This window comes from Protopterus annectens, chromosome 7.part0 (assembly GCF_019279795.1).
Source record: "Protopterus annectens isolate FY-2018-M chromosome 7.part0, PAN1.0, whole genome shotgun sequence".
Classification (NCBI taxonomy): Eukaryota; Metazoa; Chordata; order Ceratodontiformes; family Protopteridae; genus Protopterus; species Protopterus annectens.
This window is the reverse complement of record NC_056739.1, coordinates 984365216-984437304: the sequence shown is the minus strand read 5'-3', so window position 1 is coordinate 984437304 and position 72089 is coordinate 984365216.

Genomic DNA, 72089 nt, shown 5'->3' with positions numbered 1-72089 from the left:
GTGAGGTAGGCCATCTGGGTGGTTGTATCCAAGTTGGCACCCAGGAAAATTATTTGTTGAGAGGGTATTAGTTTTGATTTCTTTTTGTTGACTGTGTATCCCAGGAAGTTCAACAGTTTTATTACAAATGCAAGGTGCTGCAGTAGTATGTCCTTGCTGTCCGCTTGGATCAGGCAGTCATCCAGATATGGGTAGATCTGTATCCCTTGTAGTCTGCAGAAGGCGATTACTGATGCCAGGCATTTCGTAAACACTCTGGGCGCAGTAGATAACCCAAAGGGCAATGCAGAGAATTGGTAATGGGTTGAACCTGCAAGAAATCTAAGGTATCTTCTGCAATCTTGTCTGACAGGGACATGCAGGTATGCCTCCTTGAGGTCCAATGTTACCAGCCAAGACTCCTTGCCCAGCATGGGAAGAAGCTGCTGTAATGTGAGCATCTTGAATTTTGGCACCTGTAGATATGTGTTTAGGATGGATAGGTCTAAGATAGGTCTCCAATCTTTGTCTTTCCTTGGTACCAGGAATAGTTTGGAATAAAACCCTTGACCTTGTTCTTTTGCAGGTACCTCTTGAATTGCTTTCATGTCCATGAGAGCTGAAATTTGTTTTTGTGCCTCTGCCATTTGATTTTGTGGCAGGTTTGGCATGCCTCTCATTTTGGAAGGGTGTGAAAGTGGAACCTGTAGCCTCTGTCTATAATGTCCAGAATCCATTTGTCTTTTGTAACAATATGCCAATTTTTTGAGAATAATGTCAGTTTTCCGCCCAAAGGTGCTGCCATTAAAGCTTTGCTTGGCAGGTGTAGGGGGAAGTCATTGTGTCTGCTTTCTAAAAGACTGTGATCTATCTTCTCCACCTCTTCGGTTTGGTGCTTGCCACTGTCTGGCTCTGAAAGATCCTTGAGGTTGCCCTCTACCACTTGGACGCCTGTATCTGTCCCTTTGAGGTCTGTCCATGGCTGGAAAGGACCAATTTTTTGAAGGCCAGTTTCTGCTGAAATGTGGAGACTGTACCTGCAGGAAATCTTTCACTGTTTGCATTGATTTCGCTTTTTCCTCCATTTTCTTTAGCACCTCCTCTGCTTTAACACCAAACAATACATCTTTTTGAAGAGGTGCATCTAATAATTTAGCTTTGACATGATCTGGTAAGGTTTGCTCTTTGAGCCAAGCATGCCTACGATAACAGACCCGTAACAGCAGCTCTACATGAGGCCTCTAAAGCATCAAAACCACACTGCAAGGTATGTTTACCCACTTGTTCTGCACCATGCAACAAATCCTGCAACTCTTTTAAATCTGGTTGTTCTGGTTGTGTCATTTTGCTTTTCAGCTGAGATATCAAAAACTGTTGATACTTTAACAAATGGAACTGACAGTTTAATGCCCTCATGGTTAAAGTGGCCGAGGTGTACACCTTTTTCCCCCACCTTTCTAAAGCTCTGGAATCTCTCTCTGAAGGTAATGGGTTTTTAGCAGTGGAGGCCTTAATTCCCTTGGGACCCTGTGAAATAGTTTCTGGGTCAGCAGTATGGCTTTTATATAGGAACTGGTGAGAATCAGGTACCCGGCAATACCTGTCTGGTTTAACAGGAGCTGGAGGCAAAGAATCAGGATTAAGGCTGGCTTCTGTGTACACATCATCCAATATATCTAAAACAGGAGGGATAGCCAGAGGCCTATGCTGGGGGAGCAGAAGAAATTCCCTGAGCCTTTTCTTGGAATCTGAGTAATCTTGGCCTTCCCAGTGAAAGTGTTCCCTCAATGTATGCAGGGTTTCCCCAAAAGAGAAGTCCTCAGGGGGGGAGACCGAGGGAATAGACTCCTCTGCATCAGAGTCTTCGAATGGAGAATAGGCACAATCCTGGTCCTCAGATAGTTCTGAGGTAATAGAAGCTTGATCTGAGGAAGGGTAGTCTTCCTCTAATCTGGGCCTTTTGTCAGAGGGGGGTTGAGAACCCCTGATAAGAGTAATCAAATCCTCAGCCATTTTAAGCATCTGTTTTTTAGGCATGGTGCCTTGAGAGGGTGTCTGAGGAACCTGTTTTTTGGTTTTCATGGCTGTTTTAGATTTAGTGAAGGCTTTAATAGAGAAGGAGGAAGGCCTGAAGACCCCTTGAGAAATGGCAGGCCTGTCTAAATTCTGAGTTTCCCCGCCAGGAGTGGCGTCGGTACCTGTAGTAGGAATGGGGGCCGAGGAGCCTGCGACCTCGGGTACTGAAGACACCGGTAATGCATTGTCATCGGTACTCAGGGGCTGCGTAGGCACCTCGCTGAGTACCGGAGAACCGGTAGTCGGCCTTAGCGTGGTATCAGTAGGTGGTGCGGACCTCGTATGCCGGTCCTTATCTTTGTGTTTTTTGCTCAAAACTGGAGTCGGAGTATCCGACGACATAATATAATTAAATTTTTTGCCAAAAAAGTGAAGGGCGAACTCCGCCTGACGCCTAATAGTGCGTTTGTTGAATCTAGCACAAAAACGGCAGGCAAAGACATCGTGGTCTGGGCCTAAGCAAGGTATACAGTAAGAGTGGAAATCCTTATGCGGTATTTGCTTCCCACATGAAATGCAATTATTAACTTTGTCTGACATCGGTCTGAGGCAAGAAAAGTTTCCCCAATGGGGTACTTAGCTTTCAAGAAGACTTCGGCTGAAATACTTTCGTAAATCTCAGGAGCCTGCCGACCGGCACTTGTGAACTGTTATGACTGCAGCTGTATGCACGATGAACATCTGCCTGACGGTTAGTATAGAGGATTAAGGCTACAAGCTATTAGTGAGCTGCTTCCTGTAATCCAGGGTTTGATTCCCCTTTGCCTCCATTTACCTGCTAAGTGCCCTTGAACAACTCCCTTAACGAGACAATACTCCCAGGATGCTGATTAATACAGCACTTGTGTACTGTGGGCTTACCCAGTTAACAAATGAAAAAAAATAATAATAAAGGGTGGGAAGGATTCAAAAGCTAAGTGCTAGACCTTAATGGCAACCATTGCTGTACTCCAACTCTTAAAACTTCTGCATCTTGTGAATTAAAAAAAAACTGCTCCAAATTAAGCCTTCATAAATAACAAACAAGAAAGTTCAGTGTTCTCTGCTAAGCGGCCTTATGTCCTGACTCGATGAGTATGACCTTACACCCAGCAGCACCTGAATTTCACATACAACAGGAGGTGTGTGGTAGCTAGTGAAGTGTGCTGTATGGCCCAACAGCTTGAAAGTAACAGTAATTAAACCAAAAATGTACATCAGCATTAACAATGTTTTCTATTACTTGTTTTCTGTGTAGTATCTGTGAGAAACATGAATGCAATGCAGACAATCTCATCATGCATTGCTGAGTGCAGCATCTATAGCTCAGCTTTGCAAAACTGGGACTAAATTTCTTTTGTGAGCGCTAAATTAATCCAACAAGTATCACTAAGCACAACAGCCTGCACTGAGAAGCTATCTGTTTGCACTTAGTTGTACGTAGCTGCAAGTATTCACGGAGATAACCATAAATGTTCCAAAATTCAGGACTGAAGCAGCCAAGGGCAAAAACATGTGATTTCCTTTCTTTTTCCATTTGCATATTTTTAAAATACCTAAAAGGTCACTGTAAATGAAATACCCCAGCGTTCCAGCTAGTTGGAAGCTGAATAACTTATGCGCTTATAAAATTATAAACATTTGCTTACTAAAACTGCATGAAAATTAATCCCCTTCTTTTTTTGACCATTCATGAAAAAATATTACATACACTGCTCGATTTACAGACACTTGAATACTGAACGTTTGAATCTGTAGCAATCTGTTATCATCTTTTTTTCTTAGTTATTCACGTTAGTTTGTCAAGAAATGTAGAAGCAGTCTTGCATTCCTCTTGTTCATTAGACAGCTTCACATGCAGAACAGCTTTTGTCCTCACAGTATTTTATTATCTTGTTTCAACTATTTATCACATTTGTTTTTCAAAAAGGGGAAAGGAGATCTATCTATCTATCTATCTATCTATCTATCTATCTATCTATCTATCTATCACTAGGGTAGAAGAGTTATCCCAAATCTATTCCAAACATAAACGATAAATATGAAGACATTTTCATTCTGAGTAATTTAGTGTTTACAGTACTATATGTATATATATTTCAGGATGTAAGTCATTTGATTTTGATTATGGTAAACATGCCTCTCAATTGTCCAGAATTTTGCAGAATATCCAGATTTTTTTCTTCACATTCTTGGTCTGTTCCTAATAAAATTTGTGGATTTCTGACAAACATTGAGGTTTGAGTCACTAAACAATGAAAGACATCCAAGTTTTACTGAGGGAATCCTGGTTAGTTTCTTTTCCTCCGCTTAGTAATATGCTTAAAGGTCGCCACTGATCCGCCTGAGATCTGAGGCTGGGCTGGGAAGTTTTAGTCCTTATATCCATCAGAAAATATTTGCTAATACAAGAACTGCTTGCTACTCTAGCAACTTTCTAAGTTTATAAGAGCTACATTTAAAATCTGTCCCTTATTTTGGGCTTTTGTCCCCCAATACTTTTTGGCTTTGTCCAGAATTTTTGCACTAAGAGGTTAAGAGGTATGATGGTAAACAATACTGCTATAAATATCTATATGGGGAGTAGTTATGCTAGAAATAACAGATGTGTTCATATATCAGTTGATCCAAAAGGCAGTTCACATGGATCAACAGTAGGGTTCATTGTCTGCATTAATAACAAGTCTGTGCTTTTTTTCAGAAGTTGCCACAATTGTAGGTGCACACACTCAATGTGAAAGTGAATGCTGTGATCACACACTAACAGTCTAACCCCCGAGTCCACTAGTTTATTCCACGACCACTTCTAAGCACACTCAATAAATATACCAGAATATTCTTACTCGGCTTTCAGGGAACTCTAAAAGATGTGGCTGGCTAGAGGATCTTAATGGTTAAAATGTACTTATTATACCTAGTATCAGAGACCATCTTTGATAGGTAAGAAAAAAACAGTTGAATCTCAAGCAGTAACACCAGCATGGAGGTAAAAGCTAGAGGACATCCCAGAAAATAAGGTTCAAAAGGCTAAATCCTGAAGGAGAGAAGTATGAAAGGAAGCCCAACACCTGATGCCACAATCAAGACAAAAATGCCTGATAAAGGTATGCATGACAACCTACTAGACATCATCCATGTATGTATAATGGATTCTTAAAGCCAGTAGATGACTCTTTTGGTATGAATAGAATGAACCACAGTGACTGGGGTCACCAGAGATTCCCCAGACACAAAAGCATCTGCCTCACTGACCTAACTCCTTAACTCCAAAATTATTTTTGGAACAAACAGTGTCTGAATTATTGTCAACACCGGTGAAGCTGTCTGCTCCAATGCGTACTTCACAGGCATCAACATTTAACATTTTTTTGCCAGGAAATTCTGACTTGGAAAGAAGCCAATTCTCAGTGGAGGCCCATGGAGAAACGCACCAGACATATGCCTTTGTGATGTGGAATGAAACCGGAGCACCTGGAGGAAACTCACACAAATGCAGGGAGGGCATGCAGAGTCTACACAGAAGGCACTTCTGCCATGAATTGAACCTGAGAACCTCTTGCTGTGAGGTGACAATGCTACCGCTGCACCACTGCGCCATCCATGCAGCACCAGTACAGATTTCCAAGGCACACAAATGACTGCATTTTACTGTAATTTACAGAAGCTAATGTAAACGTGCCAGCCTCACCAATACTGCTACTATGGTAAACAAAATCCATTCTGAAACAGAGAAAGATTTCTTCATTTTGAAGGATCAAACCCACCTCTGAAAAATTGTTTAGCTTTCATTGTTTCAGCTGGTTCCAAATATTTTCTAGGATTTCCTCTTTTAAGACATTAGATTTCTTTCTGTTAAAAAGGAATACAATGCTTTTTGTCTCCTTAAGTAGCCTGTTTAAAATTATTACCGTGCTTACAGCCATCTAGAATGTGCTCTGATCAGAGGTAAAATACACTATACTCCTGAAAGTATTTAGAGGGCTATATGTCTACCACAAGTACATTTGTTTATATATTTTGACACCACTGTCAATACTTTCACTGATACAGATACAACAGCAACTGTTACAATGTTGAAAATGAAGTCACTACTCAGAAAAAAAAAATCACTAAAGCAAATCAGTGAGTTATACAACACCCAAAACAGTGAGAAGAAATGAACAAACAGTGAAACAATGGAAGGTATAACAGAGTCTTTCACCAACATGTGAAAGCGTGATATTCTGCATTGGTTCCACACATGAAAGGTATTGCTGCTTTCACAAATTTTGGCTAAGAAGAAACACACAAGGTGGTTAAATGTAAATGTTATGGATTACTGTTACACTAATGTTCCCTGAAGAAGATCCCATGTTATGGATTACTGTTACACTAATGTTACCTGAAGAAGATCCCATGTTATGGATTACTGTTACACTAATGTTCCCTGAAGAAGATCCCATGTTATGGATTACTGTTACACTAATGTTCCCTGAAGAAGATCCCAGTTTCCCCAAAGAAACCCATTATCTATGCACTGTTTCTATAGCATCTGCTGACACATTTAAAGGTCATCTATCTCAAAATTTCCCATACCTTTTTAAACATGATTTACTCTCTCCAAGTCAGAAGTCTTCTTCTTTATTCACTAGCCTTTTTGTACCACAGCAACAAATGTCCAGGTCAAAAGGCTATCACGAGCATGTCAAACTCTGATGTCATATGACTAATAAATACTAACAATGACATGCAGTTTTTTTTTTTTTTGTAAATTCATAACTAATACATGCTTACTGAGATTTTGTAACAATTCTTCTGTACAGTCAGCTGTAAACAGCTACTTACAATCCTTGCTGTCTCCCATTTCAGAGCAAACTGTAACTTAAAGTCTGCAATCCAAAACCTTTAATAAGCTTATAGAGCAATAACCCACGCCTGGGTGTGGGTAATGCTCAATTTACCCACGGTTTGTGTGGTTTGGTCACGAGGGCGAAGCCCGAGTGGCCAAACAAAGCCAACCATGGGTAAATCCAGCATTACCCACACCCAGAAGTGGTTATTATTATACAATGACATTATTTAAGAAAAAAAATAATTACTTTTCTTAAATAATGGCATTGTATAATGCCTCCTTGCTGCCCTTCTGCAGTTGTCTGCTATTCTGCGGCAGTTATGATGTACTGCGCATGCGTATGCCTATGCAGTACATCAGAGCTGAGGGCAAAAGCAACGGAGAAAGCAAGATCTCCGTTGCTTTTTACAAACTGTTTCGCTATGTTAAAAGGGTTTAACATAGCAAGACAACTTTAAAAAAGCAACGGAGAATCTCTGTTGCTTTTTTTAAAGCTGTCTCGCTATGTTAAACTCGTTTAACATAGCGAGACAGTGTAAAACAATGGAGATCTTGCTTTCTCCGTTGCTGTAAAAAAGAGTTATAGTAATGGAAAAAGTTCAGACGACCGGACCTTTTTCCATTACTATAACTCTGATTTACAACGTGCACGCTGACCAATCAGCGTGCACATTTTTGAATATTAATGGAGGGTCGTTGTATAATAACCATTATCTAACACACAAGAGAAAATTTATAGATACAATGTAAGAAAACCTCACTAGGAATGCTACCCCAGCCCCATGTGATATTGTTTTTTTTGTCAACCAGATTATTAACTTCTGTTTCTTCTTTTTCTAAATTACATTCATTATTGTATCAGTACCCACTATTACAGCCTCTCTCAGTTTCCCACCTATTTTATAAATTACTTTTTAGTTTAATACTAGATGTTCTTAATATTTCTTGCATATCCTAAAGTGCTGTATTTCCCATGTTATTATTTCCCTCTCCAACTTTTTCGTTTCCTGTTAAACTTGCCTTGAAGTGTCCCACTTTCTCAAGTCATTTTGATAGTCTACAGCCTTAATTTTGATGTCTCGTTCATCATGTTCATTAACTGTCCTAATTTTATCAATAATACCCTCTCTACTGCAGAACATGTAACTTATACTAATCTAGATATATTCTTTATAACTTGCTCTATTCTTCTGCTTTAAGTAAACAAACAAAAATCTACTATCCCTTTTTAAAAGCAGGACGCTAAGCTCCAGCAATCTAAAGCATTTATTCATTTGTAAGCATGTTAACCCCAGCTGGCTTATATTTATTTTTCAAAGGAACAATCTCTTTTAGCATCATAGCTGGAATTCTTTTGCCATTACATGTATTAAGCCTCACAGCTGCCACACCTATATGTAGTTAATAATTTAAAATACATATAGACTAAAAATGTCAAGCTTTAAAAAAATCCTTTTCTTTGCAGGTATCTCTGAATGGCTAAAGCACTCAGCTATGTGTTGAATACTACCATTCTGAAGTGTTTCAGTGAAGCCAAATCATCAAAGACCTGTAAGTATTAACAGTTTTAGCTATCCTATGTCTGCTGAATAACAGAAAACTGAAGTTAGCGATATCTGAAAGGGAACCATCTACTGTAATTGTTCTAAGACATTAATTTAAACTGCAATGCTCACAATTGTATTCAGGATTGAAAATATTTAGCTTTGGCACACAACAAACACATGCCTCCATTCAGTTGATTAGCCATAAAAGGCAGAATTTTCAAATTACTATCACATGGATGCATTTTAACATTTTCAGTTGTGCATTTTCAGAAACTAAACCATACCAGTTAGGTTTTGTTAAAGACAGGTCAAACCTACTGAATCTGGTGGACGTCTTTGAGAAGGTCACCAAGGCAAAGATAAAGGCAAAACTGTACATACTGCCTACCTTGACCCAGCTAAGGCATTTGATACAATACCACACTTGGGCATTGTAAACAAACTCATGGAATGAGGCGCAAACACCTGTGCAATTCATTTAATATCCAGTTAGCTCACAGACAGGACCCAGAATGTTAGGATTTGACAGACCACCTCTACATAGAGGCCAGTCACCAATGGAGTCCCCTGGGCCCAATGCTGGGTCAGATTCTCTTCGACATTTATTGTGTCAGATGTCAAGGTCAATCTCAAGGGCCATAGGCTTACCAAGTTTGCAAATGAATGCAAGCTAGGAACAATCATAGAACACCCCCCCCCCCCCACGAAACTAACAATACTAACACCTTGCAGGAAGGTCTAACAAAGACAAATGACGGGTACCAAAGCCACAGCTTAAAACCCAATGCCAAGAAATGCATAATAGTACATTTTGGGAAGTCAGCCACCCCTTGATAAAACACCTCTAAAACTAGACACGGTAGCAAAGGATTAGAGGATTCATGATGATAGTAACCTGGCTTTGTGTCTAAAGTTGTAAGGTTGGGATACATTTAGGTTGCATGGCTAGACTTATTAAGGCCCCAGTGGTCATTACCCTAGTGTAAACCTATGAACCCATAATCAGAGCTGATACTGACGTGCAGAATTTCTGAATTTACAAGTTCTGAAGGCTATTGGCAAAGTGTCAGAACTGTGAACACTGCTACTCACTTGTTTTGTAGGTAAAAAAAAGAACACCTTTCTCCTTCTTTCTTATTTATTTGTTTATTTATTTTTTTTTTGACATATGTTGACCGGGAAAGTCCATTGGGTCAAAAACCTATTTTCAGTAGTGGCCTGGAGAGAAAAGCTCCACAATGAGTAAAATAATAACATTAGATTACAGTAGATAGGTAGTTATACAAATTTAGAAAGAAATACTTTAAACTATATAAAAATATAGACAACATTTATCACATCACAGCAAACTTTTTTTAAAAATACTGTAGCATCGTCTATTTAACATAGAGGTGAAGGTAAATACATTTTATAGAAAAAAATTAATTATATTTAATTCAATTTAAGTACATTGCATTAAAAACTGAGATATACACTACTACCCTCTCTCTCTCTCTCTCTCTATATATATATATATATATATATGGATTCATATGATTCCATCGACATTGACATGACATCTAAACATGGGTCCTGCAAGGGGAAAAGGATATGGTATAGCGGAGTTTAGTATGGGTACAGTATCATATCATATCCTTTACTTCTTTCAGGACCCATGTTAGCACTTGTTTTGTTGTACACAACGTAGGGGTGTTACGCGGACTATGAACAAAATACGTGAAAAGTTGTCATTTACTACTGGGGGTATTGTATGTTCGTACAATCGAATCATAACATCGTGATGTGTTTCAACGATTTTGAACGGTCGCCTCTTCCTTTCTTCGAGAAGAACGCTCTTTCTTTTGATGTCGATGGAATCATATGAATCCATATATATATATATATATATATATATATATATATATATATATATATATATAGTACAGTTTTGTACCTACCATAAATGTAGATGTTCGAAGATCCACATTGCTGCAGTCCTTACTTATGGGTAGTCCGCTGTCCTCGGTTGGCCCGAATACCAAAGTATTAGGCTGACGTCGGTCATGGGCGCACAGCCCTGACATCAGAGCGTCAGGGTATAAAAGCGCATGACCGACGTCATATCCTCAGTCTTTTCTTGCCCCAGATGTCAGAAGGCCCTAAAAGAAAGGCCATAGCCAAAAAACAGAGTACCTTCCCAAAAGATATGCCCAACTACAGCCATCACCCAAACCATATAACCATGCTAAGCTACAGAGGGAAGGAGGGAAATTGGACTGCAGCAATGTGGATCTTCAAACATCAAACTGTACTATGTTCTTCATCTCACATTGCTGCAGTCCTTACTTATGGGTAGAATCCCAAAGCGGAGGTTGGAAAAATCATAAAGCATTAGGGCTGCTAAAATGCCCTGTAATATTGCAGTGGCAAATCCAGCCCTAGACTTAGAATAAAGAGGAAGGTGGAAATGTTTAGAAAAGTATGCACTGAACTCCAAGTGGCTGCTTCCAAAATATCCTTTGTAGCTACCCCTTAGAAAGGCAGTAGAAGTTGCAGTAGCTCTAGTGGAATGAGGTCTGATTCCAGTCGAATCTCCTTACCATGATGGGAATAACAAAAGAAATACAAAACCCAATCCATTTAGAAATAGTTTGTTTTGAAACAGGTCTACCCTGTGAACCCAAAGCAAAAGAAACAAACAACTGCTGAGACTGTCTGAACTCCTTGGTTCTGCTCAAATAATATGCCTGTGAATATCCAAAGTATGCAAAATCTTCCCTTTATTTTGAGGATTTGCATAAAAAGTGCAAATGAATAGTTTGGTTTAAGGCCACACTAGAAACCACTTTAGGCATAAAGGAAGGATTAGTACGCAAAGATACCCTATCCTTATGAAAAATCAAGAAAGGCTCCACTGCCATAAGGGCCTGTAATTCAGAAACCCTTCTTGCAGAAGTAATGGCCAACAAAAAATCAGTTTTCCATGACAAATACTTTAACTCGGCAGTAGCTGCAGGCTCAAAAGGTTGTAGAGTAAGCTTTTCCAACACAAAATTGAGATCCCAAGCAGGAGTAGGAGCTCTACGTGGGGTCTTATGTTCTTTGCCCTCTGAGAAACTGCTTAAACAAAGGATGAGAGAATAAAGGAGGGTCACAGTCATAATTAGCCGAAATGGCTGCAGCATGAATCTTTATGGAGGAGAAGGACAAACCTTTGTCTAATAACTCAGTAAGATATTGTAAGGAAGCACTCAAATTAGGCTTGGAAAGATCAAAGTCCTTCCTTTGCTCCAAATAAAAAATCTCCTCCATTTATCAGCATAAACTTTCCTTGTACTAGGCCTCCTGGCCTCCAAAATAACATTCAAAACTTGCTGTGGAAGCTGAGAACCTCCAGAATCTAAAACAGAATATGCCAGGCTGTTAGATGCAGAGACTGAATTCTGACATTGAGAAAGTGATTGCCCTCCTGAGACAAAAGGTGTGGAATCAAAGGCAGAGGCCATGGAGGCTCTTGGACCAAACTCCTCAGTAGTGGGTACCAGTGTTGTCGAGGCCAATCCGGTGCTATCAGGATCATGGATGGCTTGTCTTGTCTGGCCTTCAAGAGAACCTTGGCCAGAAGAGGTAGAGGTGGAAAGGCATATACATGAAGATTGTTCCAACTGAATGACAGAGCGTCCACCTTCCAAGCTGTGGGATGAAACCATTTTGTGCAAAACTATGGCAACTGGTAATTTAGTGGAGAAGCGAACAGATCAATGTCTGGAGTTCCCCATGACACTGTCAACTTTGAAATACCTGAGGATCCAATTTCCACTCGTGAGGATCCACTATTTGTCTGCTCAATACATCTGCTAAGGAGTTCTGTGCTCCTGGTAGAAATCTTGCCTGAAGATTGAGGTTGTAACTGAGAGCTGTCTCCCACAAAATCATCGCTTGTCTGCAAAGAGGGTACGAATGAGTTCCCCTTGCTTGTTGATGTACCACATGACAGTTGTGTTGTCTGTTAGAATCAACACCTGCCCTGGGTGAAGTAAACTTGAAAGCCATCAATGCAAATTGTACTGCTAACATCTCCTTCAAGTTGATATGCAAATGTTGAAGTCTGGCAGGCCACGTGTCTTGCACCCATTTTCCATTGAGGTGTGCTCCCCAAGCCTTGTCCGAGGCATCCGTCGTTAGAATCTGACTACGCCTCTGGTCGGGTAACAGAGAGTCCCTTGTTTAGGTGACATTCCTGAGCCCACCACAAAAATTCCTTCTGAATGCAAGGAATTATCTGAATGACAGTGTCTAGATCCTGGCAGTGTTGTGTCCATAGATTTTGAGATACCATTGAAGCTTCCTCATATGCAATTTGGCATTGGGAAGCACCAGAATACAAGATGCCATGAACCCCAAGGCTTGAAGGACTGTCCTTGCAGTCAGCCTGGACTGTAGAGACATTTGATGGAAATAAAGTGAAAGACTTTTCTGTTTGTCCGGGGTCAGAAAGGCCATCTGGGAAGCTGTATTCAGTCTCACACCCAGAAAGCACATGTCCGGTACTAGACTGGACTTTGTTTTCACAGAATACCCTAGGCATCTTAACACTACCATCACATACTGTAGATGCTGAAGAAGCTCGCCTTGTCTTGTGCAATAATCAGGCAATCGTCCAAATAAGGATAAATTTGTATTCCTTCCATCCTGAAAAGGCTATCACTGGAGCCAGAACCTTTGTGAACACTCTGGGCGCAGTAGATAAGCCAAAGGGCAATGCAGAGAACTGATAATGTAAATTTCCAGCTCGAAAATGCAGGTACTTCCTGCAACTGGGCCTGATAGGAACATGAAGATAAGCCTCTTTTAGATCCAGAGTTACCATCCAGTGATCTTTTCCCAGCAGAGGCAAAAGCTGTTGTAATGTCAACATTTTGAACTTTGGAATGTCCAAATAAGTGTTGAGGAGAGATAAATCCAAAATCGGTCTCCACGTGTTCCCTTTCTTTGGTACTAGAAACAGGCGAATAAAACCCTAGACCCACTTCTGAAGGAGGAACTGGCTGTATGGCTCCCATGTGAAGAAGTAATGAAATCTGTTTGTGAGCCTCCATCCTTTGCCAAGGAGGAATGTCTGGCATACCTTTGAAAGGAGGCAAGGTATGGAAATAAAACTTGTAACCTTTGTTTATAATGTCCAACACCCATTTGTCTTGGGTGATTAAAAACCAATTTTGCTTGAAGAGAGCTAGCTTTCCTCCCAAAGGAGCTGCCAGGCAAGAAGAATCTGGCAGCTGAAAATGCAGGTCATTGGGCCTGTTTACGAAAGGACTGACCCCTACCCTCACCAGCAGATTGAGCAGGCGAACTCCATGTTCTAGGCCTAAAGGTACTCTGAGCTCTGCCTCTACCACGCCTAGATCTACCCCTAGACTGGGAATCAGAAGAAGCCCACCCCTTAGCCGCCAATTTCTACTAAACTTAGGAGGTTGAACCTGCAAAAAATCTTTAACAGTCTGCATAGACTTAGCCTTGTCCTCCATTTTCTTCAAAACAGACTCCACAGGAGGACCAAACAAAACTTCAGACTGTAAAGGGGCATCCAGAATTCTAGACTTAACATGCTCAGATAAATTCTGATCCTTAAGCCAGGCATGCCTACAAAGAACTGAACCAGTGGCAGCCACTCTAGAAGAAGCCTGCAAAGCATCAAAACCACACTGCAAAGAATGTTTCCCCACCTGTTCAGAAACATGCACCAAATCCTGCAATTCTTTACACTCTATGCCCTCTGCCAAAGCATCCACTTTAGATTTTAGCTGAGAAAGGAGGAAATTCTGATATTTCAACATATGAAACTGGCAATTTAAAGCCCTCATTGCTAAAGTAGAAGAGGTGTACACCTTCTTACCCCATCTGTCCAAAGCTCTAGCTTCCTTATCTAGAGGAACCGGATTTTACAACAGAAGCCCTAACACCCTTAGGCCCCTGACTAATAGTTTCTGGGTCCGCCCTAGGACTCTTATATAGGTATTTATGAGCCTCAGGTACCCTATAATACCTGTCCGGTTTAACTGGTGCAGGCGGCATAGAATCTGGATTAAATGAGGCCTCGAGAAAACATCCTGAACAACATCCAAAACAGGAGGAATAGCCAAGGGTCTGTGCTGTGGTAATAACAAGAACTCTCTAAGCCTCTTTCTGGAATCTGAATAATCCTGTCCTTCCCACTTAAAATGTTCCCTCATAGAGTGTAAGGTTTCTGAAAATGAAAAATCCTCTGGAGGGAAGCAGAAGGAGTAGAATCCTCTGCATCGGAATCAATAAGGAGGAAAATCTTGAATATCTTCAGCAGAAGACTCAGAATCATCTGAGGCCTGCTCCAAAATTTCCAACTCTGGCTCTACCCTGGGCCTCTTATCAGGAGGGGGCATGGAACCTCTAATTAAAGTAATCAAATCTTCACCCTGAAGAACCAGAACTAACTCAGAAGGCAAAACAGACCTGCCCTTAGAAGGAGCCCTAGAAACAGTAGCAGAAGGCCTAACCCCTTAGGCAAAGAAGGGAGAATAGTAACCTGAGAGGCCCCTTCAGCCTGACCTGACTCCTGTGAAGCCACATCCTGTAAAATCAAGGTTTGAGACTCAACAGAAACTTCGATCCACCTGTACCACTGCAGTCTCTAAAGGACCGCGTCCGAAATGGACTAATCATCCTGTCTAGGCTTTACAGATTTGTCTTTACGCTTCTTCGCGGGGGAAAGCGGAGGATCCGACCGTTTGCCAAAGACTAACCTACCAATCTAGTCTTCTCTTAATAGTGCGCTTATTAAACCTAGCACAAAACCGACACCCAACTACGTTGTGCTCCGTCCCAAGGGGTAATCCCTATGCATCTGCTTCCCACAAGAAATACAATTATTCACTTTTTCTGACATCCGTAAATAACTGAGGCAAGAAAAACAAAAATGCTCCCCAACGGGTACTTAGCCCAACTTGGTATGTCTGAAACTCCGAAAACGAAAATTTCAGAAAGCCGAACGGCACTTTGCAACGCTTCTGCATCGGACCATGCGGCAAAAGACTGAGGATATGGCGTCGGTCATGCTTTATACCCTGACGCTCTGATGTCAGGGCTGTGCACCGAGGACAGCGGACTACCCATAAGTAAGGACTGCAGCAATGTGAGATGAAGAACATATATATATTTTTTTTTTTTTTTTATTTTTTTTTTTATTTATTTTACATTTGATAACCGGGAAAGTCCAACTGGATACATATCCATTTTCAGCAGAGGCCCGGGGAGAAAAGCTCCACGTTACAAAAAGTTTAGCAACACTTAAAATGCAGGTTACAGAGATATCTAGAAAGTTAACAATAAATCAAAGACAAATACAAATTAAGGTTACATTTAGATAGGAAATAAAAAACATTGTTGCTGATGGAATAAATAGACAGGGAAAACAATCATTTAAGAGAAGTGTGTCTATAAAAAAAGGATTTTCAGTTAGAAAGTAAGGAAGATGAATAAGAGAAGGTAGGTTAGGTAAGAAGGAGTTTATTTAGTATGGCAGAATAGTAGGTTATTTTCCTGATACTGGAAATTAGAGACATATAAGGGAGTAAAGAAATATCTAGTATGAGGGTGTAGGAAAAAAGGGTAATCACATTTGTGAGCTAAGTTTGGTTTAATAGTTTCTTGGTGTATTTTGGGTTAGTCAGGGTTTAGGCATGAGCATGACTATTTTTTGTCTTACCTCAGTCTGATTATTGCATGGGTTAGTCAGGGTTTAGACATGGACATAGTCAGTCACTGTGCATGTGTGTCTTTAGAGATATTTTGAATTGAGGCAAGGAGCATTTAGTGGTTAGTTCAGGAGGAAGGGAGTTCCATTTTTTCCAGCAGAGGTGGAGAATAAGGAATCTCAGGCTGAGTTGTTGGCTTTGGTCGGTTGTACTAGCATTCTGCTGGATGAGCGGAGGGATGTTAGGTTGCTATAGGGGGTAATAATATTAGTCAGAATAGGGGTACTGGTAGGTTGGTAGAGGATTTTATGAATAAGTATGAGTTGGTTTTAGTATATTTGATTGGGTAGTTCTAGCCAGCCTAATATCTGAAGATTATGACATATCCCCCCCCCCAGCCAGGGAATGAGTTAGGGAGAATTAGTAGGTGAATTGGTCGTTAGTGATTGCTTATAGCTTTGGATAGAGGAAGTAATAAGGAGAAGACAATGGGGGTCTGGCATTAAGGGAGCAAGAACATGTGGGCTTGTTAAGACTGTAGCTAACAAAGTAATAGATGTTGGTAGAGCATTCCATAATTTAGCTACGGAATATATAGGTTTTGTCCTGCTCTTTTGTTTGGTTTTGATATAATCAGAAGTTGTTTAATTGTGGATCATAGAGTTCTAGAGGGGGTATAGGGTTGAAGGGTTGACAGCAGAGCAGGGCATTTCTCTGGGTTATATACTAGCTTGTGAGCCAGAGTTAGTAACTGAGGTATTGGGAGAATTCATACCAATTAAGCATTTTGACAGTTTGGCAATGACAGGTATGGTGTTGCAAGCTGAGGGCAATTTTTTGCAATTTTGCAGTAGCAGCATTCTTCTTCTTTCCGCTTTTCCCTGTTAGGGGTTGCCACAGCGGATCACCTGTCCGCTCATGATTGGCAGTGGAGTTTTACGGTGTTGAGTTGCTAGCCTGGCACCCAACCTTCCACAGAAGGAACACAGATGCACGCATTCAAGCCTAGGGCCAATTTAGAGTGTTCAATCCACCTACAGCATGTCTTTGGGATGTGGGAGGAAACCGAAGCACCCGGAGGAAGCCCACACGACCACAAGGAGGACATGCACAGAAGGCACCCCAGCCGAGGACCGAACCAGAGAACCTCTTGCTGTGAGGCAGCAACGCTAACTGCTGCACCATCACAGCTGCCCCATTGTAGTATCAGCATTGTAGTTTATTAAAGAGGGAGGAGTGAAGGTTTGTGAAGATGGGAGTACCGTAGAAGAGGGAGGGAAGTAGTAAAGACTTGGCCAGCTTGATTTTTGTGGGTCCATCCATGTACTTTTGATGCCTGTAGAGTTTACCTAGTTCAAAGTGAGTTCTTTTTATAGTGTTAAGAATGTGTTGCTCATAGGAGAGCTTAGTGTCTGTTGTTATACCAAGCAGTTTTGCAGAATGAACAACCTGAACGCCTGTTATTATTGTACAATATATCTAATTGTTTAACTTCCTGATAATAAGGGTGCAGAGCTCTACTTGCGTATTCTGGTTCAGACTCCCTATGGGAGTATTACGGGTAATGAGATTGTTTCTCACTGTTCATTAAACTTTAGTGGTACAGGGAAGATAAAATCAATATGCTTTAGTAATAGCGTAAAATGTAGCTCCAAACATGTATGAAAAGCATCAAATGTCAAGGCACACATAATTATGTTGATTAATCTCTGGTTAAATAACAGGACACAACAAATCAGGATGGTGGCTTACTGGTCTGCCCTGAAGGGGGTTGTAACAGTTGTTATGTTCATCAGAATTCTCAATAAACAGTAGAGACATTAAGGGTGTCCCTGGTTTCTGTGAGGTCTTTAGCTGCTTCTAGAAGGAACAGTACCATGACAAGCACTTCCTGTAATTAACAAGTACCAGATTAGGTTCAAAGGACTGCAGGCTAATACTACACAGTCAGTCTTAACACCATTAACAATAAAACCAGAACACCCATATTAAGTGTTACCTTTGACCTCAAGGAGAGACAAACATGGTAGGCCTGGAGAGGTTGTGATTGCTCATCCAATTGTTAAGCTTAACGTTGAGAGTAGCAAAGATGTTACTTTGTTTAATATGTACAGGTATTTTTTTCCAGTAGTGGAGAATGTGTTGGGATAAAAAATGGCCATGACAGCATGTCCTATAACTTGTGACAAAGATTAATGTCTTTTATGTGGGTCTTTATAATGAGCTATTATTCTGGGGAAATATAATACATTAAGGAGCACTGTTTTTTCATTGCATGAATAAGTAAACATACATCTCCACGGAGGACTCTATAGGAGACGGAATGCAAGGGGAATGTGGCTAAATGGCCTGGACAACTAAGAGTCTTAAGACTCATGATTTTGTTTTTGCTAAAAACCTCTGAGGACTCACAACTTGAGTAATATATTTTAGGTTCATAGATTAGTACTAGGCTAACTGCCCTTTACAGGCCATGTTAAGCCTAGGCAATTGCCCAATGTGAGAACAAAACCCTGCACCCTGCATTTGTAGGGTAAACACCTTAACCATTATGCCAGCCTCCGAACATCATTTCGACAGGTATGTAACAAAGGAATTATTATATTAAACAATGGGCAGACAAGAGTTGAGTAAAATAGGAGCAAGTCTTCCTTTGTTTTAGATGATATATCCTTGATTAATAACTTGGCCAGACAGAAGGATTTTCTAACTACAGTGGAGACATGATGATCAAAGGGCAGGGAGTCATCCACAAAGGTGTCTAGATATCTAATGAAATTGTCATGTCATCTATATGATATTTTGATGAATTGTTTCTTTTACCAAAGTGAGCAATACTACATTTTCAGATTTATTTTGAGGACATAACCCTTATACCAATTTTTTACTGATGTCAGTAGGAGAATACATATCAACCCTAAGTTTACAGTTGTCTATTCTGAACGTTGTAAAGGAATCATAGAGCACATTTATCCTGTTGTATGTACATGAGACAGTTTATTTCCAGGTAACTGAAATCACCTAGGATAAATACATTAAGATTTACTGGGATATCTGTTATGGTGCTGAGACAGACAGATATTGTCCATGGTGATCACAAAGAGAGTTCAACACCTGGAAATAAACTGATAATTAGCCTTCTTAATGGTGACTTCCACTTACAAAAGCTTTTATTTTGGGTTGCAAGGAATGTACCGTGAAATGGGGGGTCTCCGACTCTTGCTGCTGTTAGACTGTCATGAAATAGCCTTGTGTAAGGAATTTCTAGCTAGTTTTTAATTTGTTTTAGTAGGACTGAATTTGTAGGATTCCTTTTACTGTGGTTTTACATTAGGAGAATTGGGATTTATTCATCTTGTGGCAGGAGGTGTTTGCCTGGTGTACCTGAGTTGGGAAGCACACAAACAAAGTGTAGTCATTTTATTGGCTACAAGGCTCAGTAGTTAGTTTTCTGTTTTTTCAGTGCCTGTATACATTTGGCATGTTTGCGTGGAGCTGCTCACTGTGCAATGGCAGTTAGTAGTGCCCTGTACAGAAGCAAGCACCTAGAAAGCAAATGTTCCCTATAAAACTGCATCCTGTAAAGCAATAACTATAGCGCAAGAACCTTGCATGCCAGCAAGCTTAGAGCAGCTAGTTCATACGTTGAGTAGCAACACCATTACATTTAGTAGAATTTAGTATTTTATAGCCTAGTCTGTCCTAGTCAAACACCCTTAATAGCCTTCTGTAAGGCCCAATACACCATACTCTTGTAGCTCAGCAATTAAAGGACCAGAAAGCATGGATATGCAATTTCCTACTTTCTCAGCAACCACCTTGGTGGATATGGGTATCTTGAGTATGTTCAGACAATGTATCAACTGTCTCATGTTTACTGACAACCATTTAATCCTTAAAGTAACAAACACAGTACGCAAGAGGTGTACATACACAACATCACTGGAGGAGAAACTCTCACATACAACCACACATCAGGTTGTCAAAACTATGTACACAACACCCGCCACACATAGCACGCAACACACACAGCATATGCTGAGGCACTTAAATGCAATCTTCTAAATAAGACCTCCTAGATCATCCATTGGCAAAAGAGTATCATTGGCAAACACAAAAGCACTCAACACCAACAATACCTAACACCACACATGTAGCCACACTCAGTGGAGCCCCAAATACAAACCCATAGGCAAGCAAACATGCTTCCCAGGACTGTAGTCATAGGGGACTCTATTGTAAGATATAAAGATGCACCTCTAACCAGGCTGAACAAGGAGAAAATAATGATTGGTTTTCTAGCTGGAGCCAAGATCTGCCAAATTACATATGCACTCAAGTCAATACACAACTAGTACCAATATGATTGTATCACAGTCCATATAGGTGCAAATGACCTCAGGCATACCTCACTCGAATACATGAATCGATACATTACGGAGCTCTGGGACTATGTGTCTCAGGCTGGTATGAGGATAGCCTAGCGTTGAGCACTATATTACTTTTACCAATGATAATGCCACGATACAAATAAAAGATGATTAACTTTTAACAATGGCTGAGTTTCTGATATCATTCTAAGGGGATCCAATACTTGTCAGCATGGAAGATCATTGTTAACAGACCTCGTTGCTTTAAAGGGATGCACCGGTCCCCTATAGGCTTTTTAATACTTGCTAAAACTTTATCCACCCCCATAGACCCTTTATTAGGCAATGCCAAATTGACAAACCTACTGACATAGCAAAATTGATTTCACTGAACCTCAAGGTGTTACTGCTCAATGCCAGGAACTTAAATAAAAAAGTACTCCCTCAACCGCTCCTCACCCTCAACAGTATAGACATCTGTGCAGTTTCTGACACATGGTTTAAAGCCTCAGAGAGCACCCCGAAAGTGCAAAATTTCAGTGCCTTTCATACTTTTAGACCAGTAGCTGCAAAGACAGGTGCTAAAGGTGGCTGCAAAGACAGGTGCTAAAGGTGACGGAGTCAATATCAGTAACAGGCATGCCTTTAGGTTGGTTAAACTTGATGACATGCTAGAATTTCTCCACGTGCAGATCATCATAGATATATTTCCGTACCATACCTTAGCTCGTTAAAGGTCACCCTGCATGTCCCAAGAAACTCACAGCACATACTTCAAACTACTGGAGACATTTACTATCCAACCAAACACCCTACTCACGGGGAACTTTAATTAACCCCTCTATAGACTGGAAATCCTACACATTCTCTTATCTGCAATCACAGAGATTCCTGGACTTCATAAATGCAAACACGCTTGACCATTTAGTGCATACGCCCATTAGAGCCTCCAACATACTAGACATCATACTCACAAATATAGGAGAATGCTGCACAATCCCCCATTTCATATTCTTCCTAGTAAGGTCCAACCATAAAGCTGTCTCCTACAAAATCAAAATAAACTAAGTACCGCCAGTAAACCCAGTAACAGAAACTATTCAAAGGCAAACTACCTTTTATTTAACGAAAGTCTGTTAAAATTCAATGCACCTCCAAACCAGAATTGTTCACAGAAACCCTGTACAACCATATCAATGACTGTATAGAGGCTGCTGTACCTACCAGAAGTATGCCCAAAACAAACTCCAAAAACAAACCACCTTGGTGGCATCCCAAATTAAACAGGATATACAACGAAAGAAAAAGAATCATGGCTAAAATCAGGACGTATAACTCCCATAAAGATAAGAACTCTCTCATTAAACTAAACAGGCAGCTGAGAGGGCTAATTAAGTCTAATAAAGCCAATTTTAAGGTTAAGATAGCCTCCTAGGCAAAAGACAACCATAAAGTCTTCTTCTGCTATGTCAGAAATTTCAAGGGCAGCACACAGCAGTGTGATGAGCTGGTAGCTAATGGTGCCACATTCACTGAGCTGAGCTATACAGCAAATGTGTTGGCTGACAAATTCAACTCCAATTTTACCCCAGCCACCCCCACCCCCATGAAATATCCTCAAATATAACCCCTCCAGTTACAAACAGAAAGGATTTCCTGGCTGCATTCACTAAGGCTAGGAACACAGCTTGAATGAGCTCCAATAATACTCCAGGATACCTCCTGAATAGTCTAAATACAGCTTATCAGGGCCACTGGAGTCACTATTTAACTATATTTTCCAAACAGGCTTTGTGCCATGAGAATGGAGGACTGTAATGGTCATCCCCTTCATAAGGGTGGACCATTAACAGATCCAGGAAACTACAGACCCATTAGTCTGACTAGTTTTATTTACAAAGCCATGGAAAGAATTGACATGGAAATAATCAGCAGACATTGGAGACCTCCAGACACTGGATCCATCCCAGTTTGGTTTCATCAAAAGAAGGTCATGCCTACTGAACCTGTTGGACTTTGTTGAAAAAGTTACCAAGGCAATGTATGAGGGTAGAATGGTGCATACTGCTTACCTTGATCTGGCTAAGGCATTTGAAACAATATCCTAGTTGTCCATTATTAAAAAAACTTACTGAATTAGGCATAAACCCTTGTATAATGCATTGGTATCCAGCTGGTTTACTGATAGGACCCAGGAAATTAGGATCAGTGAGATTACCTCCACAAGAAGGCTGTTCACCAGTGGAGTCTCTCAGACCTCCAAGCTGAGCCTACTGTCCTTTAGCATCTACTTATCACAGGTCAGAGCCAATGTAAAAGATCTCTGACTGACCAAGTTTGCATTGAAAACTGTGAGTAGTTACAGAACACTCCATGATGCAAACACCCTACAGGATGGTCTAATACAGACAAATGTCTAGTGCCAAAGACATGGTTTAAAACTCAATACCAAGAAATGCATTACAGTACCTTTTGGGAAGTCAGCCGACCTGGGAAACTACCTTATCATTAAAACACCCATAAGAGTTAACTCATAAGTTAGGGATCTGGAAACTCATGTAGATAGTAACCTAACCTTCAACCAACACATGTCCAGGATAGCAAGAACATCTTTCTATGTTTCTCAATTTATAAGTAAGGGGATGGCATCTAGGTCCAGGGAAGTCATCATACCACTGCACTTGACCCTCATCAGACCCATCATGGGGTATAATGCCCCCTTCGGTATGTCCCTGACCAGACTCGTGCAGCAACTGGAGCATCTGCAAAGGTTTCCTACTAAAAGAATACAGGACATAAGCACAATGCCCTATGTGGATCACTTAAAAGCCCTAACTCTATATTCAGTCTCCTACAGACTACTGAGAGGCAATCTATGCCTAGGACCCCACGCTAATGAAAGTTTTCCACATCAGCAAAACAACCAGCATCAGAACTACCAGATCCAGAGTCCTAAATTTTGCTTGCAACATAAATAGGACATATTAGAGAGACAGATATGTATCTCAGAGAATTCCCATTCTCTAGAATAGGCTCCCCATCCACTTGAAACAAAGTCCCTCCTTAACCCTATTTAACTGTAACTTAGAGCATCAGATGGGAAATTGGAAATTCATGCGTGGTCTGCAGCCCATGTCTCTGATGGATAGAGGCAGCCAGTAAATCATGTCATAACCACAAATCACCCCTAAAAAATGTTTAAAATATAAAACTTGTGGATCACATCTGGATTGCATTGCTAGGCTTGTAAAAGCCCTAGTGGTCATTAGCCTAGTACACACCTATGAAACTATAAAGACTGACAGTTGCCCATAGGTCTAAAAGTGTGAAAAGTGCTGAACCCAGAAGGAAATGTGCTATCACTTCACTTAAACAAAGTTTAAGTGACCACACACATATGTATGTGTTCAAACTGCATGAAGACCCTGTATTCGTGCATCATTTTATTGAGACTTCTGTCACTGAGAAATGGCACCTTAATTTATTTTGTATTCAGATCTGCTAGGTTAGATTGTCTAGGAGAATGGCTCTTCCACTTGGTCTAAAAAATGAGTTGCAAGGGCAGCAAATGTCTTAGCCAGAATGTGAAATCTGTGGTAAAAGAGGTGCAGGCTACCTTTGACAAAGCATGTGGGTTTGTCAGTTGACTCATTCCGGGCAGACAAATAGAGACACCCCTTTGAATGACACCAGCTACTAAGCTATTTATTAAAGCCAATTATCTTGTTTTTGACATCATTCCAGGTTGTGGAAAAGCACCTTTCAAAACCATTATCTTCCTTAACTTGCACATGTGCACGGCAATGTCAATCATATCCCTCTCCATCTACCTTTGGGTCACAATTGTACTTATCATGATGTGTGGATTTAAGAGCTTTAGAAACATTATGGCTCCCGGCTCCAAAAAGACAGCTAACTTTCATATTATTCGTGTATATCCTAGTAAGTGTGGTGTCTGCGTGCCTGACAACAGTCATCAATTACAAAAACAATACATTGAGTAGCTGCAGATGTAGACTATTTTCAGTGCTTCAGACTTTCTGCCTCAGAAAAAACCCTTTCTGCAACATTACCGTTACATGAGACAGGCTCATATGTAGCCACATGCATCAACAAACATAATAATACTACAGCTATCCCCTTACCTAACCCATACTCTAACCCTAATCTCCCAACATTCATGCAAGCACATTGCAGGGCCTAATACCAACCCACTTCCCTCTGTCTACATTCTGATAGTGCACATCTGAGTGTCGACCTTCTTAACTGCAAATATACATTGAAAATTAGTCTCAGTGCCTTGCATCTACTGAATGGCAGGATAGGGTGTAGAACCCCCATGACCATGAAATAAACAGGGTATCAGAAATTAAATGAATGAAAAAATAGTATACAGATGGGAATCCTGTAAGAAGTTGAAGCATGACCTACCAACTTCAAAGATTTAAACCCATTGAAAAGTACATCCGTCAATCATGTAAGTGGCAGTCTGAAGAAAGCATTTTTTTGCAGCTAGCAAGTCCCTTCTGCACCCCCTTTCTTCTATACACTTACTCCACAGTTCCATAACAATGGGGAAAAGAGAAACAGCCTGCGGGAGTAAAAAAATACTCATATGGACTATGATCTGACAGTACAACAAATTAATGTAAGAATATTCAATGACTGTTCCAACTGATGGAGATGGAATCTGGGAGACTGCATTCAAGGGAAGATTATTAATCAAATGGTTTATTAGAGCTGTTGCTGGGACAACTGGTACCTTGGGCAGTTCCCATTCAGCACCTCCCCTATGTTAGTGACCAAAATATTTCTCAGTGATAATCCACAGTAAGTGCCAAGTATATCACCACTCTTTACAGTAGTGCCAGGTGCCAGGAGTTTGTATTGCTATGCTTTAGTTGTCTTAGCAAGAGGTATGTTATGCTCAAATCAATGAATTCATATGTCTTCACCACTCTGTCTGTAGAAATGTTCCACAAGGCTCAGTTTTTGGCCAAATGTTCTTTTTTTATCAACAGTACTGCAGTTCAGCCACCCCTGCCACCTCCCCATTGCATCTATATTGGTGTGTGCCGATTATATGGCCCTATGCCATACAAACAAATCAGCCCCCTCACTGTCATCTTCCCTTGCATAGGACTTGAATACTGCATACCATTCTCCTCACAGCCTCATAATCAGGTAAAGGAAAATAACCACAACACTGGTACTGCAAAACATGTAGTTCAAGTACAGATTAAATTGTACACCTCCAAAAAATGCACTGCATTGTTTCAAGCTTTTTAGTACAGCTTGAACAATCACAAACTTTTCAAACCGTATTTAAAAAGTTACCAACACATTCAAAGCCCTTCTGAAATACGCTTTGAAGTATCATGCTACTTAGCAGAAGCATCACGGTCCTGTATATTCTTTAGGTAGGCAGTACGAGATATTTGATGTATAGCCGGTACCAAATCTCCACAACATATGTAAAACAGCACCTGCAGGTGTATAGCTAGCTCAACAACAAGAGAGACACAGTGTGGCTCCCTGGCAAACATGAAGAGGGGTGGGTCGTTCAAAGTCTCTCTCTCTCTCTCTACTCTAAAGGCAGGTACAGGCAAGATGTAAATAACCGCATGGCCCAATTACGTTGTACATTTTATGACTCTATGATTCTGTCCTAGCACTGAGGAAAATGAATGCATAAACGATTACTACTCTGCATTATTCATATCTGAATATATTGTACATTTTGTATTTCTGCTGAAAAACAACCATCTGTTGCACTTCATCTAAATGGTAAATAAATACATACAAACAAAACAAAACAAAAAAACAAACAAGCAAGCTGTTAAAACCTTTGTGATGATGTCACAAAGACTAACAAAACAGAAATGTCGTCAACAGTGAAAAAAAAAAAATAATTTTGACTTTTTGAAAATCCAATAACAGTAAACTATGGCAGCAGAGGCAAAAAAGGAACAGCTGAACATCAAAGCCAAAGTAAAAAAAAAAAAAAAGAATCTCAGAGGAAGCTTTTAAATATTCTACTTTATCTAAGGAATACTTTCTATTAATTTTTCAAACCATTAAATATAGAAAAACTCAAAATCTTACCTTAAAGAAATAAGACAACACAGAGAACACAGACAGTAATCAGTAATGACAGTTTTTGAGCCTGATGCTGTGACTGAAAATATCTACAAATTAATAGACACAGGTGTAGTTAATTAAATTGAAAATAAAGCAAAAATATTGAAATGTCAAAGCACGCAATGCATTCCTGCTTTGTCCATCAAGATAACATGAACATGAGATCACACTCTCAGTCATAACCAACAATATTACAATGTAACATACAAGCTGCCTCATACACTTCTGACCATAGATTAATTTACACTGCTCTCGTACAAAAAAAATAAAACAATTTCATGGTTATGACTAAAAGGTCAGTCAGAATACACACAAAAACACACATGATTGCACACACACACACACACACACACACACACACACACACACACACACACACAGTTTACATATTTAAATGTATCAGCAATTTATGTATCAGCATGTTACACTGTAATATTGCATGTTATGACTGAGAGGCACAAATGACCACAAGCAATTGACTATGAAATGGTTTACAGCTTACAATCGAATGGCACACATGAACCCAGATGCAAGCAAATCAGTCTTGCATTTGTAATCATATAAAGAAAAAGCAAATAAAATAAAAATCAAAGGGACAAAACCATAAAAATGCATCTACATGGACTGCTATGCCCCCTCACCAACAGTCACACTCCAGTGTGGGGGCTTTGTCTTGACATCCCTTATATATATACTAACTGCAGGCTTACACAACTGTCACAGAAGGGCACTCACCATGTAAAACCAAACAAGGCACCACAGGCAAGTTGACAGTAGCAACAATTACCTATGCTGGTCAACTTACTGCCTTGTTGACATTACCAAATGAAAGCCTGCATATACAGGGGCAGAGTTGTTTGTGTGTGAGTGTGCGGGTACATGAGTGTGTGTGTGTGTGTGTGTGTGTGTGTGTGTGTGTGTGTGTGTGTGTGTGTGTGTGTGTGTGTGCGTGTGTGCGTGTGTGTGTGTGTATACATACATATATAACATGTTACAATAAATGCCATTTAAGCTGAAAGAAACTGCATAAAAATGAATTTATTTTTTCTTAAGGAGGGCAGAGCACAACCCTTCTCAACCACATGAACAAGGATATGTCCTATCTACCCTCAGTCTTAATACAGACAATCTTTGGATCAATTCACATCAGGGCTAAAGGCAAACCATCCCTTGCAGTGCCTCTGAAGCAAAGTAACTTGAAATAGTTGCTAGAAAAAACACAAATCATGCAAGTGTAGTTTGGTCATTTAAGTTACTTCTCTGTAGAACTACTTCTCATCCTGTTTTCAGACTACCTTCTGTTTTGTGGTTATGCACCTTACACCCATTTCAATACCCTCATCTAAGAGTGACTACCTCGGTACTTTGCAAGACACTAAAGGCTCCTATATTGTTACATATACCTCCTTTCTGGAGGATGTACAAGTTTAGAGCAACCAGTCTACTGCCTTGTACCAATTCATTGAGACCCCTTAGCATATGCTATCATTATCTTAGCTCCCATCAGATTTAATTCCCGGAACTCTTTGCAGAACTGTAGGTGATTTGGTCTTCTGTACAGTGGAATGATAGCTTCCAGGTCCTTGGAGTCATTGTCTCTGACTATACAAACAACCAAGAACCACATCTATCTCTGCTAATGCCCCTTCTCACTGACTATCCAGAAGATGTCTGTACAAAAGTCTAGATGTAATGGATTAATCTTGCATTAGAGGCAGAAAAAGATTTCAGCAAGACAGTGGGATTCAATCAGAATATATTTGAGAAGAAAATGTAACTCATTTTCAATGAAGTGGGTAAAGAAACTATTGCTGACAAGGAAAAAGGTTGTAGGTTGCAAATGAGGAAGTTGGGGCAGATTACATGCTTGAAAGCAGAGAAGCGGAGCATTAAAAAACCCCTATCGATATCTAAAGCCCCACAAGAAGGATGAAGACCTGACGACAGCCCAGACCACCCAAGTTTGATTAATGGGCTCAGGAGCTGAAGAAGCCAGAGCAAGGAGGATGGGAGTACACAGCTGTCACTGCCTCACCCATTCTGGGTGAAGACAGGTGGTACTGGCTCACCATTTGGCTGACACCTAGAAGAAGTACTAGGTATTACACCTCTGCATTACAGGCCTGTCTAGTCCATGGTGCCCTCACACAAACTGACCACAGAAATCAACATATAAAGTCATGTCCCCCACAGCAGGTGTCAATTAGTGGAGTTTGTAGGAGCTGCCACACGGAGTGGGAACTTGCAAGGAGCAGGGTAGGTCACTCCATCAGACCTGAAAACTAGCCACTCCTTACTACCCAAATCTCATCATAGGAAGAATGAATGGGCTAATTAGGCACCCCGGGAGAGAACAAATGGATTACGGGATTCTTGCCCAGACCCGAGATGCCTGATCCTTGTCTACCAATGGAGCCAAATAGGTAAAAGGTAGAGGAGTCATCGCACAGAGGAGTAAAGTGAACTCTTGTCAAAAGTAGGATTTCACTGACAGTAGACAAGAGTGTTACTTTAATCTCTGAATATCTATACTGTATGTTTCAGTCAGACCAAATAAAATGCCTTTTTTCAGACAACCTTAAATTGTTTTACCTCACATTCTCAAGGATTTGAGAGTCATCAACTAAATTATTTCCTGAACTTGTTATTCTAACTTAAACGAAAGATAATGAAAAGGGATAAATGATAACGAACACAAGAAGCAATTGTCCCATAGCTTTACACTGGTGCAAGATGTACTATAGCAATAACCCACGCCTGGGTGTGGGTAATGCGGGATTTAACCACGGTTGGCGTGGTTTGGTCCCAAGGGCAAAGCCCGAGGGACCAAACAAAGACAACCGTGGTTAAATCCGGCATTACCCACACCCAGAAGTGGGTTATTGCTATTATACAATGACATTATTTAAGAAAAGAAATAATTACTTTTCTTAAATAATGGCATTGTATAATGCCTCTTTGCTGCCCTTCCGCAGCTGTCTGGTATTCCGCGGCAGTTCTGATGTACTGTGCATGCCTACGCAGTACATCAGAGCTGTGGGCAAAAGCAACGGAGAACGCAAGATCTCCGTTGCTTTTACTGTTTCGCTATGTTAAATGGGTTTAACATAGCGAGACAGCTTTAAAATAAGCAACGGAGATCTCTGTTACTTATTTTAAAGCTGTCTCGCTATGTTAAACCCATTTAATATAGTGAGACAGGTTTAAAAAAAAAAGCAACGGAGATCGCAAGATCTCCGTTGCTTTACTATTGTGTCGCTATGTTAAAGGAGTTTAACATAGCGAGACAGCTTTAAAAAAAGCAGCGGAGATCTGCGTTGCTTTTTTTAAACCTGTGTCGCTATGTTAAACTCTTTTAACATAGCGAGATTAGTTTATACTAACGGAAAAAGTCTGGGCGACCGGACCTTTTTCCGTTAGTATATTGAGGGATTTACAACGGGCACGCTGGTTGGGCTGGCCAATCAGCGTGCACGTTTTAGAGGAAGAATTGTATAATGGAAACTAAGAAACATGGATTCGGCACAGTGGTTAAGGTCATCACTTTATAGACACAAGATACAAGGTTTGTTTCTGACCTGGGGTTATTCACTAGGCTTAAAATGGCCCTACAGGGCAGTTAACCTAGTAGTCACCTATGGTGTAGTAGTTACCACTACTTTTCAAGTAAATTACTCTCTATGTTTCTACACATGATATACATGCATTGTTTTAAAGGTAGTGTCTTTAAAGGGAGCTACAAAGAGAGGTAATGTGCCTGCATCTTATATATGTGATGGGAGAATGTTCCATCTTCAAGAAAATGGTGTCTTATGTTCCTGTCACCACCTGTATAACCTATTTTTTAGGTTTGTTTTTAAAGTGGATATTTGAAGAACAGCAGTATCTAGAGCACTTCTTCTTCTGGCTTTTCCCGGTTAGGGGTCGCCACAGTGGATCACCTGTCCACTCATGATTGGCAGTGGAGTTTTACGGTGTCGTGTTGCCAGCCTGGCACCCAACCTTCCACAGAAGGCACACATACTCATATCTAGGGCCAATTTAGAGTGTCCAATCCACCTACAGCATGTCTTTGGGATGTGGGAGGAAACCAGAGCACCCGGAGGAAACCCATGTGACCACAGGGAGGACATGCAGACTCATCACAGAAGGCACCCCAGCCAAGGATCGAACCAGAGAATCTCTTGCTGTGAGGCAGCAATGCAAACCGCTGCACCACTGTGGCCGCCCTAGCAGTATCTAGAGCACCAATGCCTACATAACGGTTTTGATGGATCAGAGCAACAGTTGTTATGTAGAAGCATAACTAATTTAAGCCTAAAACACCATTTTGTACATTTCCAATTCACACCCATAGCTCCTTATGGCATCCAAACGTTTTTTGGGTCTGGCTTCTTTAATTAAGCAACTTACCAACTAATACTAGGCAGTATTAGAAAGTATAAAGAGTTATTAACAATATGACACTGAGACTGTTAAGCTAGGATGTGCTACAAAAGAGAAATTGATCACTATTTGTCATTTATTATTCATATTTTCATAACTGAAAACCCTACATTTTATTTAGGGGTATGGTGTGATATGCCATGGTGGGATACAGGGAAATTCATTGTCAGTGTCCGTTTATATCACACTATATCTAGGATATTGCTAGTTGTTAGTAATTATGAAAATAAACAATATTTCCATATGTACTTAATGCTTCAAAAACAAGTGACTTACATACTGTTGCATGACATCAGGAAAAACCTTAGATGTTGAATAAAATTATCTTTCATATTTGCACTGTAAGTCACACATCTTATAAATTCATAGGTAAGTATTAGGCTAGTTGCCTTGCAGGCCATTTTAAGCCTAGGCAATTTCCCTTTTTGTGCTCAAAATAACCTACCCCATTTGGTTACAGATTGGTCTTACCCATATCATGGTCTATAACTATATATTATCCCCAATAAGAATAACTAGGATCACACCATAGATAATTTGAGGGGACCCATGCATGGGACACAGCACTTAGGAGCTGCATCTGTCCATCAGTAGTACAGGAGCAGTCCTGGGGTAAAATTTTGTTTCCCATCCACAGACATAAGTTGTGCTTCAAAATGGACAGGAATTAATTTGTTTTTATGTGGATGTGGAGTCTGCCACTCTTTCCATGTGTTATCCTCTGTGAAATATACCTGTCCCTCCAAACCATTCTGTTCATTTTGCAGAAGAGGTTTAGAGCCCTAGATCAAGTACTTATGATGCCATTTGACTTGCTGATGTGCAGTAAATCCATCAGTAATGGGTCAAAGGATGTCCTGTATGCCAGATAAAGGTTATCTCTTAGCAGTCTGTAGGATACAGAGTATAGTGACAGGGCTCTGAGTCAGTCCATGTAGGACATGCTGTTTACGCCTTGTATCCTTTTAGTAAAGTACCTCTGTGGCCATTCAAGTTGTTGCATGTGTCTGGACAGCTACATGACAAAGGGGGCATTATATTCAATGAGTGGCCTAATGAAGGCTGAGTAAAGGGGGACAATGACATCCCTAGATCTAAACACAATCCCATTGATTACAAGTTGTGGAATATAGGAGGACTTTCTTATAATAATAGATACATGTTGGTCAAACATTAGGTCACTGTCCACATATGTTCCCAAATCCTGAACAACTGGATCAACACTTAGGGGAATATTGTCAATGTGGTAGTTCTTTTGGTAGATGACTTCCCAAAGGATACAATAATGCATTTTTGGGCATTTAGTTTCAGACCATGATTTTGATACCAGTTATTTATTTGGGACAAACCTTCCTGCAGGAAGGCTAAGTCATTTGAGGATTCAATGACTGCTCCTAGCTTGCAGTCATCTCCAAACTTAACCAGCCAGAGCCCTTTGGTACAAACAACTAGAGCAGAACCCTGGGGGACTCCACTGGTGACTAGTCTCTTTGTGGAGATAACTTCCAATTTTTTCATTATCTGCATCATATCTGTGAGCTAGCTGGCAATCCAGTGGGTAACAGAGGGGTTTATTCCCAGTTTATTTAGCTTTTTCTACTATGGTCAAGTGAGGAATTGTGTCAAATTGGACAGGTCAAGGTACACAATGTGTGCTATCCTGCCTTCATCCATTGCTTTGGTGAACTGTCAAAAAATCTACCAGGTTGAGTAAGCAATACCTGCCCTTGACGAAGCCAAACTGAGACAGGTCTAGTGTTTGGAGGTTCCTTATGTCCTGACTGATTAATTCCATGATAAGTCATACCACGGCTTTGCGTATAAGGCTAATGAGACTTTTAGATAGATATTCTATTCTCTTCTGTCTAGATATCTATACAGATATTGAGTGTTATTTACATTGCTAATTACACAATTAAGCACAAGTTTTCACAGTTCTGTAAATATCTCAATAAACATGCGGTCATACAGGAATTTCTTGTCATATGAAAGCTTATATCTGGTTAACAAAATGCTCCAACAAAATATATATATATATATATATATATATATATATATATATATATATATATATATATACATATTATATATAGGTTGTACAGTTTCTAAGATATGAGCAATTATTTGCGAAAGCTTAGCAAATAATATGTTATGGTATTAATGGAAAGACTATGAGTGAACTTACTGTTATCACCATAAAGAATAGTTCTTACTGGTAGCACTGCTAGTGTGCAGTTTTAATATATTTTACTGATAACAAAATAATTACATTACCTGTCCTATGCTTTTTAAGTTTAATTTTCAGAAAGTGCTCAAGTATGCAAGCTGTGTGCAGGCTATTAGAGGTGTGACACTCCACACCACATAGGTATTAATGAGTTCAATATAAACATAAGCTGCCTAATTGTCATGTTACTGGTTACATCCATCTGCATTATGGAATGTAAAGCTATTACACTGGGCTACCTTACTGCATCACTTGTTAAGCAATGATCCCTGTTAAAGGCACAACACAGCTTGCCAAGACTGTGTGCAGGCTTATAGTGCGATAGTTTTAGGAAAACCCATCTCATGTCATTTCTTTCCTTTAAGGTGCGTGATGCTGTTTTCATTTAGGAGTACAAGAAGGTTTTGATACGCATGTCTTCCTAAGTCCTTGTACGTAGAGAGCATCATCCTTTGCCAGTAACCACACCTATATATTTCCAAATAAGGACCATTAAAGAATATGAAGTTTTTGTATTAAACTAGCAGAAGTAATTACCTGTCTTCTGACATGCCCCAAGACAACTACTTCACTATTTTTTCTCATTAAGTAGCACTCTCCTCTCAGCTTCACCCGTTTTCTTTAATCCAATTTCTATATACATACAAGAGTAATGGCTCTGGAATGGAAGTTTGGCGTACTTCACTCGACATAATACTGACCTAAGCTGACAGTTTACTGTACTACAACTCATACCTCTCAACTGCTTGATGTTGCCTCATATTTTTGCCTTTCCCCTCATAAACTTTGTGATTTTCTGGTAAATTGTTAAGGATTACAGTTAGTTAATATTGCCGGCTCTTATTTCTTATTGTTCAGAAAATGCATGTTGATGAAAAACCTGTTGTTCTATTTGCTTAATAAATGAATTTCAGTAATATTTAAACTGTGCCTGATTTTGGACCTTTCTTCCCCCATTATTTTTGGTTTGTCCCTGATTCTTTAGCAAACAAGTTGAAAGCAAAATCAAAATCTTTCTCGTGTAGCCTGGACATTAATTTAGGCAGCTCTAATGAGCCAAATGTTTTGGAGAAATCTAAGGGATTTTCTTCTAATAAAACTGCATTTATTAAGCACACAAGTGATAGTAACTGTAAGTTTTACAATAACTGTATTTATTATGCCCTTGCCTAAACCTGTGCTGGGTTTCAGAAAGAACCTTATTTTAAGTAGATATGTATTTATTTGTTGGTGGACAACTTTCTTGAGTACTTTAGCAGAGATGCTAAAATACTAATGACTGTAGTTTTACATTTGGTTAAGACCTCTCCCTTTGCTTTGGTGCAGGAACAGTTTTGGACTGCCTCCAGAGGTAATACAATTTGTTATCAGATTAACTCTATTATTGTGGTTAGTAAACCGATTTAAAGGGTTATAAATTTAAAGCAAGAAGTCACAGCTGTAAGGAAAAAGAAGTTATGTCTTACCATAACGTTCCATCTGTGATGTTGATCCTCGTTCAGTCATTACGCATGGGTATCGGTTCCAACCTCGGAACCGAGCCAGCCATTTTCCAAGCTCACGTCAGCCACAAACTCTCGAGCTAAACTCCTACCCATAATTCCCCTCTCCCTGTTACCTCAGATTGAGTTTGCAAGTCAAAAGTAGGTAGAGGCTACCTTTGGTCAACTGACCTATCTGAATCGGAAGGTGATATCCACTATAAAGCCTCAGGAGGGGGATGGAGGGAGGGTCGCATGACTGAACAAGGATCAACATCACAGATGGAACATTATGGTAAGACATAACTTCTTTATCTGATGATGTTAATCCTCGTTCATTCCTTGCGCATGGGACAGAGTCCCCAGCTACCTTATTTCTTGGGAGGCCCTCATGGACGAACGTTCCTGAGCACCATAGAGCCAAATGATGCTCTTCCCCTGGAAGACAGATCTAACTTGTAATGGCTGATGAAGGTATGTGGTCTAGCCCATATAGCAGCTGCACAAATGTCATGTAAAGAAGCTCTAGCATGGAAAGCAGCTGAGGTTGCTACTGACCGAGTAGAAATAGCCTTGACAGTGGTAGTTAACTGAACATTATGCTTGCTGTAAATAAAGGTCATGCAGTCTTTCAACCACTTAGCCAACGTGACCTTGGAAACAGCACATCCTAATCTAGGTCCAGAAAAGGCCAAAAAAAGCTGATCTAACTTGCGAGAAGCTTTAGTTCTGTCCAAGTAGAAACAAAGTTGTCTGTGAATGTCTAGGGTATGTAGGCAATACTCTCCTGTGTTTGAATGATCGGGAAAGAAAACTGACAATTCAATGGTTTGGTTAATGGGCATGTCAGAAATCACTTTGGGCAAAAAGGTAGGATTAGTTCTCAATGACACTCTGTCCTTATGAAAGGTCAGACATGACTTCTTGATGCACAAGGCTTGAAGTTCAGAGATACGTCTGGCAGAAGTAATGGCAACTAAGAATAAAGTATTGAAGGACAAGTATTTGAAGTCACAAGAAGAAGATGGTTCAAAGGGTGACGTTGTCAAAGCTTGTAAGACTAAAGCCAAATCCCATGGTTGAGCGGGTTCTCTAAAGGGAGGTTTTAGATGAAAAATGCCTTTTATGAAGGTCCTGCATAGTTTCTAAGACATGAAAGAAGAATCCTGGACCCCATTGTGGAAATTAGAAATGGCGGCCAAGTGAACTCTGATCGTGGAAGCAGAAAGACCAGACTGGAATAAATCAGACAGATATTCTAGCACTATGGGCATTGGTGCTGAGAAAGGATCTATCTGTTTTTCTTTTAGCCAGATAGTAAACCTCTTCCACTTGCTGAGGTATGTATTTCTGGTAGACGGCTTATGGGATGCAATGAGAATGTTACGTACAGGTAAGGATAGATCATTCTGCCTGGCAATCACTGGAAGTGGAAGAGCCAAGCTGTGAGCTTTAGGCTGTTTAGGTTGGGGTGAATCAGGTTCTGTGGATGGGAGATCAAGTCTGGGGTTGGATTGAAAGTCCATGGTTGATCTAGCAGGTGAGGCCACAGGAAGGGGAACCAAATCTGATGAGGCCAAAATGGCGCTATGAGGATTAATTTGCTCTTCAACCGGCAGGCTTTCTTCAGGACCTGGGGAATGAGGGGAAGAGGAGGAAATGCATAAAGTCGACCCGAGGGCCAATAGTCGACTAGAGCATCCCTGGGTGACTGTCCCCGAGGGGGAATCAGGGCGAAAAAATTGCTGCATTTGTAGTTGGTTGGGGAAGCAAAGAGGTCACAGCAAGGAAGACCTCAGTGGTTGAAAATCTCTGCCGCTATCAAGGGATTCAGGGACCACTCGTGAGGCTGAAGAATGCACCTGCTGAGTCTGTCTGCTATCACGTTGGAACTCCCGGGAATGTGCGTTGCTAGAAGAAAGCGGTTGGTAGCCATCACCCATTGCCATAATCTCATGGCCTCCCAGCAAAGGGGATAAGACGTCGTTCCACCTTGCTTGTTGATGTACCAGACCACCGCCATGTTGTCTGACTGAATCGCAATGGTCCCAGACGGCAATAGGAGATGAAATGCTTGCAACACCAGAAGCACAGCCCTCAACTCCAGAACATTTATATACAGATGGGCCTCCATTTCAGGCCATGTACCTTGGACAATCTTTCCCTGAAATAGGCCCCCCTACCCCATCAGGGAGGCATCCGTGGTCACTGTGGCCGTGGGCTGTTGGGGGGGGGAGAAGGTACGGGACCACTGAAGCGGACTCCGAGACAACCACCAATTTAAGTCCTGCTTGCACCTGTGAGTTATCTGAATCTCGGCTGAAGGAGGGAGCTGAAAAGGGTACCACTGAGTGAGTAGTAACCACTGTAGAAACCTCATGTGAAACCTGGCCAGGGGAACAATTGTAAAGGAGGCTGCCATGGAACCCAACAGCTGTAGAACCGAGTGAGCTGAGGATTTCTCCTTTGAGAGGACTGGAATCAATTGTTGTCTCAATCTTTGAATTCTGTGCTCCGGAATGGATGCTCTGCAGTTCTTTGTGTTCAGGAGGACTCCTATGAACTCTGTGGATTGAGATGGGGTGAGATTGGATTTTTGCCAATTTATGGTTGTGCCTAGCCTTTCTGTGGTGTGAAGAGAGAAAGCCAGGGCTTTTTCTAATAGATGACTGGTGGAGGCGGTGATGAGCCAGTCGTCTAAGTATGGAAAAACCTGGAATCCCTTTAGTCATAGGAATGCTGTGACGACTGCCATGCACTTTGTGAACACTCTGGGGGCTGTAGAGAGTCTGAAGGGCAGTACTAGGAACTGATAATGACTGGTTCCCGCACGGAAGCAAAGGATTCTCCTTGACTGTTTGTCCACTTTTATGTGGTAGTACGCGTCTTGAAGATCTACAGAGCACATCCAATTGTCCTTTTCCAAAAGTGGGAGGATAGACTGTATAGTGACCATCCGGAATTTCTGTACCTTTACGAATTTGTTTAACACACTGAGATCCAAAATTGTTCTCCAGTCCCCGGTCTTTTTTGGCACCAAAAATAGATTTGAGTAGAATCCAGATCCTATCTGGTCTGGTGGGACTGTTTGGATGACTCTTTTGCTTAGCTGCTTTGCAATCTCTAATGCTGCCTGTACCCTTTGACTGGGCGGCACGTCGGATAATTTCCTTAAGGTGGCAGGATAAAGATCAAACAGGATATGGTAACCTCTGGTTATCATCTTTTGTACCCAAGAATCAGTGGTGACGGTTAGCCAGGCAGAAGGTTACAAAGAGAAACAACCCCCAACCACTTCCAGAGGAAAGCAGTTGGGCTGGTCCTCAGGAGCGCTGGTGGGGTTGGCCAGTGAAAGAATCCCTGGAATCCTGGTTACGCGAACCTCTTCTGCTCTGAAAGGGGCGTCTTCCCTGAGAATTTCCCCTTCTGCCTCTAGGGGAAAAATCAGCCTGTGTGTCACGAAAGGAGCCCTGAGATTTTTTGTGCCATATATTTCCACTCTTTTGGTTTCTGGAGAAAGCCCATTGAAGGGAAGAATAACGGACACCCACGGCAGAAAGGGTCTTAACGTCATGTCCACATCTAGCCAGTGTGCTTTTAACGTTGGGACCAAACAACGAAGATTTAAGTAGCCCCTTTAAAATCAACTTATTCTTTCTTTCAATGACAGTCCTATTAGTGAAATTCTTACAAATCCCGCAAGGCAGGTCAACTGTTAAATGAGGCACACCCAAACAATAAACACATAAAGAATGTGCATCAGAGACAGGCAATTTATGGCCACATTCCACACATCTTTTAAAACCTGGACTGCCTTTTTTATCTGTCATAGTAAAGAAAGGGAAAGAAGGGTTACCAAAAAGGAATTACTCGAAGGTAAGTCCCAGAAAGATTTACCAACGATGGTAAAGGGAAGAAATACCCCATCAGTAAGAGAAAGAAAAAAACAAAATAAGAGCACAAGGAGTAGTCGCTAGGTGCGATAAGGTAAGAGATAACTAAATAACTACTTTTTTTCCTCAAAAACTTTAGTCAAATTTTTTAAAAGATCAAAAGTGTGTACTTAGCTCAAGAGAAGTAGCCTAACACGACCTAACTGCGATGCAGCAAACGAAATCTGAGGTAACAGGGAGAGGGGAATTATGGGTAAGAGTTTAGCTAGAGAGTTTGTGGCTGACACGAGCTTGGAAAATGGCCTGCTCGGTTCCAAGGTCGGAACCAATACCCATGCGTAAGGAATGAACGAGGATTAACATCATCAGATCAGATTTTATTTTCAGTTTGCATTTTACATAAGTGGGCAACATTCTGGTTAGAGCCCTTAAGTATGTTTAAAAACACTATAGAAGTTTCCCTTGTTTGATTTGGAAAGGATTATTTGACATTCTTTACTTTTGTTTTGCATGTCACTGATCCCTTTCCAGAGCTTAGACAAGCTGTTCACAGTTCTACTTATGAATGGAGTTAAAATACATTTCTAGCATTCTGAATAATCTAGTTACAATTACGGTTGCCCCTGTGCAACAGTTTAGCTGGGCTCACCTCTCTCTGCCTTGAATTTTCACTAAGCCTTGTTCCTTTCTGACACAAGGACCAGTTAATTATTGGAGTAATTCCTGACAGCCTTAGTTTTTTCATAAACACATCTTGCTACTGAGTTGGTGTTAAGAAAAGGACAGTATCACTTTTCTCTCTAACATGAGAATGTGATGAATTGTTTTAAATAAATAAAGCCATGGAGTGCCACACTTAGTATAATGTCAGTGTAATTGTCCACTGGTAAACTATGCAGTACACAAAGCTACTGTATCATATCTCTGAACTTCTTTGACAAGAATACTGGACAAAGCCAAAACTAATTGGAGATAAGGGCCAAAAACCACGGACAGATTTTAAATATTAATTTTATAAACTTAGAAATCTGCTAGAATAACAAGCTTTGCATTAGGATACATTTTCTGAAGAATATGAACTCTGAAACTCAAATGTAATTTTTTTTTAAAAACACTACTGAATTATCACTTATGACACAGGCAAATTTACATTTATATAAAAGCAATCAAACCATGTGATGTATAATACAAGCAACATTACATGTTGTTGTTGTGTCTTTCGGCTTTTCCCGGTTAGGGGTCGCCAAAGCGGAACTCCGGTCTGCTAATGATTGGCAGTAGATTTTTACGTGCCGAGTTGCCAGCCCTGACGCACAACCTTCAACAAAGGTACGCCCATTCACGCATGTCTCCACACAGAAGACGCTCTAGCTGAGAATCGAACAGGACAACTTCTTACTGTGAGGTGAAAACGCTACCGCAGCACCACCTCTGCAACATTACATACATTTTTGAATTCCTGCCTTCTCTTAAATCTCATTCTTCCTCCAAAACATTTTTCTGCATGTATTGTCCCCACAATTTCCTTTTTTTCTATGTAATTTACTCTTACCGTTTTCCAAAGACCACACTTCCTGTTCTTTTATCCCTGTTAAAATATTCATTATTTCAGATATAGTTGGTTTAGATTTTGATTTCCATTTTCTAGTAATTGCTTTTTTGGCAGCCACCATAATTAAACTTATCAAGGCCTTAATACGTCTATGCAATTCAGATCATCTATCCCAGTTAAAAAAAAAATCATCTCCTTAGTTACATTCACTTGCTCTCCCAATATTCCTGACAGACTACTCTATAGGGAATTTTGAAAGTCTTGTCAGTTCATTACACTCAAAAAACGGGATGTTCCCAGTTATCTCCTTCTTCCCCATCACACCTGCAACATTTACATAGACACTTTTATAGCCCAAACAGAAATCCTAAATCTTCTGGACTTTGTTGTATATTTGGAAGATGAAAGTCAAATGTCTTGTCATTATTTAGTGATTTCAGTCTCAGTGCTTTACTGGAAGACCATAGATTTTATGATAAACAAACCAAAAATATAAGGCAAAAATCTAAACATTCTGTGAAATTCTCGACAGCTGAGTGGTATGTACAAGGTGCATACAGTAGCTTGATACTTTGTTTTGCTTTTGTTCACTGGGTTTGTCCAATTGGGTTTAGTCCAAAACCCCTTTTCAGCGGAGTCCCAGAGCAAAACGCTCCAACGTATTACAAACATTTTTAAACAGACATTCAGTAATATACACAGAGATGAATTAATATACATTTACTTATTAGATTACAGTAATATGAAAATAGAGGCAACTATTACAGTATAAAACGTACTTATGGATTAGTAGATGCTGAACATTGAGCATTTGAATAGGTGTACTAGCTGGCTACATTATTTGAACATAAACAGTCACCTGCAGTATTAGATGATTTGGTTATAAACGTTCTTTTAATATGTCAGTATCTTTTTATACTGATTTTTGCCTCTAGTCAAGTTTGATTCTAAGGTTAGAAAAGTAAACATGTCTGGAATAAAGGATATTATTAGAAGAAAGAAGCTTTCCATTGTGATTGGACTGTTCCATACTAAAGTCATGTAATATAACTATAAAGCTAATTAAAGGAAAACTCCACAATGGAATGTGTTTTCTGAGCTAATTAAATGCATTAAAATAACTCAAAGTGCTTCTTATAAAAATTTTATATGATTTTTTTCCACAAAATGGCCAAGAATGGGGCCTGACATATTAATGTGAACTTCTTTTAGTGCTTTCCTGTCTCCTTCCCAGAATCCATTTTAAGTCCCCTTTATATTAGTCATGGTAGACATAAGGAAGTTGTGGTTTTCCTAGTCCATTAAAGATACAATGACAGCAATTTGAGTCACAAGTATCTTACACACCTTCTGTAACGAGTGTTTGCATTTTTTTCTTTTCTCTCAGAGCCTGTTACAAGCCAATAACAGAAATGTTACAGCTCTAATCAAAGAAAGCAGCTAAAGTCCTGGCTTTTGTTGAGACCGCCAATAAGTGGTAAAGACAAAATGCCAATAGTAGGTTGTCTTGAGACAACAGGGGCATGGAACTACCATCTTGCAGATGTCCTGAGAGGGAAGGATTTGGATGAGGCAGTACCATGTACTTATGCAGTTAAAAGCAGTGAAGCTAAAAGACAAGCATGTGGGTCTGGTAGCCTGGGGGAGACCCAGACAGACTATACTTGCAGCCAGGACTGCTGAGGTGGTTACTTCAGAGAGTGAGTTACGCTGTAGCAGTGAGACTGAATGTGAGCCATAGCTGCTTGTGGGTACTGATGTTCCCCTGGACAGGGTAACTGCAAAGGTAGAGGTGAGTAGTAGTACCCAGGCTGACAGTGAGGCACCAATGTCAGAGGAGCCAAGACTTCCTGTGGCAGGGGAGCTGGGAAGGGTTACAAGGACAGACTTGAGACAGACTCAGCTCTCAGACCCTACATTGCAAGGCCTGAGGCAGGTAGTTAGGGAGGCATCTGATTCTCAAGGGAAGGGGGAATCTGTATACTGGAACAAAGGGTTACTGTACAGAGAGTGGACCCCTGAGGGAGGGCTAGAAGGTAAGAGAGTACAGAAGTTGGCAGTGCCTAGAGCTTACCATCTGGCACTTCTAGCCATATTCCATGATATTCCCTTTGCAGGTCACATCGGCATAAAACGTACAAAGAGGCGTATTATGCAAAACTTCTATTGGCCTGAAATTTCCAGAGATGTAACAGGGTACTGCAGGACCTGTGAGCAGTGCCAAAAGGTAGGCAAGGCAGGAGACAAAGTGAGAGCTCCTTTGATGCCTTTGCCTGTGATTGAGGAGCCATTTCAGAGAGTAGATATGGATATTGTGGGTCCCAAGTTCCACAGGGAAAAAGTATATCCTAGTGATTGTAGATTATGCTACACGATACCCTGAGGCAGTGGCTTTGTCCTCCATTGAGGCAGAGAAGGTGGCAAATGCTTTGCTAGAGATTTTCAGCAGGGTAGGGTTCCCAAAGGAAATACTGTCTGACAGAGGTGCCAATTTTATGTCAGACTTGCTGGCTTGTCTGTGGAAGTCCTGTGGGGTGAAGCACATGAAGACCACCCCCTACCATCCCCAGACTAATGGTCTTGTTGAGAGGTTAAACTCTACAATCAAGTCCATGTTATGGGCATTTGCAGATTGGTTTAAGAGTTAGTGGGACAAATATTTGCCCCATCTGTTGTTTGCTTACAGAGAGGTTCCCCAGGAATCCACAGGTTTTTCGCCCTTTGAGTTGTTGTATGGGCATAGGGTGAGGGCACCTCTACATTTAATTTGAGATGAGTGGGAAGGTGAATGTGAGTCTCACAAGAGACTGAAGCATTTTGATCTTGGATATCCAACTTATCAGCACTCTGCCTTATGCTCACATGTAAGTTTTAGCACTGTGATTTCTTGTAGGAATAGTTAAAGCTAGTAAAGATTAATTAGGTATTTTTCTTTGAAATCAGACCTATCCTACTGTATTATTTTAAGTTTCTGTGTGATCTCTGAACTCTTAGATATTTCTGTGGTGTAGTAGTTTTGTCTTGTGTTTTAATTATTTATTATTAAATATTTTTAAAACCTTCTACCTGTGTCTGGTTTACGTAGAGATAAATTATGCTTTAGAGTACATTATATATTTATAGAGTTTACTGTCTAAGCCCTTCCAATAAGCCTAGACTGTATAGTCACATTACCATTGGATAATAATATTGCACAGTAATAACTGGACACCCTTTTAAGGGCCATTTAGTAGCTGATATTATTAACTGGGTGGTGGCAGGGATTACTATCGTATGGTCTGGGTAAAGTGGCACAGCTGGAGAATCTGTGTCAGCCTTTCCCAGGAGTGTCTGTGAAGTTGTATAAATGCTTATCTCAAAGTATGTGTGTGTTGTGTCAGCTACTTGGCAGGGACATGAAGCGCTGGTTGGACAGAGAGGGTACTGGAGGTTCTAGCTTGCCTAGCTAGGCTGAGACCTGGACCCTATAGCTGTGCCAGTGGGGAGTCTTATTGGGGACCTGGTGAGCAAAGGAGCAACCAGCCCCAGACTGACTGTGATCTCTGTGTGCACTTAAGGGACATTGTACTTTACTGTGTGTATTAGTTATCCTTTCCTCTCTTCTAGGAGACAACCTCCCTGGTGTTAGTGGTGAGGATTAAAGCTTCTTGATTGCTTGGCCAGGGCACAGTCATCACACCTACCAAGAGCAGTAAGAGCTGTGTCCAAAACAGACTGCTTTTGCGATTCCAGAAAATACAGTTCAGAAACATGTTATCAGCAATGAGAAAAGACCTCATTATCATCTAATCTGCATGTCTCTGAATCGCTGGTAATTACTGTAAGTGTAAATCAACACTTTCATGTGATAAGTTCCTCTAGAGGGCCCACGTAATGTGTTGGCTCATGCACCCCCTAAGTCATTCTCAAACATGCATGCACACATTCAAAAACACATCCACATACATACATAATTCTTACATGCATACCTCTTAACTATACAGATTTTCACAGAATGTCCAGATTTTTGCCTCATATTTTTGGTCTGTTCCTCGTAAAATTTGTGGTTTTCTGGCAAATCACTGAAAGCTGAGGCCACTAAATAATGATAGACATTTTAGTTTCAAACTTTATATCCTTCAGAAAATACATAATGCAATACCTGTTATTCTAGCAACTTTCTAAGTTTATAGGAGCAATATTTTAAATTCTGTCCTTATTTTTGGGCCTTTGTCCCCCCATTCTTTCTGGCTTTGTCCAGATTTCTTGCACTGGGAGGTTGAGAGGTAGTCTTACCTGTCCCTTAGTGTACAGAATATCTCTGATGTATCCCCTTATTTTCCCCTTGCCATAAAGCATGGATTATAATCAATACTGCCAGACATTGGAGTTTTATTCTTTGTACTATTCAGAAAATGTATTGTGATGCTACACCTATTGCCCTATTATCTTTTTAAGTGACAGAACTAATACTTAACAAAATCTCCCAGGTGTCATTTAGTATTTCTCCCAGCTTTATCTGGAAGTCTTTAGTGTAGACGTTGAGCCATGTGACAGCCCCCCCACACATGGGCACACCCCATCATTCTCAGCTGTCCCTGACTTTATAGAAAGTCCCTGACTTTGCCTTGTATCTGCCCTATCCCTCATAACTACGGAACTATTACAGTTAGTAACTAATAATAGACATTAGATTTCATGCGTACTACTTACAAAATAGCTCTCTTTACAAGAGCTGCTCTGTACTGCATAGGATTAAAGTGTATAATGTAGCATGTCCCAATTTTTTTTTTTTGTTTTTAAACTGACTTAGGGTGACAGTGAAAAGCCCTGGTGTCTATTGAGTTAATTCAGAGAACTTAAGCTCTGCTTTCTAAATGTTCAGTCCTCCCCTTGCGTTCCTGCATGCATTTATTTTTTTTCTTTTTTTAACAACTTACCAAGACTTTTTTCCCATTTGTATTTAGTTCTTTTTGTTAACTGACTTAGGGTAATAACGAAAATATATCCCTGGTGTAGTGTTAGAGCAGATGACTAAAGCTCTGTTTTGTTAGCAATCCACTTTGTGCCAAGGGCACAGTGTTCAAATACTTTTAGTAAAATAGTATACCTGGTGTCAAGTTTGCCCTCCATCCAGGTGCCTTTCATACTTGCAAAGTGTTGTTCTATTAACTTTCTAAGTATCTCTGGTATCTGTTGCTCCCCCCCCCCCAGTTAATATGTCTTTTGTGCTTGCAAATTGTTGTTTCTATTAACATTTTAAAATATCACTGGTGACTAGTGTATCCACCCCATCCATAAGAATTTCATGCTTTACAAAGTGTTCTTCTATTAACTTATTTTAAGTATCTCTGGTGTCTAGTGTTCCCTGTCCTCAACATTGCAGGATTTTCTAGTTAGTCTAGGGGAGTTAAGAGATATGACAGCTTCCCCCCCACATACCCACACTTATGCACAAAGACACACACACACACACACACAATTGCACTTGTAGATGCACTCACCCATTCACATATACCATCCAGACATGGACACACACACACAAAAACACACACACCTACCTTACCCATCCCTTAACTATCATCTCTAATGTGACCACTCCCACTCAGGTAGACAAGCTGAAGCTCTCTCACTCACACCTAAAACTAATCATCCCTCTGCATATACTCACATATGCATCCACACACACACATACACACACTTGCACACACAACAAACCACCGCTGTCAAACTCCTCGGCACATATCTTTAACATGATCTCACCCACTGAATGCAATGGGTGAATGTGAACTTTCTGACATATTCATCATTTACGCACCTCAGTGATTTGTCTGAATTGCTAAGCTGTGTAAATACCTTACCGCAGGCATTTCAGGGAGGAAAGCACATGATTAATCAGCACAGAACACTCCCCCAGAATAGTTCACTAGCATATGCAGTAGGCCAAAAAGACAGCCCACTGCGGTGCTGCACCTCTTTGGGTAGAGCAATGCGAAAAGACTGTCTCTGAATCTGGAATAGTTCCCATGAGGAGCAAACCATACTTCCCCCTAGGGGTAATTTTTCTTAGTCTCCCCTGAAGTGTTATCCTCAGTGATTTACCAGAAAATTAAAAAAATTACAAGGAACAGGGCAAAATTAATGTATACTCTATAATACACTCCATAATATTATATAATTCTGAATATTTTTGAAGATGTACAGTTCACTGAATAATCATAGCTTAATTTTTGTTATGCTTTGTTCTTATGTAAATATATGTAATCCTTGTCATATGATGAATTATTAACCTGTGCTGTAACTGGTGCTTTTCTCCCCGGGCCTCCACTAAAAAGGACTTGTGTCCCTTTGGACCTTCCCAGTTACCAGGTGTGTAAAATAAAAATAAAAATAAATAATAATAAATAAATAAAAATATGAGGCAAAATCAGGGACATTCTGAAAATCACATTTAAAGGCCTTCCTTATCTCAAAAAGCTTTGCACACAATGAAATGGCAAACTGTATTGCACGTAGCACAGAGAACACAGAAGCTGCATATTCATGAATGGGGCAGTTGGCCATAATACTAAGAAAAATCCCCTTCACACTTTATGCCTCTCTGTGTGTATGGGGCAGCAGTTGGTTCTGAAGAGAAGGGCTTTGATGTGACAATGGGTTTGCTGTTGCTGTAGTGGAGAGTAGTCTTAAATACCATACAATGTATTTGATCAGCCTAACTACACATTCTCAGATATTGGTGTCCCTGCACAAGGTATCTGATAGACAATGTGCCTGGTGTAACAATGGTACAGGTGGTTTTAGAGGCAATATCCATTAGTAAAATGATCATTGGGCACAAAGCTTCTGTCAGTGAGGACACAAGATGACTTTTTTCATTATTTTGTTTTGTGTCAAACATCTGACCATCAGCTGCTACCAGGACCTCTCCTTGTTCATCGGGTCTACTGTGTACTCCTTACCTTCCCCAGACTTACTCTAACCCATGCTCAGGGCCAGTGAGAAGACTGAGGCTGTTGCTGTAACATGCTATTACTGCAGATTAGTTTTTTTCAGTGTATGCTGTAACGTCCCTCCCCTCTCACACCCATTAATGATCAGGAATGGATATGCAATGGGGACATGCTGGTGTACTGTTCTAACTGTGCAGTGACTCAGCCAATGTCCCCCACCCATTTCCTTTAATGTAGTGTCCACTTTGTGTATTCCTAGCCTTTTTCTGGAATCAACAATAGGTATGCTCAAGTGCATACATCCTCCCAGGACAGGCATGCCCATCCTTCCCTGACAACTGCTCAGATGCCTAAGCCACTAATCGAACTTGAGCATCTCGGTGTAGTTAGGGTTTCATGCCTCAATGTCACAGCACTGGCTCAGAGGAATTTTGATGCAGACAAATGTATATAATGTGCATCAAGCACCAGAATTTCACTGGAATGCAAGTCATAATACCAGAAGTCGTAATACCACTGCAGTCACTCAAGACAGGCAGTTTGTGTGTACTCCAAAGAAGAGTGGAGGCATAACCCAGAAGGTGGAGGCTAGAAGTTTGATGTTCACAAGAATACTTTCATTTGTCTACTTTACATCTCTGATCAAATCACTTAACCAGAGAGTACACTAGGACTGAGCTGTAAAAGATCCATGTGGATCAGTGTTCTACCCCAATTAAACACAACTAAATAAATGCATGTTTGGCAAATGTACACTTCATTCCAGCTGCAACTGATAAATAGTATTCCAAGAGGAAATGTGTATATATAAGTGAGTAATGAGTATAGGAGAAAGGTTATGCAACTACTTTTTAAAGGTCCTCCAGCGTCAACATATCAGAGGATTCTTGTGGCAAGATGTTTACTAGAGGAGACCATTAAGTTCTAGGCCAAAGACATTTCTGCTCTAATAAAAAAGTCAATGTTTGAAACTTTCAGCATTCCAGTTTTAATGGTTCTTAAATTAAATATAAAACATTTAAAACAACAGGACCGCTCGAGGAAATTATGCTTGAAAAATTAAATCTTTAAGTTTTAAAAATAGAGTTTTGTCAAAGTCATAAATAAATAACATTAAAAATGTACCTTATATGCCTTTGGTCAAGAACAACACTTCAGGATGTGTAAACAGAAATTTTTATTTACAACACTGGGAGACAATCTTTATAGCAGTTGGTAAATCAGTCTCTATAAACAGAGAAAAACTGCATCCTTTATAAACTTTTTTTTTATCAAACCAATCATGCAACTTTTTACATTTACAATGACTGTAACAAGTCAATGACTTTGCAAATGTTCTCATCCCTTGTGATTTTCGTTTTGGACTTCACGTGAACACCTTCCTATACATGACCCACCTGCTTCAAGGTGTCTTGTCTTCTGACCTCGGATGTTTTAAACCTTTCCTAGCAACAAGGCACTCCTAGCATGGGGGAGGCAGGCTAACAAATTCCTTTTACAGTAGCTAACATGCCTCTGCTCCTATAACACTTACTTTTTCCTTGTTACATATTAAAAAATGCAGTTAAAACACAGCAGTAACTTTAGCTTATGAAGCTGTATTTTTTCATAGTCCTGCATACAAATTATATTTGCTTTTTAACAATCATATTATAGCATCAGTAATGAAACTGAAATTAATATAATTTTAATATGATGATCTTATCCCATAACAGTGTGGACACTAAGGATGTTAGTTAAATCTTAAGTTTTGAAAAACAGTGAATCAGCACTTGAAAAACAGTGAATGAGCACTAAGGAAGTTATTTTTTAGCAGTAGTAGTAGTATCATCATCATTTGTTAATTCAGTCTGATGAAGTTTTGAATGATCCTTACAGTGAAGAAACTTGAGTATGGAACCGGAAGGTTAAAATAAAAATGTACTTTGGAGAAAATTAAGTGCACCATCCACTTGTTTTTCATTCATGGGAAAGAAAACAGGAATGATTTTATTTTTGCATAAACAACCTAATATGTGGTTTTAGTTTTGTAAAATTGGGCATGGGTCACATTTTGGTAGACTGACAAATGACTGTACTAATACTATTCAGAGGAATTTACATGGGAGAGGGGATACACTTTGCTGGTATGCACGAAAAGTCCATCATAACACTTGCAGATTATGTGTCAATGGAAAAGCAGAGTACAAAGATTGCTGTTTAAAATAATGAAGAGGAGGAATGTGATAGTGTCTTAGCAATTGAAAAAATAGAAGAACTGAAAATTAGCAATACATGGAAAAAAGTTGTTGAACATGAGACTATCAGAGGAAAAACAGAAGCCTGAAGACAAGAGCTTGGAAGAATGAAGGACGGGCAAAGCTTTTAACTTGAAAAAAAAAATTGTTAGCAATTTTACATGATGGTGGTGAAATGTAAAAAATTAAAAACAGATCTAGATGGAGACCCAAAATGAGACTTTAATTAGGTGGAGAAGTCTAAAAGTGACTGGCTGAAGAACAGGGGGAAAAGCTTTATTACACTGCCTGAGGTATTTATTTACTTTTTACATGTTCTGTTTCTCCCTTATGCCTTCCAACCATCAGTGCTCCTGTGATTTGATCTGCACATTTGTTCCCTTTAGGGTACCATCTTCCAGGCAGAAATTAGTGTTTTTACTTTATGTACCTTATTCCCCAAAATTCAGCAGAACCAGATAATAAGTACAGCTTGAAAACCAGCCTCCCAGACTTGTGCACTATAATGCATGGCTGATTCTGGCTACAGTATGCACTTCTTGGCATGTGCAGACCTATCACAGCCAAATCATTGCTAGCATATCCACAGCAGTCAGTATAGCAGCAGATTGGGCTACCCCCCTCCCCCAGATGGACAACTCATTGCTGGCCACTTACTCCCATCCTCCCCCTTCAGCTCCTCCAGTGTCCAAGTCACTAGTTAGTTTGATGCTGGGTTATCTGGGTCATACGCAATGGTTCATCTTCTGGCTCAAGGAGCTCCCTAAAGGGTTATAAGTAGTGAATGTGAATATGAAAAACTGTAAGTGTTTTTGATGGTACTGCAAGATTAATTAAACATCCAAATATTAAGATGGATAATGTGGTTCACTTATAGGTGGGTTGTATTATGCTGAAGGGGTTGAGTTTAAAGTCTTATGAATTTCAGACTTTGGGGGGTTTATGTACAACAGTGAAAGGTGTGTCAGAAGATTGTTGTGTACAGGGCTAATGCGCTACTGGGATGATGGGTTGTAGCCCCTCTCCCCAGTTGTATAACAGTTTTGTCTACAAATTGCTGTGGCAAAATCAACTGAACTCATGCAGGTCACAGCTTGCACTGTGCATGCATGTAGCTCTGAGGCACATAACACTTTTTTTTAAAAAACAGTTAAGCCTAAATTCTTAGCCCCAGTTTAATTTTTCCAAGTATTTTGGGTTTCTAATACCATGATGAGAATGGATCACATTCCTAACTCAGGATATAATTAAAGTTCATGAAATTAGTATTGTTTCATTGTTTGATGTTAGCCAAAAAGCTCTTTGCCGCACCAGCAATTTGCCCAGCACCAACAGATTCTGCAATTTGTACAGAGTTGCATGTATTGGTAGCATACCCAAGTATGACTGTAAATTCTTTTTTATTAGACCCATTGCTCCTACTACTCCTGGAACTGTCTAGGGATTGTTAAATGAAGCACTGGCTCTGGTAGGGATTTTAGTTGAGTCTAGAACAGAAGATGCCACTAAAAATGAATAATTAGTACAGCGTGTAAAATATAGCATGATAACAATAAGAATCAGTCAGAGGAGTTTAGAAAACACTGGGAAATGAGACTGGAAGGCAATATACAAAGAAACAATGTGAGGACATATGTACGTCTCCCATGTACGCAACAATGTTCAGAAGGTTTAGGATTTTTGCTTAGAAGTGCCTGCAGAGGTATTTTTATACCCCAAGTAGACTTCAGAAAAGTTTTCCTCTGGTATAACGCTAATGCTGGAGAAGTATTGTAGATGTATTGCACTGTTGGAGATGTAGGATTTGGATGGCGCAGTGGTGCGGCGGTAGCATTGTCACCTCACAGCAAGAGGCTCTCTGGTTCGATTCTTGGCTGGGGTGCCTTCTGTGTGGAGTCTTCATGTTCTCCCTGTGTTTGTGTGGGTGTGCTCTGGTTTCCTCCCACGTTACAAAGACATGCATCTGGAGTGTTTCTCCCCAGGCCGCCGCTGAAAATTGGCTTTGTTCCAAGTTGGACTTTCCCAGTAAACAAATGTTAAATAAAAATAAAATAAATAAAAAATAATTAATAAAAGTAATAGGAAAGAGAGAGGTAATTGAGAACATGTTTTTAGGAATGTAACAAGTTGGCAGATTTTAAAAACTCCTTCTACAGAATACTTTGTAAGAAATGTTGGGTAGCAAATGGTTGCAAATAAGAAAATTATGTTTTTGAACTGGGATAATGTATCTGAATTGCCCAAACATAGTAAGACCTTTCTAAGTTTAATGCAATTGCCTACAAAAAAAAAAAAAAAAACAGTTACTAGAAAATGGAAATTAAAATTTCAGCCAACTGTAACTGAAGTACTGAACACTGTAAATGGGATAAAAGACAAGGATGTGGGATCTCTAGAAAATGGAAAGAAAACACATTGCATGCGGAATAGTGTCCATGAGGAAGAGGAGTGAAACTTAAGGGAAAACAGAAACTCAACAATTTATGTAATGTTGGAGTGAATGAAAGTAACAGAAATGTTAACATGGGTTGTTTTCTATACATGGGTTGTTTTCTATTACTGTATGTGTACCTTTGTCACTTTTTAAAAAAATGTCAAGTTTAATAAAGATGTTAAAAAATACATGTGAATGAAGTACGCAGTTCTTTTCTTTGGAAAAGTGTACGGAAACACAAGTTGCTGTAGTAATGTGAGTCTGTCCAAATTGTGGCATTTTATAAACACTAATGACGCTGAGATCTCAGTGTCTCAGAGTGACAATAAATGATCACTCCTCAGAGAAGACAGACTTCAAACTGAAAATAATAAAGTAAGGAGCTTCCCTCTTTCTTTAGTTTTCATGCATTGTCTTTGTAGTAAACTCAATTGGATGAAAGCATATCATGCATGTTGTGTCTTTCGGCTTTTCCCGGTTAGGGGTTGCCACAGCGGAACTCCGGTCCGCTAATGATTGGCAGTTGATTTTTATGTGCTGAGTTGCCAGCCCTAATGCACAACCTTCAACGAAGGTACGCCCATTCACGCATGTCTCCACGCAAAAGACACTCTAGCTGAGAGTCGAACCGGTCAGCATCTTACTGTGAGGCGACAACGCTACCGCAGCACCACCACCACGGGAAAGCATATCATGCATACTCAAGTAAAACGTTTTGTCCAATTATATCCAAGCAGTTTTGTATTTTCAAGTCTTGGGTTTCATAGTATTACAGTGGAATCTACTCAACCACCTCATAAATCTGAAATTAACTGCCTTTCTCAGCATACCTCTCAACTGTCCAGATTTTTGCAGACTGTCCAGATTTTTTCCCCTTATTTCTGGTCTGTTCCTCATAAAGTCTGTGGTTTTCTGTCAAATCATAGAAGATTATAGTCACTAAATAATACTATGAACTACCACATAGACGGTAGTCTACTTAACAGCGAAAGTGTGATAAGAGACCTTGGGACACAGGTGGACAGTAGTCTCTCCTTTGATAATCACATCGTCACAGTAGTCAGGAAATCCTTCTACGTGGCACACCTCATCATAAAAAGTTTCTCATCCAGGAAAAAACAGGTCATTGTTCCCCTCTACTCGTCACTCATTAGACCCATTATAGAGTACAATGCCCCTTTTGGTATGTACTTCGCAAGACATCTACAACAACCAGAAAAGGCTGCAGAAATACTTCACAAAGAGGATTACTGGCCTCAAACAGATGGGGAAGGTAAGGAGTACACAGTAGACCCGTCTTAAAAAACTGCAGCTTTACTCCGTCGCATATCACCTACTCAGAGGCGATCTCTGCCTAACACACAAAGCTATGTCAAACCCAGAGCTTTTAGACATGCTCCACTTAAAGAAATCCCAATCCCTATGAGCTACACGCTCTAGGGACCTAAATCTTGTCACCACAATAAACAGAAAGTACAGTTTTGTACCTACCATAAATGTAGATGTTCGAGTGCTAATACAGCTGCAGTCATAACAGATGGGTTCTCCTGCCGTCAGGCGGGTCCTCGGTCGGCCGAATTCCAAAGTCTAGGTCCGGCGTCGGTTGTCGTCGCTTCTTCCCTGACGTCAGAGCACCAGGGGTAGAAAAGAACCAACCAACGCCATTTTCTTCAGTTTTTCTTGCCCCAGATGTCAGGTGCCCCCAGAAGGAAGGCAATACATACATTTGTGTAATAAAGCAATGCAATATAATCAAAATACGGTAGTTCCAAGCAAATACACCATAAAAGAATACCCCAATCAGGTTGTATGAGGAGGTGTTAGCCAATAGGCCTGTCCCAAGAGGGGAAGGAGGGAGGGAAACCTGGACTGGAGCTGTATTAGCACTCGAACATCTACATTTATGGTAGGTACAAAACTGTACTATGTTCATCGTGCATACAGCTGCAGTCATTAAAGATGGGTATAATCCCAAAGCTAAGAAAGGGGTGGTAGGCACTAGGTGGAACTAGGAGGAGCCAGAATGCCCTGCAAGACTGCAGTGGCAAAGCCTGCTCTAGTTTTGGAGTATAATGGTAGGTGGTAGTGCTTGGAGAAGGTATGCACAGAACTCCAAGTGGCTGCTTCCAAAATATCTTTGGTAGGAACTCCTCTGAGGAAAGCTGTAGAGGTAGCTGTGGCCCTTGTGGAGTGAGATCTGATGCCTGCAGGTACAGTTTTACCATGAAAAGAGTAACAGAAGCGTATGCAGTGGGCTATCCATTTTGAGATTGTCTGTTTGGAAATTGGCTTCCCTTGAGCTCCTATAGCATAGGACACAAAGAGCTGTTCTGATTTTCTGAAAGGCTTTGTTCTGTCCAAATAATAACGCAGCTGTCTGTGGATGTCCAAGGAATGTAGTAGTCTCTCCCCTTTGTTTTGAGGTTTAGGGTAGAAGGTAGGTAAGTGTACAGCCTGATTCATAGCTACCCTGGATACCACCTTTGGCATAAAGGACGGGTTGGTTCGTAAGGAAACTCTGTCCTGATGGAAGATGATAAAAAGCTGCACAGCCATGAGGGCTTGTAGTTCCGATACCCTATAAGCTGAGGTGATAGCCAGAAGGAAAGCTGTTTTCCAGGACAAATATTGCAAATCTGTTGAGGCAGCTGGCTCAAAAGGAGGCAAGGTCAGCTTCTCTAGAATGAAATTGAGATCCCAAGCAGGTATTGGTTGTTTCCTTGGGGGTTTTATATTCTTAGCCCCTCTGAGGAACTGTCTTAAGAGGGGGTGAGAGAATAAAGGTAGATTAGTGTTGTATTCTGCAGAAATGGCTGAGGCATGGATTTTGATTGAGGAGAATGAAAGTCCACTGCTTAGCAGCTCAGCTACATACTGTAATACTTGAGGTAAATTCAGTTTTCCAGGATTCTGGCCCTTTTTCTCATTCCAGGCACAAAACCGTTTACATTTTGCGGAGTAAGCTTTTCTAGTAGACGGCCTTCTGGCCTCCAAAATGACATCATGCACCCTCCTTGGAGAGTAGGGTCTGTTGTGATGTTAAGGAATCTTCCATGCGGCCAGATTGAGTGTTTTCAGCTGACTGTGAAGAGTTTTGAAGCTGTGCTGAGTCAGAAGAAGAGGCATTAGAGGCAGGGTCCATGGAGGGGAATGCGTCAGGCTCCTCAGGAGTGGGTACCAGTGCTGTCTTGGCCAGTCTGGAGCAATGAGAATCATCTTTGGTCTGTCTGCTCTGGTTTTTAATAGAACTTTGGGCAGCAGAGGAAGAGGTGGAAAGGCATAAACTGTCATTGTTGTCCAACTGAAAGAGAGAGCATCCACTCTCCAGGCCTGTGGATGAAAAGTCCTAGAGCAGAATTTTGTCAATTGGTGATTTTTGTGGGAGGCAAAGAGATCTATGTCTGGCCTTCCCCATGCTTGAATTATCTCTGTAAATACTTGAGGATGCAACTTCCATTCATGTGGATCTGTCATATTTCTGCTTAGGTTGTCTGCCAGCATGCTTTCCTTGCCTGGCAAGTACTGTGCTTGAAGTTCGATTTGTAATTCCAGAGTCATGTTCCAAAGTGACATGGCCAGCCTGCATAGGGGGTATGAATGGGTTCCTCCCTGTTTGTTTATGTACCACATTACTGTGGTGTTGTCTGTCCTTATCAATAGTTGACCTGGATGCAGAAGGCCTTTGAAAGCTATAATAGCATTTATTACTGCTAGCATTTCCTTTTGATTGATGTGAAGGTGCTTTTCTTTTTGGGACCATTTGCCCTGAATGCACCGATCTGTCATGTGCGCCCCCCAGGTGTAGTCCGAGGCGTCTGTTGTGATGACTTGATTTGCTTGAGGCTTGCAGAATGGGAGACCTGTGTTTGTTTGGCATGCTTGAGCCCACCACAGAAATTCCTTTTGAAGACATGGAATTAGTGGTATAATTGTTTCCAAACTGTGGCTGTGTTGAAACCATAGGTTTTTCCGGTACCATTGAAGTTTCCTCATATGCAGCTTTGCACATGGGATTAGTAGGATGCAAGATGCCATGAATCCCAAAGCCTGCAGGATTTTCCTTGCAGTCAGCCTGGTGAAATTTGCTAGTGTTCTGAAGTATTGAGTTAGTTGCCCCTGCTTCTCTGGCGTGAGGTAGGCCATCTGGGTGTTTGTGTCCAAGTTGGCACCCAGGAAAATTATTTTCTGAGAGGGTATTAGCCTTGATTTCTTTTTGTTGACTGTGTATCCCAGAGAATTCAACAACATTATTACAAAAGTCAGATGTTTCAGAAGTATGTGCTTGCTGTCCGCTTGGATCAGGCAGTCATCCAAATATGGGTATATTTGAATCACTTGAAGTCTGCAGTAGGCAATTACTGATGCCAGGCATTTCGTGAATACTCTGGGCGCAGTAGATAAGCCAAAGGGCAATGCAGAGAATTGATAATGGGTTGAACCTGCAAGAAATCTGAGGTATCTTCTGCAATTTTGTCTGATTGGGACATGCAGGTATGCCTCCTTGAGGTCCAATGTTACCAGCCAAGACTCCTTGCCCAGCATGGGAAGAAGCTGCTGTAATGTGAGCATCTTGAATTTTGGTGCAGTAAAAATGTGTTTAGGATGGATAGGTCCAAAATAGGTCTCCAATCTTTTCCCTTCCTTGGTACCAGGAATAGTCTGGAATAAAAGCCTTGACCTTGTTCGTGAGTAGGTACCTCTTGAATAGCTTTCATGTCCATGAGATCTGAAATTTGTCTTAGTGCCTCTGCCCTTTGATTGTGTGGCAGGTTTGGCATGCCTCTCATTTTTGGAAGGGTGTGAAAATGGAATCTGTAGCCTCTGTTTATAATGTCCAGGATCCATTTGTCTTTTGTGACAATATGCCAATTTTTTGAAAATAATGCCAGTTTTCCGCCTAAGGGTGCTGCCATTTGAGCCTTGCTTGGCATGCAAAGGGGAAAGTCATTGGGCTTGCTTTCTGAATGGCTGTGAACTATCCTCACCACCTCTTTGTGTAGGAGCTTGCCATTGTCTGCCTCTAAATGATCCTTGAGATTGCCCTCTGCCCCTCGGGCGCCTGTATCTACCTCTTTGGGGTCTGTCCGTGGCTAGAAAGGACCATTTTTGGAAGGCCAATTTCTACTGAAACGTGGAGGTTGTACCTGTAGAAAATCTTTCACTGTTTGCATTGATTTAGCCTTTTCCTCCATTTTCTTTAATACCTCCTCAGCTTTAACACCAAATAATACATCCTTTTGTAGAGGGGCATCTAGTAATTTAGCTTTGACATGATCTGGTAATGTTTGCTCCTTGAGCCAGGCATGTCTACGTTTGACTGATCCTGTAACAGCAGCTCTACATGAGGCCTCTAGAGCATCAAAACCACACTGCAAGGTATGTTTATCCACTTGTTCTGCACTATGCATCAAATCCTGCAACTCCTTCAAGTCTGGTTGTTCAGGTTGTGACATTTTACTTCTCAACTGTGATAACAGAAACTGTTGGTACTTTAGCATATGGAACTGGCAGTTTAATGCCCTCATGGTTAAGGTGGCGAGGTGTATACCTTTTTCCCCACCTTTCTAAGGATCTGGAATCTCTCTCGGAAGGTAATGGGTTTTTAGCAGTGGAGGCCTTAATTCCCTTGGGGCCCTGTGAGATAGTTTCTGGGTCAGCCGCATGGCTTTGTATAAAATTGGTGTGAGTCAGGAACCCGGTAGTACCTGTCAGGCTTGACTGGGGCTGGAGGTAAAGAATCCGGGTTAAGGCAGGCCTCCGAGTACACATCATCTAGTATGTCTAAGACAGGAGGTATAGCCAGAGGCCTGTGCTGGGGTAGCAAGAGAAAATCCCTAAGCCTTTTCTTGGAATCTGAGTACTCTTGGCCTTCCCAGTGGAAATGTTCCCTTAAGGTATGCAAGGTTTCCCCAAATGAGTAATCCTCTGGGGAGACAGAGGAATGGACTCCTCAGCATCAGAATCTTCAAAGGGGAGTAAGAATGTTCCTGTTCATCAGAGTGCTCTGAAATAATGGAGGCCTGGTCAGAGGAGGGGGATTCTTCCTCCACTCTGGGCCTTTTGTCCGGGGGGGGGTTGAGAACCCCTGATAAGAGTAATCAAATCCTCAGCCATTTTAAGCATCTGTTTTTTAGGCATTGGGTGTGGAGAAGGGCCCTGTGGAGCTTGTCTCTTAGAATGCATGGCTGCTTTAGACTTAGTGAAAGCCTTGATAGAAAAAGAAGAGGAAGGTCTGAAGACACCTTGAGAGGAGGCAGACCTGTCTACATTTTGAGATTCACCACCAAGAGTGGCTTTGGTATCTGTAGTCGGGGTGTGGGCCGAGAAGCCTGCGACCTCGGGCACAGAAGACACCGCCAAAGAAGTGTCGTCGGTAGGCAGGGGCTGCGTAGGCGCCTCGCTGAGAACCGGACCACCTGTAGTCGGCTTTGGCGTGGTGTCGGTAGAGGCCGCGGACCTCGTGTGTCGGTCCTTATCTTTGCGTTTTTTAGACAAAACTGGAGTCGGAGTATCCGATGACATAATATAGTTAAATTTTTTGCCAAAATAGTGCTGGGGAACTCCGCCCGACGCTTAATGGTGCGTTTGTTGAATGTAGCACAAAAACGACAGACCGAGACATCGTGGTCTGGGCCTAAGCAAGGAATGCAGAGGGAATGAAAATCCTTATGCGGTATTTGCTTACCACAAGAAATACAATTATTAACTTTGTCTGACATCGGTCTGAGGCAAGAAAAGTTTCCCCAACGGGGTACTTAGCTTTCAAGAAGACTTCGGTTGCAAAATTTTCGTAATTTCAGGAGCTGGCCGACTGGCACTTGCGAACTGCTTCTGCTTCGGGCACCGCGCAGCAAGAAAGACTGAAGAAAATGGCGTCGGTTGGTTCTTTTATACCCCTGGTGCTCTGACATCAGAGAAGAAGCGACGACAACCGACGCCGGACCTAGACTTTGGAATTCGGCCGACCGAGGACCCGCCTGACAGCAGGAGAACCGATCTGTTATGACTGCAGCTGTATGCACGATGAACATCATGCTGGAGGGATAGATTCCTGTCCCAGAGACTTACCATACTCTGGAACAAACTACCTATCTATATCAAACAAAGCTCCTCATTAGCACTCTTCAAGAAAAATCTTGATGATTGGATGGGAAATAGGAAATTCACCCCAGGGATCACTTCTGTGGCTCTGCTCGACAGTGGCACAGGAAAATAATTTTCTTGGGTGGCGAAAGCCAGGGTACCTTTTGGCTAGGCTTATATAGGCCCTAGGGCCAATAGCTTAGTAACTACCTATGAACCTATAAATAATGACAGCCATTTGAATTTCAGACTTCATATCCTTCAAAAATATATAATAATGCAAACTCTGCCATTCTGGCAACATTCTAAGTTTATAGGAGTAATACTTTAAATCTGTCCCTATTGTTGGCTCTTTGTCCCCTCTATTATTTCTGGCTTTGCCCATATTTCTTGTGTTAAGAGGTATGTTTCTTTGGCTGCCTCTGGCATCTATTCTAAGAAGGAAGACACCTGCTGAAAAATTGTTTAGTATCTGCAGTACAGTATGACCAGTTATTTATTTAAAAATGTAACCATGCACCAAGATGACCTTGCTCACTGCAGCTAAACCCCCATTCAGATACCCCCTACAGCCCACCCTTGCTGCCCCAGGTATGTATATATGTGAGGTTTTAATGTAATTTGGATAAATTAAAGTAGTCTGGGATGGAAGTGCCACGTGGTGTTTTGGCTTTGGGTAGAGCACTGAAAAAATGACACTGAGGGATTTAAAAAGGAAAAGGGAATGAACATTTAAGGAGAGCAGATAGAACACTAGTAATGGCAATGAGTTTATTTCTGCAAGTAAAGGAGTGTACCTGCTAATTTACAGAACACTTCATATTTGCGGTGCAGTTTTAACTGAGGGTATTAAAACAAAGTGCATGAGATAAAGATCAAATGCCTTTTTCAAGAAAATATGACTTTCAAAATTGATTAAATAGGACGTATCATGGCTGACTGCTAAGGAAATGTTTGTTGGACGGGTGGCAAAAGTAGTGGGAGAAAACTGAAATATAAGAACTTTTCTTACATGGAGGCAGATAAAAGGAACACTTTGTGAAAATTTCTGGAACAAAGTGAATGGTTTAAGGCAACAAATACAGAATGTATAAAGACTGGCAGGAAAAAAAACTGCAGGAGATGTGGGAGCTGGAGAATGGAAAACACTAAAAGAAAGTGAATTTAAATTACAGTAGAAAACAGACTAATGAAAATGGCGTTACATATTCTACTCCTATTAAAATGTACCTCACAAGACATCTACAACAACTGGAAAGACCACAGAAATACCTCACAAAGAGGATTACTGGCCTCAAACAGATGCCCTCCGCAGACCATCTCAAAAAACTACAGCTTTACTCCATTGCATATCGCCTACTCAGAGGTGATCTCTGCCTAACATACAAAGCTATGTCAAACCCAGAGCTGTTGGACATGCTCCACTTAAAGAAATCCCAATCCCTCCGAGCTACACACTCTAGGGACCTAAACCTTGTCACCACAATAAACAGAACATGCTGGAGGGATAGATTCCTGTCCCAGAGACTTCCCATACTCTGGAACAGACTACCTATCTATGTTAAACAGAGCTCCTCATTAGCACTCTTCAAGAAAAATCTTGATGATTGGATGGGAAATGGGAAATTCACCCCGGGATCACTTCTGTGGCTCTGCTCGACAGGGGCACAGGAAAATAATTTCTTGGGTGGCAAAAGCCAGGGTACATATTCTGGCTACGCTTGTATGGTCCAGAGACTTCCCATACTCTGGAACAGACTACCTATCTATGTCAAACAGAGCTCCTCATTAGCACTCTTCAAAAAAAATCTTGATGATTGGATGGGAAATTCACCCCAGGGATCACTTCTGTGGCTCTGCTCGACAGGGGCACAGGAAAATAATTTTTTTGGGTGGTGAAAGCCAGGGTACATTTTTTGGCTAGGTTTGTATGGGCCCTAGAGCCGATAGCCTAGTACCTACCTACGAACCTATAAAAGAAAGGTAATATTTAAAGTTCTAAGTCATGTAGAAAAAGGTAGCAGAGGTATGTAAGGAAGAGATGGAAACATTAACTTAAAAATTCTTCTAAGACAATTAAAAATAAATGGGGATCCTTTCAAAGATGGAGATATTAGGGGATATGGAAGTGCTTAAGGAGAAGGAAGCCTAGGAGTGGTTATTTAAAAGATTAAGAATGGACTGACCAGGGAGGGATAGTACTGGTGAAAGTAAAGTTGCATGAACTCCTCACCATACGAGAGTTACCTTCAAGATGTCAGTTCTTGCTACAGTAATATAAATGCACAGTTAGTATGCTATCAGGATGATGCCCACTCCAGTCACTTTCCCAAGCCACCTGGCATCCACTCATGTGTGTGAAGTAGCCTGTGTGTATCCCTTGTTCTTTGAAAAGCAGTCAGTGGAAAGCATATGTGATCCCCAGAGATAAAATCTCCTTAGAAGTCACCAAGTTGGAGAATATGTGTGCTTGAATCAGCTTGTGAGAAAAGCCATCAATAACCTGACCTTGACATATATTTATGCACACACACACACACACACACACACACACACACACACACACACACACACACACATACACATTCTTGAATGGTTACTACAATGCAACCAGTTAATAAAACCAGCTTTCTAGCTTTTAATTTTATTGACAGGAAAAAATAAAAATCTTTCTGCAGCAAAACAAAGAAAGTAGCAAAATATATTTTAGACCATTCATAAAAGTCTTTACAGAGTTGAATTCACAGGTGCAGTATTACATCATACATGTTGTTCTAAAAAAATCATTATTAAAACCATCAATATTTTTAACAGGCTTTATCACGCAGTTAAGGCTAGGTTCCACTAGTTTCTCAATTATTTCCTTTCCCTGTTCAAACTTTAATGACACATCCAGACTTCAGATCTCAAGAACATTTTCTTCCTTCAGAGCTAGCTCCCTGAAGACTTTTCTACATGATTCTCTCTTGATCTGGATTCAGGAATCTAATTTCTTCTATATGCACTATACATTATATACCTAACCCCTCACTGGTTTCTATGGAAGCTTGCCTTCTTTTAGTTAGCCCACCTGGTCTGTAGTTATTACTTATGATACAACCCCTTACCAAGAAGAGACAACCCCACAAAGTGCAATGCATTCTCCAGGCTCAGCAGTTTCTGTGCCTCATGGTCTCCCCTCCCAGCATAGAACCAGATGGGTATTGTCCCAAAGCAGCCAATCTGCATTTAAGGGCCTGTAACATGGATGATGCCACATCTTGTAGTTGTAGAGTTGCAAGGCCAAAGCCACCTGGCCAACTTTGGGTTGCAAGTCTTTCTGCTGCTAAAACCTTAGAGTGACACGATCAGTAATGAGTACAAAGGTCATCCCCAACAAATATTATTTTAGGGTGGTAAGAGACAATTGTATACCCATGCATTTTAATTTAATAGCTAAATAATGTGTTTTAGCATTTCTAAACTTTCTACTGCTATAAAAGATGACATCCTGATTACTACCTTCTACAATCTAAGTGAAGGCTGTGCCTATCTCTGCATCAAAGAATTTCTTGAGAAGTCTAGAGTTACTAGTATTGGTTCAGAATGCAGCATATCTATTTAACTGCCTAAAGGCTTGTTCTCCTTCAATTGTCTACCGCAAACAACAATAAAATTGGTAATAAATTTCCAATAACAGCTCGCCAGGTTTAAGAAAGCCTTAACCTATGTTACAGTGGATGGCATGGACCAGTTCAGGTTTTTCACTTTGTGATTTTATTATCCCTTGGCGTATTACATAAACCAAACAGTGAGTTTCTGCAATGTTAAGCTTGATGTATGAAATCTAAGATGCTTTGAACCTTAGGGGGAAGATTTCTGCAATCTTCACAAAATATTACCACATAGTCTAAGTAGATTGTTGCATACCTGGCATTTGGTCTAAGAATTTGGCCCATCAGCTTCTAGAATAATGCTGGTCCTCAATGCAGACCAACAGACAGGACTTTTATAGTAAAACAGCCCATCAGATGTAGAAAATGACATTTTCCTTAGTTTCTGTAGATAGTAGAATGTGCAAACAGCCTTTAGTTAGGTCCAAAAATGAAACCTAGACTTTCCCAATTTTTCAATTAGTTTGTCTGCTACAGGCATGGAAAATTAATCAAATTTAGATATTCCGCTTTGAAATCTCTGCAAGACCTAACTGATCATTGGGCTTGGGACCAATACAATGGGGCTACAGCAGATCATTTATAAATTCAAAGTATGAGAAGGATGTGGGGTTGTTCTACTCCCTTGTTTCACCTTCCGTGCCTGAAATATTATCTCTATAGGTTTACTTAGTTTATTCTCTTGCCACTGTGTCTTTTTTTAAAAACTGACATGGTTTGTCTGGATGTCAGCTAAGTCAATATTTTCATCACTACTCATGTGAAGGGGAGACCATAGCGTCTTCTGCTATACATACAAATACAGGTTTCTCCCTCCTTCTAGTTCATCTTCTATAAAAAGCTACTCATGAAATACCTTTCTTCCACCAGAAGTACTGACAGTTTCCTGTTTCTGTATTTTGATGCTTTTTTTTCTTTATTTAGGTAGGTACTAGGCTATTAGCCCTAGGGCCTACACAAGCCTAGCCAAAAAGGTGCCCTGGCTTTCACCACCCAAGAAAATTATTTTCCTGTGCCCCTGTCAAGCAGAACCACAGAAGTGATCCCCAGGGTGAATTTCCTATTACCCATCCAATCATCAACATTTTTCTTGAAGAGTGCTAATGAGCAGCTCTGTTTGACATAGACAGGTAGTCTGTTCCAGAGTATGGGAAGTCTCTGGGACAGGAATCTATCCCTCCAGCATGTTCTGTTTATTGCGGTGACAAGGTTTAGGTCCCTAGAGCGTGTAGCTCGGAGGGATTGGGATTTCTTTAAGTGGAGCATGTCCAACAGCTCTGGGTTTGACATAGCTTTGTATGTCAGGCAGAGATCGCCTCTGAGTAGGTGATATGCAACGGAGTAAAGCTGGAGTTTTTGAGACGGTCTGCTTAAGGCATCTTGTTTGAGGCCAGTAATCCTCTTTGTAAGGTATTTTTTCAGCCTTTCCAGTTGTTGTAGATGTCTTGTGAGGTACATACCAAAAGGGGCGTTGTACTCTATAATGGGTCTAAGGAGTGATGAATAGAGGAGAACAATGACCTCTTTTTTTCTGGATGAGAAACCTTTTGTGATGAGGTGTGCCATGTAGAAGGATTTCCTGACCACTGTGGCGATGTGATTATCAAAGGAGAGACTACTGTCCACTTGTGTCCCAAGGTCTCTTATCACACTTTTGGCGTTAAGTAGATTACTGCCTATGTAGTAGTTCATGGGTACAGAGTTTTTACCAAAGGGGATGACAATGCACTTTTTGGCATTGAACTTGAGACCATGTCTTTGACACCAGGCATCTGTCTCAGTGAGGCCCTTTTGTAGGATGTCCACATCATTAGGAGTTTCGATTATGGCTCCTAGTTTGCAGTCATCTGCAAATTTAGTTAGCCAAAGACCTTCTGTGTTAGCCTGTACTTTAGAGAAGTAGATACTAAACAGGAGAAGACCCAGGACTGAACCCTGTGGTACTCCACTTGTCACTGGTCTGAAGTCTGATTTGGAGTCTGCTACTTTCACAGTGTGGGTTCTGTCAGTAAGCCAGTTGGCAACCCATCTTGTGACATAGAGATTTATACCTAGTTTAGTGAGCTTACCTATAATTCCAGAGTGAGGGATGGTGTCGAACGCCTTGGCGAGATCTAGATAGGCTGTGTGAACCACCTTACCCTCATCTATGGCTTTGGTGACTACTTCAAAGAAGTCTATCAGGTTTACGAGACATGATCTGTCTTTTACAAACCCAAACTGTGTGGGGTCCAGAGTTTGGAGATCTCCAATGTCCTTGTTTATGAGTTCCATGATGATATGTTCCATGGCCTCGCAGACGAGGCTCATCAGGCTAATGTGGCAGTAGTTCCCAGGCTCTGTTGTGGGCCCCCCTTTTGTGGTGTGGGATAACTGTCACGGTGCGCCATTCAATGGGCACAAAGCCTGAGGTGAGGCTATGATTGAACATGATACTTAGATGGGGTGCCAGTTCATTCTGTAGTTCATGTAGTAGACAGCCTGGTATGTTGTCAGGTCCCATGGATGCTGTGTTCTTGGCTTTGGAGAGTGAGGTTTTTACCTGTGCAGCCGTGATTACAGGAACTTTGTATTCTTCCGGTATAAAGATGGGCCCTTTAGGGGGTGAGAGGGGGGTAAAGTTAGCACTGAACCTATCTGCCAGGATGTTGGCAATATCAGTTGGTTCTGTATATTTAGTGTCATTGTGCTGTAACTCAGAGCAGATCTGAGTGTTGCCATTGAGATTTTTGACATAGCTATAGAATGCTTTGTGGTTGTCTTTAGAATCAGTGTCAACTTTGTTTTCATAACTAGCTTTGGAGGATTTTATGAGGGATCTCAGCTTCTTACTGAGGCTGACCAGGGAGTTCCTCCAATCATGGGATTTTACTCTTTTTTTTTTGCAACAGTTTCTTTCTTCTGTTGTAGAGTTTGTTTATGGCAGAAGACCACCAGATTGGCTTCCTTTTTTGGAGGATAGCATCTTGGTTCTGTTAGGGATAGCACGATCCATGCACTCGTGTAAGTGCTTATAAAGTGCATTTGTGTAGGATTCAGCAGTCGTACCTCTATTGTCCATCTGCATGGGTGTCGTGAAGTTTGCCACTTCTGTCTTAAGAAGCGTGAAGTTGGCTTTGGAGACATTTTTTACAGTTCTTTTCGAAAGGGGGGTGGGAGTGGGATGTGGATGTCTAGGGTGATTAGCTTGTGGTCGGATCTGACCAACGAGGAGTTGACCTCTGGTGTGGAACACCGGTCACCCATGTTGGTGATGACCAGGTCTAGGATATTGCTGCCCCTGGTGGGGGTGTGGATAAGTTGATCCAAGGCGTTGGAATTGATGATTTCCAGAAAACGTTGAGCAAAAGAGTTGGTACATGAGTAGTTTTCCCAGTTAATGGTAGGGTAGTTGAAATCACCCATTATTAGAGTGTTGGGTTGTACCTTAATATTTTCCAGTGTATCAAGAAAACAGAAGTGGGAATCCTGGGGCATGGTGGTGGGTCTGTAGCAAGCTACAATCTGGATTGCAGTCTTGCCCAGAGTTAGTTGAACTTGGATAATCTCGGATGCATTATGCTGAGCAACTAGCTTGGAGGTGTGGATATCCTTAATGAATATGGACACGCCTCCACCTTTAGTGTTTCGGTCTGGGTTTGGTGGCCAAAAGGTGTGGTATGAATTATAGCCTGGTAATGCAAGGGTGCTCTCTGGAGCTTTGAACCAGGTCTCTGTCACTGCAAAGATGTCAATGTTCTCCATTTTAAGGAGTGCCTCGAGTGAGTGCATTTTGAGGTTTAGACCTCTAGCATTGAGTAGCATTACCCTCAGATTTTGCTTGCTTGTACCTGTTACGGTGGTGAATTTGTCATTTGAACCTTGCATAAAAAAGGCACTATAGGGGTGGCAAGAGCCTTTATCAGTATCCAGAATCCCAAGGGCGACAGGTGCAGGCCATCTCTGGCAAAGCAGTGTGGTCTGTCGATCATGTCATCCCAGGCAGACAGATACTGGATTCCCTTACAATGACACCAGAAGCTTAGCCAATTGTTAAAGTCAATCATCTTTTTCTTGTACTGTGGTGTCATTCTGGGTGATGGCAGGATGCTACTCAGGGCTAGGGTCATACCGGCCTGGGCTACAAGATCGGAGAGCTCCTCCATGTCTCTTTTCATGTAGTCCAGGGAGGTACGTCTCAAGTCATTTACACCAACATGGACAATGACAGAGTCATATTTGTACTTGTTGTGGAGTGACCTGAGTGCGTGTGTTATGTGGTGGATCCTGGCACCTGACAGGCAGCTGACAGTAACTTTTTCCTTACTTAGCCTGGTGAGTGGAGCATCAGTATGCCTGACTATAGAGTCACCTATGACTAGAGTGTTGGGTACATTATGCCTTACGGGCTGTAGTTGAGTGGCACACTGAGTATGTGGGCTATGTGTCATTTGGGGTGTGTTGGGGGATGGAGGTTGCTTGCATTTCTGCTTTGGAGGTCTCTGTTGTTTGGGCAGATTTGTACTGAGAGCCTCCGTGAATGTAGGTGTGTGTTTTGTGCTTGTGTGTGTGTGTTTTGGTGGTGTAGGTTTTGAAGGACTATGTGATGAGTGTGGTGGGGTGCAAGTGTTTACCTTCTCCTCTTGACTGTCTAGGCCAGTCTTTGGTGAAGAGAGCTTTGCTTCCAGTTTGGCTATATAAGTGCATCTCTTACAGGTCGTAGTGTAGGGTGGTAGGAGGAGAGTGTTGTCTGTGTACATGAGGCAATCGCTGCATTGTCCCAAGATGCTCAGATTCATCAGGTAGACAGGAGAAAACACTGGGAGCTGACCCTTAGACATGCCTGAATAGGTGTTTATTTAGTAAGTACTAAAAACTGTTTTCCTCTAGACAAGTGAGGAAAGTTGAGTGCTGTAGTAATTTGTAACTTATTTAGTGCTTACAATGAGTTCTGAACAAGTGTTGAGATCAAAGAAACAGATGAGTGCTAAACTAAAAAGCTGGCTAGTTGCAAGGGAAATTTTGAAGAACAGACTTTATGGCGCCAGGAATAGTTTAACCCCAGATAAGTGGGGGGGGGGCTTAGGAGCTCACAAACAGTCCTGGACACAGCAAAGCCATATCTGATCTGCCACAGGAAAGGGGGGAAGCAAGCTCAGAATTTTTTTCCCCCAGTAAAGTGGAAATGGAGAAAGCTGGAACAGAAGTTAATTCAACGTTACAAATCTGAGTGGGTTGGCCTTCACAAATGTTCTCTATTAGATTGCGTGAACTATTGACATTAGACTGGGAGGAGTGTCACAGATCAAATATACAGTATGGGCGGGCAACTGCAAAGCCACCAAGTATAAGAATACACAACACTACGGAGGGCGGGTGGGAAAAATTACAGTTCCTAGCTGTAGCCACTAAATGTTAAACAGATCAAGGAGCAGACTCGAGAATGCTTTTAATTGTAAACAGACAAAAATGCACAGAAAAGCTTGGATAGAGCACTCACAAACAGAAAATGCAACTCTCCGTATGAAAAAGCAGTTTACAGTTAAGTAATGTTAAAACAGTATAAAACAGTACATAAATGCAGTGAAACAATAAAAAAGCTTTATAACAGTCCAAAATGTAGTAGATCAACTGTATAGCACAATTATAAGTGTTTCAGAAGTGCAGTTCAGTGAAATAAGTGTATGAAATAGCTTATCCTGCTCTTGGAATCTTAAGGAATTTCCACTTATGCAATGCAATCCAGAGCCTGACAATACAAGCAGAATCTTTATAAGACACAGGATTTATATAGCAGTAAGAATGGAAGAGTTGGAAGATCAAATTACTACTCAGCCCCTGCTATTACCCAATCACTCGTACTACAGAAGGACAGGAGGCCTTGTTACTCTCAATAATAATGAAGACAGTCAGCAGAAAATGACTGCCAGAAACACAGGAAACTCAAACAAAACTACCAGCCTAGACAACAGGCCTCTATCAAGATTATGCCACCTGAGCAGAACACAGAAACCTCACTTTAAAAGCATAGAAAGAATACCCACAAAGAGAAAATACAAGCCTCAGTATGAAAAAGCAGTTTACAATTTAGTAATTTAAATTAAAAAATGCAATTATAGTAATGCACACTATTACAGTTCCTAGCTGTAGCCACTAAATGAAAGTTTTAAACAGATCAAGGAGTAGACTCAAGAATGCTTTTAACTGTAAACAGACAAAAATGCACAGAAAAGCTTGGATAGAGCACTCACAAACAGAAAATACAACTCTCAGTATGAAAAAGCAGTTTACAGTTAAGTAATGTTAAAACAGTATAAAACAGTACATAAATGCAGTGAAACAATAAAAAAAGCTTTATTTATTTATTTATTTATTTACATTTGTTGACCGGGAGTGTCCGACTGGACGTAGGTCCATTTTCAGTGGAGGCCCGAGGAGAAAAGCTCCACAGTTAAAATAAACAGACAGTAGTTACATTGGATTACATAGCAATTAACAATTTACATAGCAATTACTTACAACATATTTACAGATGAAGAACATAGTACATCAGTAGACAACTAGAATCTTTATTTGTGAAGTACATAACAGACATTAACAAATGTTACAAGAAGAAATTCCTGCTGTAACAAAGTACTGGCTTATGAGCATCTGAGCTTGCTATAATCAAAGTAGTTAGTGGAGTGGAAAGAAAGGTAGTGGTTGGATGGGGAGGGTGATATTAGGAGTAGCAAGGGCAAAGCCAGCATGTTTTTAGGTGCGCTTTTAGTAAAGTTTTGAAGTGGGTGCATGATGGTACGGAGGTAATTGTGGGTGGGAGGGAGTTCTATAATTTGGCTATGGTGCAAGAGAATAGTGCTTCACCAGCAGAGTTATTGGCTTTAGTGATCTGCAAGTGATTTTTGTTGCTGGATCTTAGTGGTCTGGTGGTGCGATAGGGTTGGAGTAGATTCTGGAGGGATGGGACATTTAGTGGATGGTTTACTAGTTTGTGGGCGAGTGAGAGCTGATACCATTGAAGGAGGTGAGGGAGTTCAAGCCAGCCCAGTTCAGCAAGTGAGAGACAGTGGTGACTACGGTAGGATGCCCCTGTGGCGAATTTGGCAATTTTGTTGTATCAGGTCTCTAGCTTGTTTAGATCGCATTGCCTTAGGTTGGTATATATTGGACAGGCATAAAGTAGGTTGGAGATAAGATGGGAATTTGCTATTGAAATCTTTGCTGCTTTGGTGAGAAGTTGCTTATTTCTGTATAGTGCTCCTAGTTTTTTGTGGACTTGTTTTATGGTCATGGATATGTGAATGTCAAATTTTAGTTTATTGTCTATTTCCACTCCTAGCAATTTGGTGTGTTCAGTTGGGTATATAGTGGTGTTGTCTTTTGCTGTGATGTTAAAGTGAGAGTTGTTTTAAGTATGTTTGGTGGGTTGGAAGATGAGTAGTTTAGTTTTGTTTGGGTTGAGTATTAATTGGGCATCGGATAACCAAGTTTCAACAGAGGAAAAGGCTTCCTGTGTGACTTTTTGCAGTTTGGGTAGGGACTGGGCTGAGCAGATGATGGTTGAGTCATCTGCGTATTGTATGAGTGTGCCATGTTTGGTGGCAGAGGCTAGATTATTGGTGAAAACAGAGAAGAGTAGGGGTCCAAGGATGGATCCTTGGGGAACCCCTATGGAGACAGGTAGTTGGGGAGATATGTCATTCTGCCATACAATGGATTGTTGGTGGTCAGACAGGTAACTCTGAAACCAGTTGGTGACTGATTGTGAGAAGGATATGTTATTGAGGACAGAGATAAGTTGTTTGTGTGGGACCATGTCAAATGCTTTAGATAGGTCTAGGAAAGAAGCAGAGGAGAGATAGCCATTGTTTTTATGCTGAAGGATAGTGTTAGTAAAGGAGAGTAAGGCAGTGGTGGTGCTATGGTTTGGTCAGAAACCATGCTGAGTATTGGAAAGGAGGTTGTTAGTAAGGAGGTAGTCTGAGACCTGAGAGTGTATGCATCTCTCTAGTATTTTGGAGAGTGGAGAGAGAATAGCTATGGGGTGGTAATTGGTTAGTTCTGTAGAGAGTCCGCCTTTGTGGAGGGGAATTATATGTGATACTTTCCACAGTGTGGGAACGTAACTTTCTGACAGAGATCGGTTAATCAAGATGGATACTGGGTAGGCCAGAGCATCAGCTGTGATTTGTAGGTATTCACTTGGGAGGTTGTCTGCTGCTAATCTGGTGGGCTTAAGTTTAGTTAAGAGTTTTCTTATGTTGGAGGTAGGTACAGGATAAAAAGAGAAGGCAGTGGGGAGATTACTAGTTGAAGGTGTGGGTTGGAGGGGAGGGGGGTTGTGTTGTTTAGCTAGTGATAGTATGGTTTGTGTGAAGTGTGTGTTGAATGAGGTAGCAATATTTTCTAAGGAGTGAGGGATGTTAGGAGGAGGGGCACTGTCTTTACCTGGGTGGAGAATGGAGTTTATGGAGGACCAGAATTGTTTGGGGCTGTGTTGAGAGGAGTCTAGGGCAGACTGGTAGTATTGGAATGTGTCCTGTTTTATTAGCTTTTTGACTCTATTGCGTAGTTCTAGGAATTTCTGTCTAGATGAGGGGTTTTTGTTTTTGCGCCAGTTCTCCCAGGCTTTATCCCTGTTTTTCATTTCTGACTTAGTGGTTTTCTGCAGCCATGGGGAGGGTTGTGCTTTGATTCTGGAAAGTCTTATGGGGGCATGGTAATTAAGGATGTTCAGGAAGGTAGTATTAAAAAATTCAACTGCGTCATCAAGACTGAGGTACTTTAGAGGATGCCACCAGTTATATTCTTTGAGGGATGAGATGAATGTGAGTGGGTTAAAGTTTAGATGACAGGTTTAGCTTGGTATAGGTATTTTTTGAGTAGGAATGTTGGGGAGTGATCACTGGGGCTATCTGATAAGCAGCCTGTTATATATGACTGGGGGTTCTTACTGACTAGTATCCAGTCCAGGGTAGTGTGCTTGCTGGAGTTTTTATTTATCCTGGTTGGTGTCTGGACTAGTTGGGTGAAGCCATGAAGGTTTACATGATGGGTTGGATGGTTGCCAGAACAGGAATGCCAGTCAATATTGAAATCACCTAAAATGATAGTTTCTTGGGGGAGATGGTGGGTAGACTAGCTGAGGAGGTTTTCTAGTGGAGGGATGTTTTGGCCAGGTGGGAAGTAGCATCCAATTATGTTGATGGTTTTGTTTTGGTTTATTTTGAGGTTGGTATATATTATTTCTTCTATATATTATTTTTTCATTGCCTCTTTGTGTAGCCGATGATTTTAAGATCTGGATGTTTAGATGCTGTTTAAATATTATAGCTACACTGCCTCCTTTCTTGTTTAGCCGGTCTACTCTTAGTATGCCATAACCTGTAGGGAGTATTTGCTCACTGGTAATGTGAGGTTTTAGCCAGGTTTCTGTAAGGATGACTATATCTGGGGAGTACAAGTCTATGGTGGCATGGAGTTCATGGACTTTGTTGGATATACTTCTAATATTTAGGCTTAGTAGAAGGAAGTCACTTG